General features: G+C 32.1%; 2 protein-coding genes and 1 long non-coding RNA gene across 14 annotated transcripts; 1 reads left to right on the forward strand and 2 right to left on the reverse strand.

Moving 5' to 3' along the window:
* Positions 1 to 235: 235 nt before the first annotated feature.
* On the reverse strand, positions 236 to 3,362 carry LOC145184241 (uncharacterized). The gene is made up of 2 exons (XM_080059862.2): positions 2,917 to 3,362; positions 236 to 2,284 (listed from the first exon to the last, which is right to left on the reverse strand). The coding sequence occupies exons 1-2, from the start codon at positions 3,248 to 3,250 to the stop codon at positions 1,686 to 1,688; spliced, it is 933 nt and encodes a 310-aa protein (XP_079915988.2). The 5' UTR covers positions 3,251 to 3,362; the 3' UTR covers positions 236 to 1,685.
* A 1,762-nt stretch (positions 3,363 to 5,124) lies between these two features.
* Positions 5,125 to 6,569, forward strand: LOC149885730 (uncharacterized). 2 transcript variants are annotated; one of them, XR_016454377.1, is made up of 3 exons: positions 5,125 to 5,262; positions 6,000 to 6,084; positions 6,432 to 6,569. It is a non-coding gene; the product is annotated as an uncharacterized LOC149885730 (long non-coding RNA). The 2 variants fall into 2 exon arrangements; XR_016454378.1 differs by having other exon boundaries at positions 6,451 to 6,569.
* Positions 6,570 to 16,120: 9,551 nt separating this feature from the next.
* On the reverse strand, positions 16,121 to 29,163 carry LOC145184721 (contactin-4-like). Of its 11 annotated transcripts, none has more exons than XR_016454256.1 (14): positions 28,834 to 29,163; positions 28,638 to 28,697; positions 28,316 to 28,564; positions 26,844 to 27,140; positions 25,722 to 25,845; positions 22,347 to 22,519; positions 19,014 to 19,301; positions 18,450 to 18,806; positions 18,172 to 18,244; positions 17,498 to 17,612; positions 17,217 to 17,306; positions 17,007 to 17,141; positions 16,844 to 16,921; positions 16,121 to 16,732 (listed from the first exon to the last, which is right to left on the reverse strand). XR_016454256.1 is itself a non-coding variant. In XM_090093403.1 (14 exons), exons 2-14 carry the CDS (start codon positions 28,693 to 28,695, stop codon positions 16,272 to 16,274), a joined length of 2,442 nt encoding a protein of 813 aa, XP_089949529.1. In that variant the 5' UTR covers positions 28,696 to 28,697; positions 28,834 to 29,163; the 3' UTR covers positions 16,121 to 16,271. The 11 variants fall into 11 exon arrangements, 7 of the variants coding, with proteins under 7 accessions (XP_089949529.1, XP_089949531.1, XP_089949528.1 ...); XR_016454257.1 differs by having other exon boundaries at positions 17,498 to 17,559; positions 19,075 to 19,301; positions 28,834 to 28,995; XR_016454255.1 differs by having other exon boundaries at positions 17,217 to 17,303; positions 28,851 to 28,975.
* Positions 29,164 to 53,645: the final 24,482 nt, after the last annotated feature.

Below are 53,645 nucleotides of genomic sequence, written 5' to 3' on the forward strand. Positions count from 1 at the left end.
AATAAAAATCTTATCCAACCCTATTTACAAACAAACTTTACGCAAGATCTTTTTGTAAAGAAAAACCAAGTTGAATTTCTTTTTTTAAACAAAAAATTCTTTATTTAGCTGCACGCGCACAGAGTAGGCGTAGATTTATTTATTGAAGCAAGAATTTCTAATGAGAAATTTAACTCTATATTGATTCACTTTGGCAATTATTTTTTACTTTGGAGAAGAGGGATAAGAGAATATGTTTTCGAACAGCAATTCATCAATTTATTTCAGGTATTCAGTCAAAATGAAATCAACGGAACTAACTCATTTACTGTTTTATATAAGCATATCTTTCACAGACATGAAATGCAAAAAATCAAAAAGTAATGATTAAAAAATAATTACATGTATTTGATAAAATAAATATTTTTTTTTGTTACTATTAAATACCTATTCCTTATAATAAAACGTTGTCAAAATAATTTACATTTACTGAAAGGAAAAAGAACAGCTCTAACAATTCGCTTCATTAAAAAACTGGCAAGAAGTAAAATTTTTAATTTAAAGATACTTTAAAGATAAGCACGAAATCTTTAATACAGATCATGAGTAAATAAAATTGCATTTAAAACCGCGAAAATGTTTTAAACTCCAAAACGCAAAAGAGTTTTTATTGCTACCTAATAAAACGATGTCTTGGAGGGAAAATAACTCTATGTCAATCAGTAAAAATACATAATAATACTTGTCGAACTATATACATACAAAAATTTGCTTCAAATATGTTTTTCATAATAAATATCTAGTCGTATGAGCAACTTTTAAAATAGTGGGGGAAAATCTTTAATATTAACGAAATAATAAATTGCTTTACAAAATATAAAATATCAGAGTAAATTCATTGGAAAAAAAAACCTTAAAATAACATTTGTGTTTCTTCTTTCCGTTTTCTATCAATACTTTTAAAAAAGGGTCACAAAAATAGTCCAAAGTTTCATTTTACATTGAAACTTTATATATGAGAATACTCAAACAGAAAACTAATATTGATTTGATTTTGAAAGGCAATTCATGGCAGCAAATACAGGTTTCACACCTGAATCCATTAAAATCCACATGAACAATTAAAAAAAAAGAAAGTAAATATTAGTCAAGGTGATTAAAATAATAAATTGAATGGCATTTAGACTGGTAAAGAAATGTATGAATGAGTGAATATAATGTATAAAATCATTATAACACTGATGTGAAATAAGCTCAAAAAGTGAATTGATTCATAATCATAAAATATAATTCAAAGTACTTAGAATAAACTTGTCTTTAACATACATACAATAATTCCTTTCACTGAGCACTTGCAACTTTTTAAAAGATGTTTTAAAAAACACAAGTAGTACATTTAATAAAATAGATCATATATGCATTTTAATATCAATTAAATTTAAAAAATCAGAGTCCAGAACTAAAAACAGTTCTTTGAAACACAATAAAATTCAAAAATGAGGGTGCATTACAACAAGAAGCATAAAAAAGCTTTTTTAAAGGATAAAACATTTGCTGAGAAAGCAAAGATAAATTTAAACTTTTAAAATCCACTCCAAGAATGGTTTCTTCAAAATGTGCAATTAAAAAACTCAATACTTAAAAAGAAAAACAATATTAAAAATCTTTAGTCAATCACCAAACAAATGACACCAGAAATTAAAAAACTATGCTGTAACCTGTAGTCGGTTGGTGCTGGCTGATGGAGTTACACTTTGCTGTCGATTATTGAAATGGTTTTGTTTCTTTGAAAACTGCATTGATTGAAGCTTTAAATAATGAGACTGCAAAGCCAATCTTCTGGTTTCAAATTTTTGCAACTCTTGCATAATTAAATAATTCTGAACAAGTTGAGCAGCTAATGGGTCATAACCACTCGCTAATAATAATGGCCATTGTAACTTTTGTAGATATTCCAGATTGAGGATTGGATTTACACCAGCAGGAGTAAATGCACGATTAGCCAGAAATGGTATTGTTGGCGAAGAGTTTTTCCGGGAAACAAATGTTTTTGCTGTTGGTGAAAGACACTTCTCAAGTTGACGATGTCCATTAGATAAATTAAATGGATTTACTAATGGTTGTGTATTAATCAAAGGGTTATTTCTCATAGGATAAACTTTATTCACAGCATGTTGGTTAGCAACAATTGGCTGTTTTTGAATGACTGTTGGAAGTTTGTCAAGCACCTTTGCAAGGTATTCTGAAGTAGAATTGACACAATCATCACCTTCTTTGTAAATAACTATAACAGCACCATGCTCACCTGGGTGAAAAAAATTAGATTTTTGTAAAAAAACAAAATTTTGTAAAAAACAGAACTTTTGTTAATCCTTAATAATAACAACAATAATAGAATAATAATAATAATAATAATAATAATAATAATAATAATAATAATAATAATAATAATAATAATAATAAAAATAATAATAATAATAATAACAACAACAACAACAACAACAACAACAACAATACTACTACTACTACTAATAATAATAATAGTAAACAAAAACAGCAAAAAGTTTTTATGCAATCAAAACCATTCAACTTTAGAACTATTTTTGAAATTTTCTGAATTATTTTAAATCATCTTGTTTGTCAACACACCCAATTGTATTTTAATGAATTAACTAACATCAACTTTATTTTAAATGTGTACTGAGAAAACAAACAGAATCAACAGTGTGAAAACAAAAATGATTCAGGAAGTCACGGTAGTTGCATCACAGGAAAAGCCAAATACTTCCTTACTAAGATTATTACTTCTTTTAACTAAGAAAACTAGAAATAGCCGTTTATTTTACTATTGAGAAAAAAAATTTTTTTTCATGATTTATTATGAATATAGATTTATATTAAGAACTCGAATATAAACAGTTGTTAGGTTTAAATTACCGATTCTGTAGGAGACTTCACTTGGATCTATCCACAAATCCAATTTCTTTGGAAGACTATCAGTTAAAACTGATGAATGGAAATTGGCTTCCATTGCTGCGTGGGTGAGGACAGCATCCATTTGGTTTTCAATTGATACACATCGATAGGCGCTTCCTTTTGAGGGCTTCTCTGGATACCAATGGCCCTCAAATTTTGTTGTTAAACCTTTAGTTAAATATTTTACAAATTGTTCTTGTTCAGATTTTGAACATTTATTAGTAAGAAAGGATACCACAAACTGTACTGCAACTTGCACTTCGATATCCATATTTAAGTTTTCCTTCAAACGCATGTGAACAAATCAGCGTTAGTTATTCTTCTGAAAATCAATCACAAGAACACGTTTTTAAAGTGCTTTAGTTTGTTGATGTGTTAAAACAAATATATTTTCGAAACTGAATAAAAGAAGTTAGTGCGCTTGTTTTAAACACCAATCAAATTACGCAATATCAAAAGTAAAACAAGGGAGCTCTTATTTGATTGGTTAATGCTTCGTTTTAATTGTTTTATTTTAAAATTCTTTGTTCGAAAAACATTCCGTCAGCAAGAGACATGTGTTTTTGTGTTCCGTTTCGATGAGCATCTAATTAGTTAGCTTATTAAACTGTTGATTAAAAGGTATTGAAAATTATTGAAAAGTGCAAACTAAATGTTCGGGGCCAGCGAACAAGGTTGTTTTCAGCGGGTCATTGGTAATACAGGGCAGAAACTTCATTTCATAGACAGTGATATCACATTCTTGCTTTAAAAGCAACGTTTGCGTTCATTTATGATGTTAGAGTTATGATTAATGCTGCTGCTACAAACAAATTAAATGTGAAGGAGAGGTTAATTAACAATTGGGCCGGTTTAATTAACATATTATAAACAAAGTGCAAGAATGCGCGTGGGTGGCTACGATTTGAAGCGTCCTTTATGATGTTGAGTTTCTTAATGTTTCGTGTTTATCCAATATATAAAAGGTTTTTTTCATTGCTGAGTTATGAGGACGGTTTTGTTATTTGTATTGAAAATTGTAAATACTTCATTACAACAAATCAGTTTTCTGAAGGGTGCATTTATCTATTAATCATTTTTCTTAGCTTTTCACTCTCCACTATAATTCTTCGTTCCTTATTCCAATAATATTTTTCTTAACTTTTTTTTTATTCTTGCAAGACTATTTTGTTTATCACTTTGAGGAGGAATATGTATTTTTAATATTGAAAATCAAAGCAATTAAAAAACCGGAAAAATTCATGTGAGCTGAGAACTTATAATTTGAAAGACTCTTCTCAACACCGTTATGCGCACACTTGCGTGTAATACTATCGTTCACTTGCGTGTAATACTATCATTCACTTGCGTAATACTATCATTCACAGCGTAAGTTTTTCAAAGAGTTGTATAATAAGCTTTCAACCAAATTATCGATTTAATTAGCGAGAGCACGCCCGATCAACCAAGCGTGGATTGTTAGCCGCATTGTGAGTGAAAGGTGGCAAGTGCAAAAAATCTTTTGATCAACACAAAATGTCATTTAACCTGCGGCGAATGAAGTGAAAGGAAAATTATTAATTACATTAGTTTTACTTTAAACTTAAATCTTTAAAAGATTTTAATTAGAGTTCCAAGTCTTTTTTTATTGCATATTCGAATTCTTTATCTCCATGAAAGTAATTTTAAAATTAGTCAACTGCTTGTTTACGTTTTCTTTCGCGAAACCCTTTGTTTATTAATTGTGATCTTACTGAAGAACTATCCGTAAAGTTACCCGTTTGGGGAAAACAGTTGTTAACGTTGAAGGTTTTTCATAATAGATAACTATTGAGCACGTTTCCTCGCAATTAAAACCAAGAGATACATGTAATCTGAAAAATATTTAACAACGGCTTAAAAACAAGATGGACTCACAAAAAAAAAAAATCAAATTGTTGGGTCTAGAAAAATTGTCTCTGACATTGTGTAGCAAACGTATCAGTAAATTGTGGTCGTGAAAAAAAGCAATCACAATTGACTCGATTTTTTAATACATTTTACTTATGCTAGACGCATAACTGAAAAAAAAAAAAAAAAAAAAAAAAGCAAGTTGAAGGTGCGGAAAAAGAAAGCAAAATTTATTAAAGCGACGATATTGTTTAATTACGTCATTCCGACCAAACTTTTAAAAAATAGGGTGGTAAAAGTTCCTCAGCTGTAGGTGTTGATTAAATTATAAGCGGCTTCAAATAAGTTTTTGGCGTCTCCGAAAAAAAAGAAAAAAGATGGAATCGAGGAATATAAAATCAATTCTGATATATAATGAGTATGAAAAGAATAAAAGCGGTAAATATTTATTTACAAAAAAAAAAACAACAAAAAAACAATTAAAAATGAAATATTTTTCGCATAGGCTGAAAATGCGCAAAACAAGTTAAATGTAGAATATCGGTAAACGCATGCCATCTGGAAAGACAAAAAAGGAGAAACAAGTCTAAAAATACATCAAAACTTACAATAATTTATTGTAAGTTTTGAGTTTCTATCTTTTAATTGTTAAGTTAATTTATTGAATAAATTAACTTAACAATTAAAAGATAGAAACTCAAAATATTGTAGTCAGATAAAAAGTCTTCAAAGTAAATGAGTTGGTTTTTAACCTGTGTATTTGAGCTTTCAGGTTGTTCACAACATGCAGTGTTCCGCCTGAAATTCTTTCAAAGTTTATAATTAAATACTACAAAATTGTTGAATATTTGTAACTTTTTTTTTTGTTGTTTTATTGCGGCTCCAGTTTGTTGATTCTTATGCTATATAATGTAAAAGATATTCGACTTTTAACAAGGAATCAATGTCTGTGTTTGTGTCTGTATTTGTTGAAAATTGGTATGCATGAAGAATGAACAAACAAATTGTACAATTGAAAAAAATGGCAGAAAATCATTCACGGAAAGTTTTTTCACAAAACAAAGAAAAATTCATTTAAAATCATTTTAAAAAATTCTTTTCTCTTGTTTCTTAAAGCTACAAAAGTTTTTTTCCCAATGTTTTTTTTTTACGAATATTTTTTAAATTACTTTTAGTCAGTGTACGAACTTTTTGCAGCAGTATGATTTACTGTGGCATTCAATTGGGCGTAAATACCTTAGTTTTGCATGTACAAAAAAGGTAATGTACGAAGAGTTTTACGTTTTTTGGTTATCAATTTAAAACACTGAAAGCCAAAGTTGCCTTACTCTCCCCAAATGGTTAGCCTCAGCCCCAAGATGGAACTTAAGCATACACAAGGATGGATGATTCAATTTACTTACTAGTGGGTATCTGGGGCAAGTCTATAAGATATTCAGAATAAAAAAAAAGCATCTCGAAAAGTGGTACAGGGTGACACAAAAAAACAGTCATCAACATTTGTATTCTAATTTTGTTTGATTTCTTTAATTTAAGCTTTTTATAGTATAATTGGTCATGTTTTAATCTATTTTTATTTATACTTGTAATGTCAAATCAACGTACAGAATATTTGGCTTTACACAGGCTCCAAATGCGTAACTGTGGGATTATGCAATCGCTAAGTATCGACCCGGCAACTGGCGCTCGGACCATCAAGTGCAGTAATAAGTTCGTTTTATGATATTAAATCAGTTTTGTTTTTACTTCGTGTTTGTTTATCTCATTTCAGTTTTAATTTCATTTTCATTTCCTTTCAGTTTCGAAAAACGATTTTGTTTTTATTTCGTTGCACATGTTGTAGCCTGATACACAGCCTAAAAGCAGTACAGTCACGTGACTAGTACACGTTAAAAAAACTAAGCAACTGAATGCAGTGTTACACTAAGTAGGGCAGAGGTAATAAGACATAACAAAAGTTTGTCTCAAAAAAAGTTTCAGCAAAGCAAAGATAAAATTCAATAAATCATAAATGACTAAACAAGTATTTCAAGTATAACTTTGTCACGTACTAGGATAAGACAGTGTTACGTAGTGATGCAGTTCATTATCATATTAGCAGCAACTTATTCAATTTTAAAAGTACTCTCATACACAAAGATTTAGACATGCGGTTGCGTCTAGATGATGTAAGGTAATCAATGAAAGAAAATTAAACTCTCTCAACTTATGCTTCGCTCGCTGTAGCAGCAAGCAGATCTTTAGCTGTAGGAAAAAACTCTGCATATGATGCCCTTCTATTCTTCCAGAAAGCAAATGAATCTTTGATATAAACGTATTTTATATATCGCTATCATATATGTTAATTTCTCCTTGCATATTAATGAGGGTTGTGCTAGAAGTAGTAGAGCTGCTTGCTGTCAGTGTCATATTAGAGCATCCCGCCATCGGAAATTGCGTAAATGCGTAAATTCCGATGTGAGAAATAGTTTACAAAGGTGACTCCAATGTGATTTAATCTTTTTATTTTCCGATATTTTCCGATGGTTTGTGGTGGCTTGCAAAATTTTGCTGTAATTTTGCGAAAACTTCGTAATTATAGATAAATACATCGGAAATACCACAATATTACGAGTTTACACTTTAAATACGATTTATTGTGAAATTACGCGAAAATATCGTACGATAATGTGTAAATCTCGAAATATATCGGAGAGTGCGTGAAATTCTCCCCATCGGCCTCGGACTACATTGCACCTCCGATGTGATACCATTCCTCACCATCGCATCACATCGGAGTCACCTTTATAAACTATTTCTCACATCGGAATTTACGCACTTACGCAATTTCCGATGGCGGGATGCTCTATGTCATATTCTGGAATTCTGTTACCTTAATTAAATAAATGTAGAAATATTTTCATCTGAGGTGAAACCATTTTCTTAGCAAGACCACCAACACTGCTGCTGCTGCTGCAAGTGCCAGCAATAGGACTGGTTGTAGAACAATTACTATCATCGGTTTCACCTGCTCACTGCTGTCATGATGATAATAAAACATATTGCTGCTTCTTTCAGAGCTGCTGGATCAGGTGTCAGGAAGATAGCTATAAAAACCAGAACTAATTTGTTATGTTTTACCAATAATAATATGTTAAATTGCACAATGCTTACAAATGTACATTCCTAATAATAGACAAACTACATAAATCGCGAGGTTAGAATTATTTTGTTCTATCTCCAAGTTTAAACGTTGGGAGAAAGTTTTTGATTTTTTTCTTAAAGTAAAAGTTATTTAAAATTTTAGCTTTAATTTTTTAAGAAATAAAAACTTATGTTTTAAATAATTTATGTTTAAACAAACTATTTGGAAAAAAAATTGTAAAATAGAGCGTATTTTAAAAGCGATCATTATTTAGTAAAATTAATAACTCAATTTCTCTCAACTTTTAAAATGGGAGATAGAACAAAATAATTCTAACCTCGCGAAATGATGAAAGTACTTTATACAAAGTATAAAAGTCATCAAGGTTTCCACTTTCAACCTTTCAATAAAAAAACTAATTAATTATTACCTGCCACTGATGGATCTAAAAACGATGCTGCTATGAGCTGTTAATGAATTAAACCCGGACATACCAGAACCTAAAATGTAATCAAAACGCTTTTTAAAATCTTCAAGAAGTAATTGTGAGACAGGCTTGGCTGAAAACTGTTGTATGTGAGTCCCCAAGTCCAAAAGAGCAGGCACAATAAAGGACAAAGACCTGCCATCGGTTTGCAAAATATCAATCTGCTGGGAAAATGGTTCTAGCAATAAATCTAATTCCAGAATTTGATCCCACTCAGAACTTCGAAGGATATCGTGCTTACAGAAAGCCAATATCTTTTCTTGCCGAATTTCCGGTAAGCGTTTTAGCATATAACATGTTCTGTTGCAACATGTTTGGCACTCGACTATCAAAGGTTTGCCTCACACTCGAATTAATTTTTGAGTAATCACTGAACTTTTCTTGACAATATTCACCAATTTTCTAACACTACTTAAAATAGTGGAATAATGGTTCTTGTACACTGGCTTAATTATTAATTAAATACTGTTTTCAAGACAAGGCCTATGTTTATAACGCATTTTAGCATGTGACAATCATTTTTACTAGAGTTATCTTCATTCTCTATTACACTGTCATCATTATATTCATCTGAGCTGTTTTGATTACAGATATCAGTGCTTGTTCTTACTGCAGGTTTTTGTGCAGCTTGTTCTTCAATTTTATTCTCTACCTTGTCCTTCTAACTCTTTACTCTGCAAAGCTTCATCTTAACTTATTGCTTCTTCTTGCATAATGCGCACAGTTTTGGTCATATTAGTCCATTATCTGTTAAAATTATCCAATAGATTCCAGTCATTAAAGATCTTTGTAATAAGTTGTAAAATGGTTTTTCCTGTATGGAGGCATTTCTATGAAGTCCAGAGTTGCATGTTATGTCTAGTCATTAGACGAGTCAAAAAAAGCTTGCCAAACTTTCAGCTTTTTTATCGCCCAAAATGCACATACTTTTACATTTCTATGACATATAAGTTTATAAATCATGAATGCCGCTTTCTCTTTTCCTTCCACTAAGAATGGGAGCAATTCTCATTTGTTATAAAAAAATAAATGTTAAAGATGATTAGCAAGTAAACAAAGCCCCGCTTGACAGTTAGCACTGTGCTTTTAGCTTCATATGTCATTGAAGTGTTTTGTTTGGGTTCAGCTAGAATTACCGCAAAGTAAGTTTGACAATAATACCTTGGATCTCTTGCTTATTTGTAAGTATTACATACGGTATAAAGACAATCTTTAACTCTCGTTCCTAATAAAAAAGAAACTATTTAGTTTTTGTTTTGTTTTTCTACATTAACTTTAAGTTCTTGTCTTTTATTTAACCACGCAATTCAGAACTGGCAGAGAACTCTTTTCACAGATGAAAAGGTCTTTACAGTGGAACAAGCGCTCAAGAATCAAAACGTCAGAATTTAGTCAAAAGAAACTACTGAAACGTCCGCAGTAGTTGAGCATTGATAAAATTGGCAGTCCATCATGGCTTGAGGTGAAATTTATGCAAGTGGTAAAACACCTCTTGTTTTTATCAATAAAGACATGATACTCAAACATGAATTCTATCGTCGTGACTTTTTCGAATCCGTATTACTTCCATGGTCGCAAGAGCATTTTGGCAATTCAATTTGGGCTTTTCAACAGGATTCCGCCCCAGCTCAAATGGCAAAAGTGACATAAAAATAGTGCAACGACTATTTTTCTGATTTTAGCTTCCTGAAGTTAGACAGAGTTAATGCGTTATTTGAAGCGAGAATGGGACAAAATTTCGACTATGGTGCTTCTTCGAATTTTTACCAATATTTCTTAACTGTTAGCTCTCTCCCACCCAACATAAAACGTCTTTAAGACAACTTTAAGACGTCTAGACAACTTAAAGATAACTTAAAGACATCTTAAAGACGTCTTATGCTGGATAGGCTGTGGCAAAGCTGTAGGGGGTCACTTTAAAACCAGCGGTACATAATATTGATAGTCCCATAACCAAATTCTTTAACAAAAACTATATTATCTAGATCATATTGTCATTTTTTAGTTGTTGATTTTCTGATTTTCAGTAAAATAAAGTTTATATTAAAAATCACGTGACTTTGATTAAATCTAAAAATACTTTAATTTATTATACCAATCCCTGAATTATAAATAAAACCCTGTTAGCATTTCAATTGTATGGCGATCCTCCGTTTTTCTAGTAAATTCTCCTATATTAAAGTTACAGATTATGGGGAAAATCTTTCCCTTAAAACCTCATCAAATGTAAATTATTACCGTCAACTGGGTATATTTGGGACAGCAGAGGTAACTTGGAATGAAAACGTTAACTTTGATTTTATAAGTTTGACAGCCTAGGCATTGAAGTTGGTTAATTGGTGTTATTTGATTTGATAAGTAAATTTAAGTAATTATTAAATGCCAGTGCTGTAAAGCTTACTAAAATGCATAAATAAATAACTGAACTTTATAACGAATTATTTACTTATGGGATGAAAGTTGTCCCGAAATAAGCGATTTCAACTGTCCCATATTCCACACTTCTACGCAGCGAAGGCGGATTGCGCCAAGAACACGATGTATTATAGCTCAAATGAATGCGACAATAAAGCCAAACAATTAATTATTATAGAATATAAATAGAATACATATAGCATGCATATAAAACACATACATACAGAATGCATATAGAATACACATAAAATTAACCTCGTTCCAAAGACTAATTGGTAGATAGATGCTTCTTTCGATCCAAGGAAACAGAGTTTTTGTTCAGAAATATACATTAACATTGGCTGACTTCCTTTATGGATGATTACCAGTAATTGACTAATCGTTTCCCCTTTTGTTCAAGATAATTATCAACAAACATCAGTTTATGAGTTTGTTAACTTTCAAAACTTTTTTAACAGGAATTGCATATGAAAAAATACTTAAAGAATTTAATCACAAAAAGTTTAGGAACATAAAATGAGGTCATTTTTAGTAAAACACAAAGTTGCCTTAATTAACGTCATGAAAATATACAAATTGTAACAAGCAAGCTGCTTCGTTTACTTCGTTTAGGTAACCATGGTTAGGTAACCAGGTTAACTTCGTTTAGGTAACCATGCCCTTACTACTCAGCTCACAACATGGAAAAAAAACTCAATAAATGCTCTTCATGATCTCTATGGTTCATTAAGTTTGGGGGCGAATAAAATCTTTGTTAAAGAGTTTTAGTTATAGGATTAAATTCCCTTTGATCATTTTAAACCCAAACATGAAATAATTTAAATCTCAAATTAAACTTATGAAATTTCATTCTTTCATTGCAGAACTTCATTTCCTTCTTGAAAAAGTACACAACTTCTTCCTAAAAAATGAAAAAAACTATTTTTCTTCTCAAAGTGAAAGTGAAATACGCTTCAAACTATTTATTTAGTATTGGATTGACCAAACAAAAAAGGTAAACGTAAAACGTAGGAAAACCAAAAATCAAATTTCTGTAAAAGATAAACCTGTTTAATGAAATCAAGTATGGACGAACAAGTTATGTTAAATTGATGAAAGGAATTGAATGCGACTTTTTTTGACTTGAAATTAAATCTTCTAGGTCTCTTTTACCAGAGTTCTTAAAATTGCAGGAGTCAACACCAGCAAAAAAGTATTTCAATATTCATGCAACTTCTCAGAAAAAGTATTAAATTTGTATCTAAAGCAAATATGTATCTGAATAATATAATACTAATATCCAAATAATATAATATCCTAATATCTTAATATCCTAAAATAAATTCACACATGCTAATATCATAAGCATGTGTGATTCCTTACTTTGATGATTTATTTCTCTGTTTTACTCTATCTTCTAACTCTAATGAAAGCATCAATATATAAAAATAAAACTTCACAAAAGCTATTGATGTGCGTTTGCAAGGTTACTTGATGATTAGACTAATGGAATCCGTTTATTATTGACAATTGGTATAAATAAACAAAACTTTTTACAAAAAATTCAAAAACATAAAATATCATCATCAATTTTCTTTATATTTTACCGCATATGGCACGCCAACCTACCTATTAAAATGCTAACAAAAATTAAATCAAATTAAAGAATGCTCATTGAGTATGGACAAAAATATTTTTAGTAACAATTGTAGTACCAGTCATAATGTTCAAAATTTAAAAATTGTTTCTGACTGAGTCTTAACCACAACCAAAATATTATCACACAACCGCTAAATATAGGGCAGGAGTTTATTCAATTTTTGATGTTACTTGATACAAGCCCCTGCTTGAACTTAAGAAGAAATCCTATTGGTTTAAGTCAGGACGGTGGCCGCATATTTTTTTGAGTGTGTTTTCTAAGCCAGTCTTGAACCAAATTTGCTGGTTGAGAAGATACCCTCTCTTTTATTAAGACAAAGTTTTCACCATTAGTTAAGCTGTGTTCAGGAAACAGACACGAAGTTGAAGGAATTTTTCTAGCTACTCTTTAGTACCCACCTCTGGATCATACGAAGCAACACAGGCAAAGGCCATAGCCTGATTAAGGTGTTTTGTCTAACTAATTGTTTTAGTTCTCAGAGTAGAGTTATACCTGTTTGTTCTGCCATCGTGTTGGTCAACGATTAAATACTTTTCATCTGAGAAGATGATTATAGTAGATGTATCCCTCAGTGTAGTAAAGTAAACTGATAGTTAAATTAGCGCGCATCATGCGGTACTTTCTGAGCGTAAAAACTTAAAAGACAAATTACCAAAATCAAGTTCGTTAGATCGATAAGCAATTTAAAGATACAGCAACAACCCAATTTGTTAACGATTGGGGCTACCATCAAGTAGTGCAAGAGATGAACGTGGTGTCAATTTTAGAAGAGTTGAAAAGAACCATCATCATCAAATCACCTTATTGCGACATTATCACTACTGGCCCGAAGTACCCAATATTAGTCCAAACTTATTTTTAAGTCCAAGATCAAATTTAACAGAATGATGTAATCATAAATATTGACTTAACTTTTTTTTGTTTTGGTTCAAGAAACGGATGCACTCAATTGAGTGGCCCCTTTTATAAAAGTTAAAAAAATTTTGCAAAAAATCCAAAAACTAGTGCTTTTTTCTGAACGCACTAATTTTTGTAGTTAGTAATTTTCTATCTTAAAGATGTTATTCCCTCGATTTAAAATATTACCTCAAATGTCTTTAAATAACATATATATATATATATATATATATATATATATATATATATATATATATATATATATATATATATATATATATATATATATATATATGTATATATATATATGATATTTTTAGTTTTTTATACATATATGATGAATATTATATACTTTGTTTTTTCAAATTTGTTGTACTTTTTCAAAATCAGGTCACATTTTGGTTCCTTTTAAGGTAAAATTTGCTAAGCTCACGAACCTTAGGGAGATAACGAAGTTTAAGTACTTTAACGAGGGAGTGCAAGACATTTTTTTGGGAAATGTAAATGAGTTTATATTTTGACTTTATATTAATCCTTTTAAAATCCTAAATGTCACTTGATGATTTTCGAAACAACTTTGGTAGTTTACAAAGACCTGAATGACGCTTAGATTTATACACAAACAGCTGTAAAGTTGAAGTAGTGTAGTTGATTTAATGGGAAGCTTTAACTTATTCTTCGTAAAAATCAAACATTTAATCTGAGCACACCATACAGAAGTTTCAAGAAAGAGCGCCTATCAAAGTTTCAAGAAAGAGCGCCTAAGCAAAGTTTAAACTTTGATTATTCTTCACCGGTTGTCTTTGTTCTAACTTTTTGCTACAAATCAATTAGGTAGGAAGGAATTTAGTAGCAAATTGCAATTTAGACAGAAAAATAAAAGGATAGATTGAAAGAAAGGTAAAAGGAAGTTAAATTTAGTCAAGAGTTCTTATAATAATCTTTTTAATGCATTTTTTTGAAACCATTAAGCGTGAAATATAAAAATTGGAATTCTATGATTAACTTAGCCTGGAGGCAGTAAGAGAATTTCAGTTTGCAATCATTTATGAACTCCATTCTTTCACTTTAGTAACTGGACAATTTTCTACATCGAATCAAAAAGGAGAAAATAAATACCGAATAGCCGTCACACAAAAACAGAGATATGAATTCGTTACAAGGGAGATCCAAGACCAGGCAACTTAAATATGAGATCACAAAATCTTCGTTCGAGATTGCCATTCAACTTGGTTCAAGCTTACCATTCAATTCGGTTGAGCATTCAGCTTTTTAAGATTGTATCACCCATGTTCAAGCCAAGTTAGTGTATAAGCTTGCCACATTGTCTTTAAATACTAGAAGCGGTTTGTGTACTAGAGTTTATTAAAAGCACAGAATGCTGAAAAACTTTCTTGTAGCAGAACTTCCGCACGTTTGTGTGGTTTTACCGCATAAACTTGGACATTTCAATATTACATTTCGTCAGTGTTCAAATATATTAATGACTTTTGAGAAAGCTTAGTTTTATATCAAAACGAAATGCCAATACGTTTTCTTAACTCTGCATTCCAAAAATGAAACTTTTGAAAAATGTGTTTCGAAACGTAAGAGAATTTAACAAGAATAAAAGGAAAGTAACAAAAAATGTTTTTAAAATTTTAATTTCGAAATTAATGGAACTAAATTGAGCACTTGATGATTTCAAACCTTTAAAACTAATGCAATAGGAAAATATTTTTATCAGAATTAAATTTCTGTAGTTCACTTCAAGTTGAAACTTATACTTTGCACATTTAACTTGTGAAATTCGGTGTTTTGTCACAATGACATTTAAATATCTAATCTTTTGTATTCTATAAATATTTATAATTTGATTGAGTTGCCACTGACCCGTATATCTACCCGAGTTTTGCCTCATTGGAATATATAAACAGTGATCACAGAGACATTTAAGTTAACCCTGCGGAATTCCGTAGGCTGCAGTGTACTGCAGTTATTTCTCCTAATGGAGAATAGTTTTTTCCATGCGCAATTTAAACAAAAGCAAACCTCGTATACAAATTGATCTAAACGAGTATATTATCATGTTCGATTTTTTAAAAAGGGATTATATTTTAATGACGAACCAGTATTCAAAAACTTGACAATATTTTATGCAAGATGTTAACTTTTTCCTTTTTTAAAAAAAAATAAAGTTTTTATAATTGTCATATCCATGTATTAATTCAAAAGAAATACTTTAATATCCGTTTTTTTTTTTTCTAAAAAAGGATGTAATCTCAATTAATTGCAGAGCATCCGATGCCCTAAAAATGATTTACAGTATGTTCCTATTTGATTCCTATCACACTGATCATTTTGCTTTTTGCTGTGATGTAGTTACAATAAATATTAAACAACCGAATTATTTTTTACAATCAAATTCAAGTTGTAAGGAGCAATTGCACTATTTTTAGAACAAAGGAGATTTTATTTATTGGTTCTGGATTGCCCGTTCTTAGCCAGGTTAATAAATGGATTTTTCTCGCCTGGGGTTTCACACTACGTTACTATGAATTAAAGAAATGAAAATTGTCATCCATTATCACGCATATTTATTATCTTCTGAATTCGGTGCCGAATTTTTGTCACTTCATAAAAAATCTTCCTAAATTATTTTCTAGACAAGGAGTTCCAGAAGCTTGATTTTCATTAGCTTCCCATTAAAAAAAAAACAAACAAATAAAAAGATGATAGGTAATAAACAGAGATGAAATTAAGATTTACATTTAATTTAAATCCAATCTTAAAAATACAAAAATTCTTAAAATCGAATTGAGATTTTATAAACATAATTAAATTTTCCGTAAACTTAGAAAAATACAAAACAAAAAACGTTTACAGTTCATGACGTTTAAGCAGCGTTATTTTTTTCTAACCACGTTTTTGCGTAGTTTGTTTGGGGCATTAGACGGTACGCTAAAATTCAAAGATGCATAAGGTTGAGAAAAAGCCTTAGAGTTATTTAAAGAAGGTTTCGGGCTGTTTAAGTCCGAATAATAGTTTTCCGTTTTATTGCTTTCTACAGACGTGCAACCTTGAAGTTGCTGTGTATTTAACGGTGTATATATATTTGAAAGTTTACTTGTCGAGGAATCTCTACTTAAAAACGCATAAGAATCTTTGATAAAAGGTCTCTTAGCTTCGTATTTCGGAGATTTTCTTGAGCCTCCTTCTACTAAAGGTTCATACAACTCATGCGTTAAGCCACCACAAATCGATGCATAATTGGAAGATAAGTTTGGTAGATTCAAAGCGCTGACTTCAAGTTCTTTGTAATCTGGTTCAATGTCCTCATTCTTTTTTGCTATGTTGCTATCGTGGTCTAAAAATGGTTAAAAAGTAAAAGACTTGAAAAATGCCATTTAAAATATATAATTGTCAGTGGATTTCTTTACAGAAAAAATACATAAAAGCTTATACTAAAAGTGTGTACCCGAAAATCCATTTTCAACTGTAAACAAGTTTGAAGGCTCTAAATGCATGTAAGAATCATTCGGTTCATTTGATTCAGCTATTAGAAAATTATGTAATAAAGAAAATAACATCCAGCAAACAACAGTTTAAGGTTTTTGAGAAACGGTGGGTTGATTGCTTACTTGAAGAGTTGAATGCATTTTCCATTTCAATTTCCTTATAGTCAGGCTCATCACTCCAATATGGATTTTCATGCGACTCGCACTTCAATTTCAAATTTGAAGTATTTGGCACCACATAACGTTGATTTGACGTACCTTAAATATTGACAGGAAAGTGTTTTTATGGATATACTGAAGACGATGAAGTTGGTAAAGAATAGGCATTCATACCTTGTTCTTTTAGTGTACCAGTCGGACGATATTCAGGAAGCGCGTAATTGTTTCCATCATCTTCAGAGGAACTATCAAGTTTCTTTTCTGCTAAATTTTGTTTAAAAAAAAATTGTTCTGCAAAAGAAATCAAAAGTGAACAAGAAATCAAATTGGAAATTTCTATTGTTTTTCATTTATCTCCAGAAGTTTAATGCTGAATTTTGAAGTTTGAAAGAGAAGCACAGTGATCTTAGAAATGCATTGGGACTGCTTAAATAACCAACAATAATAATTCATACCACGTGTTACTAATTCTTCAGATACTTGCACGCTAGTTGCTTTTTTTTGGGAGCAACGTTTTCTATGACATGCAATAAAACAACCATTTTACCATCATCGGAAGCTTTCAAAGAACTATACAGCAGCAAGTAAACAACAAAATTTACCCCAAACATTTTCCTTTGAAATTTTCATTAGACATAATTACAAAAGAAAACAATATAAAGAGTTACCGATGCATTTGTTTAAATCAATTTTTTTTTATCAAAATGTGTATATTCTTTGTTAAAAAATCTTAAATAGAGACCCTGTTATGTAAATTCTTGAATATTTAGTTTGCTCTGTTTTTGAAAGCAGCAGATAACTAAATTGAAGTGTTTAACTCCGTTTGCATTTCGAGGCAATTAATGATTTCTAATTTAATGAACAACAAAATTAAATGATTTAGTAATTAATAGTTTTATGACAACTAAGTTTCTAAAAATACTTTTGACAAAAAAAAAATAACTGTATTATTGAACAAGTACATTTAAAATCTTATTGATTTAAATTTTAGATGGAACAAACAAATATAAAATCTTACTAATGAAAAATTTAAATCGAATAAATAAAATAGAAAACAAGAAATAATAAAATCTTAATTGTAATTAAAAGAAGTTTAGTAAACAATAAAAAAATAAATTTTCATAACTACCTGATTAATAAGCCAATCAGCAAAAGAATAACTGAAACAACACTTACAGCAGACAGCGTAATTATCAATGTAACTACAAACAAAAATCAGCTATCAAAATGATATAAAAACACCAGTGAATTAACATCAGAGAAATAGGGGATGACATATTTATTATCTAAAAACAAGTGTTAAAATGATTCTGATATATTGAGTCAATTTATCAGTATACAACTGTCTTTACAGGATTATTTCTTTTAACTTCAAAAAAAATAGAGAAAGAGAAATAAAAAACATACCATTATTTATTTTGTCTTTTTTGACAATTACTGTTGACTGACTAGAAGCAGAAATAGATGAAAAAACAAAAGAAGGTATAAGAGATGGAGAAAAAGAGGAGGTCATTAAAAATGAAAAAGATGAGGTTGGATCAAAAGGTAAATACTTTGATGAAAAAGTCTCAGTTGAAAGTGTTCTATAAAAAAAAGAAGTTGCAGGTGATACAAAAGGGGAATGAGATATCGATGACTCTATATTTAATGGCGTAAGGCTTTTAACTATAGATACAGGTGACTTAAAATGTGAAGATATTGAAACTATGCTGTAGGAAGATATTGATGTAAAGACATCACTAACCACAGAAGAATTTTCTAATTCTAAAGTAAAAAAAATAATAAGTATGCAAAAAGATTAAAAAACAAAAAAAATTTATATATATAAAAATAAAAGATAAAGTTAATTATTAGTATATAATGAAGTTTCCTCAATTGCTTTTTAATTCTTCATGATTTCTCTGCAAAATAACTTTTTTTCTACACATAAATTTTGTTTTATTTTTAATTATCATAGATGACTAAAGTTACCATATAAAAAAACTGCATTGAAAGCATCTTTTAACTCAAATCCATCAAAGAAATAAAATACTTGATAAATCCCAGAGTCAGATAGATTTGGTTGATTGATGATGAGTTTATTATCAGTTGTAATACTGTACTTTAAATTTCTAGAAATTTGTTTTCCATTAGAATACCAGTCAACCTTTTTCAGACCATCAGTAGATGTTAATATGCTTCCATCTAATGTGATTGAACCGGCATCTTTAAAAGATACATTCACAAAATCGGGGGTGCTACTTTTAATTCTTGGTTTTTCTATATTAAAAAACATGTTAAACTAGATTAATTATCAAGCTATCAACTAATTGATCTTTATCATAAATATACAAATATATGTAGTTTATACATGGCATACTTTTGTTAAGTTTTAAAACTTCACCTAGAGGAGATATTGCTGCAATTTGAAATGAAAGAAAGCAATATTTTTGCATTTAGATTTTTAATGTATGGAAACTAATGTAAGCGAAAGTTTTTATAAAATATTTTTATAAAAATATTTTATAAAAATTTTTCATTAACATGCCTCACTTCCTTGGATATCTTTGTGTTATTTTTATAAAATAGCACAAAGATATCCAAGGAAGTGAGGCATGTTAAAGAAAAAAGCTAAAAACAAATAAATAGAGCATATCCAGGAAATGTGTAAGAAAGGATTTTTTAACTTTAGTACCACCAAAAGAATTTGATACAAATAGTTTGTAATCAACTTAGAGATTTTTTTACTGTTTATATACTCAAATATGTCTGCAATCACATTTTAAATGTGTCTTTTATCAGGTTAAAAAATAACTTACAGAAAGCAGAGATTCAGTTATCAGATGATCAAGATTGATTATCTGAAACTTTCTCTTAATTTTTAAATTTTATTAATTTTTCATAAAAAAAATTAAATAACAAAATTATATAAAGAATGATTTACATTTCATGAAGTTAATTAAATACATGTGTAATGAGTACATAAATTACCATGTTGTTAGACTGCAGAATGGAAAATGTGCTAACTTTTCAAATTTCAATTAGATATCTTATCTTACTTAATTTCATTTTATTTAAGAATATTCAGAATTGCTGTGCCTATTACCAAGATACAGCTACTGTAATTTGGCAAAACATGTTCATGGGATGTTTCTTAATCCTGCGACATAATGAAAGTGGATCTTTGCCACTTCTCTGGCTACTAGAGAGAGAGAAAAAAAAGGAATATACGGCAGTAGCAAACAATTTTTTTTACTGGTACAGTGATGATTAATAGATATTTTTAAAATTTGAAAATTTATAAAATTAGATAAAATATAATTTTAAAATGTTTAGCCTACTTAAATGCAAAAATTCAATGCACAATACTTTATGAACAAAAATTGTTTGTAATACAGTGAAACCTTAAAGTGACTCAGTTAAACCACACTTTTAAAGATGTTGCATTAGCTTCCCCAAATTAAGGTCCAGAATATGCCACTGAAGTTGATAATTTATCACTATAAATAATATTTAGGTCTCAAAAACCTCATAAAAAGACGCATCAATCAAATGGACTGAAGACTGAAGAAAAGTTAATCAAATCTGCTAATTAAATGGTAAGAGAAAACTATAAAATCCATGTAGTGAAATTACCTTACACTATGGCAAATAGTTGACTATTAGCAAAGTGTAATTACTTGGACCATCAAGTAGTGACAATGAGTGTACTTTGATGAAGCTCTCAGATAAATTTAGAACAAAAAGAAATAAGGTTAGGTAGATTCAAAGGAACTGCAATTCTACAAACATCCAGCCATTCATTCTAAAAACTGAAAACTTATTGTGTAGTAAGAAGTTGTGGACAATAGTTTTTGCTACTTGTTTCAAATTTATGATTTTTTTTTTTTAAAGATTATTTTATCATTATTCCATCTTGTTCCATCATGCTGACAGTGATTTTAAAGTTCCAGTTCTTTTAGTTCTTATTAGTGCTGAAGATATAGCAGAACCTGAAATTTTCTCCTTAGTGAAGAAGCTGAAATAGAATGATCCACAAAATGTACTTAAAATTTTCCCCAAGAAAGCTTTTTTATCATTTTATTTGAACACATTTAAAAGTATGCAACTAAAGTTTTATGCTCCTAAGAAAGATCTCTGAGGGGAATGTGAAGGATACAGCAAAGCAACAGAAGGAAAAAAAATTAAAACTGTAAATAACTTACATACAAAAGAAAGGAAACTATAATAGAAATTAAAAGAAAGTTAAAGGGATCTTGTAAAGATATGGATAAAATAGTCAAATCAAAAGATTATGCTTCATAAAAGATGGTTAGCTTGCTTCAATTTCACTAATAACAATGATAAATGATGCTGTGGTAAATGCTATTATTTGCCAAACAAGGAGCAAATGAAATTGATTCTTTTGTGTGTTGTATTGCAAGGACAGCACCATTTAGAGGACAAGTGTGTTTCCTTCTTCAAAATAAAAGTTAAATTTTGCCTGCTATGATCAAATACATTTTTAAGATATTAACATGATTTAAAGAAGTCAAAGTTCATTTACTTTAAATGCAAAATGAAGGTAATATGATACATAGTAAAATGGAAAGGGCAATTATGACATTCAAGTATATTTACTTTTCATTCCTAAATTCAATAATCCTTAATCTGACAAAAGTAGAAAAAAAAACAAAAAAAAAACAGTGTACAATACATTCAATCTACAAAAAATAAAAGCTTTCAGTAAAGGCCTTAAAATTCAACAGTCTTGAGAAATATTTTCACTGAAAGCATAAATTTATCAACAAACAGACATCCTAATAATACAAGATAAAGTATTTGTATTTTTGGTAAATTTGAAACTTCAAATTTAAAAAGTATCAGCTTTACCTTTCACTCTAACCTTCACTCAACTTAAAACTTTGCATAAATAACTTGTAAAGTAAATAAATGCATTTTTTTGCATAAATAACTTTGCATAAATAACTTGTAGAGTGAATAAGAATATATAAATATGAAACTATTACTTAATTTTATATGTAACTTATTGAGTTAAATGAGGATTTTTTCTTTACACTTTATTGTGCACCACCTTAATCTATAGCAAATGTTAAAGATTAAAAACCTTTAAAAGCTAAAAGCAATCATCAGTTTGAGATTTAGATTTAACACTTTTAAACATGATGCTGAATAGATTCTAAAATACATATTTGGCATGTATTTTATACTCTGTGTAAATGAAAGCAAACAAAAAATCTTTACATATGTAGAAAAAGAAAAAAAAAATACAAAAAAAAAACAGCATTAGCAAAACAAAACTATTGCCACAGAATAACAATTTACCAGTTACTAAAACAAGTGTTTTAGCTTCATATTTGTTTCCTTTAGTTAGTACTACACAGATGTAATTACCAGTGTCAGAAAGATTACTTTTAGCAATAATCAAAGTCTTCTTGCGACTTAAAACATTTGAACTGTTTGTGGAATTACAATACCACCTGAAGCCTGGGGGAAAACTAAATAGTATAAAAGTAACAAAATTTGATAAGAACCAGTCAGAACATTCATATTTCTGTTAAAATTTTGTAAATGTTAGCAATAGATAAGAATCAAACATTAAATTAAAATTAAAATCAAAATATTAATTTTAATTTTAACTTAATTTTCATTTCAGTTAATCAATAAATCAATACATATATATATATATATATATATATATATATATATATATATATATATATATATATATATATATATATATATATATATATATATATATATACAATACACTATCACAAAAGATATAAATCATAACGGTTAGTTAAAATTTCATTTTTAAAAGGCTTCTGTGCAAGAGTTTAGAAACAACTGAATTTTGAAAAAAATTTATTTCAAGAATCATTAAAATATCAATTTTTCAATAAGACAGTTAGTGTTAGGTGGCATATCCATTTACCTTCAAAACAGCATCACAGCAATGAGGTATTGAATCAACTGAACTAATGAGAACATCCTGAGGAATGCTATACCAATATTCTTTAATCAAAGCAAACAAATAGTCTTTGTTGGTTGGTTTTCTACCAACTAATTAGCGGTTGATGTACTCCTAAAGGTGTGCAATAGGATTGAGATCTAGACACTGTGTAGCCATTCAAGAACTTTAATTTTTTGTAATTTAAAATAATCCTTGTCATAACTAAAACATCCCTAAATCATAATATTTCCTCTGCTATGCTTAACAGTAAGTAATTGATATTTTGGATTGAGTCTGTCTCCTACTTGATGTCTGACATACCTAATTCTGTCACTACTAAATAGAATAAACTTTGATTTGTCAGAGATAAGGACTTTTACCAGTGATTAACAGTCCAACTAACATTTATATGCATTAACATTATTATTAATTATTCTTTATTATCATTAATATTATAACATTAATATGCAAATTTTACTCTGGATTTCAAATTTCTTGCAGATATCAGTGGTTTCTTAACTGAACGGTGACCTTACATTTTATTTTAACATAATCAACATTTAGTTGTATTGATACTATAGTTTGTGCCATGAAATTGATGGATAATTGTATTAAGTTCAACTGCAATCTTGCGAGTCTTGTCAATAAACTTTTTCAGTTGTAATTTTAGGTCTGTACTTCACTACTTTTAAAACATCTCAAACTAATTGAATTATAAAATTTAACAAATATTTTGGCCTTTAGGTATGTTTTTTTTTTTACAAAAACTTGATGTAACTTCAGAGTATGATACATTTTTAAACTTTTGCACAGATGTTTTTTCAAAAAAAAAAATTAAATTTTAATTAACCGTCATAACTTATAACTTTTGTGATTTGTATTATGAATTGAATTAAAATAAAGAAAATTTGGTAAAATTTCAGCTGATTTGAGAAAATTTATAAAATGTAATGCTTTTAAAACTAAAAAAAATCTGACGTGCTAATTTGGATAGTATATTCAAATATATGTACTATTTTAGACCAATATCAACATAAAATTTTATAATATATATACATATTAGGGTGCTCCTTATAAATCAAAGATTCAAATAATCATCTGGCACCAGTACAGCCTGTTCCTTTAATGGAAATAAAAATGTGTGTTGACCCAAAAATTTAAAGTTTGGAAAAAGTTGTTAAAATGTTAAAATTATATAACAAAATGTCAATTTAAAAATGCTATTATATTACTAATGAGTAATAGAGTGCATTATTTGCATAGTTAAATTGTACAAGCATTGAATAATATTAGAAAACAAATACTAAATATTCTTTTAAAAAATGCAAGTTGTAAAAAAGATGTGCTTTACATTTGTCACAAGTCAATGAAAATGAAGACCTGTTTTGCAAATTGTAGTTGCAAATTTATAATTTGCAACTACTATTTGCAAAACAGGTCTTCAAAGTTCTATTTATATTTACAACAAAGGCTAGCATATTTACTCAAGCAATCAAAAATGACATCAACATATTAGAACAATTATTTAAAGAAGAGTAAAGTTTGCAGAAGCAAAATAATCAGAAAACCTCCAGGCTTAGGTTCAAAGATGGATTCATAGAGAGACTAAATTTATTTGATATCAATCAGGTTTTATAAGCTCTCTTGAAAAATGTTAATCGATTTGAGTTAGTAAAGACCACCCTAATACATGAAACTTGTATTAGTAAGGCTTTTTATCATCTTAAATATTTCTCATATTAAAAGATAAATTATTTAGAAAGTAAATTTTGCTACAAGCAAACTTTTATAAATTTTTTAAGAAGATCTTTATTTGGCCATGAGGCTTAATATGATAATCAAACCTTCCTTAGTTTTCTTTAAAGCAAAATTATCTTGAATCCTTTAGATTAGAAAATTTAGAAATTAGAGTGAAGGAATTTAGGTTAGAAAAGGAAGAAAAAACTACTGAACAAAACTTAGTATTATCAGTAATCAGCTGGCACATCCACTATAATGGATTTTAATTTCAAGAGATTAAATGAATCATTTCCTGTAAGTTATTTAAACTTAATTCCAGAGAAGTATTTAGCAAAAAGATAGAATACTTTAACTGCTAAGATTTTAGACAAACAATTGAAAAAGAATTTGGCATTTTCAACTTTAGAACATAGAGATAAAAAGAGAAGTGCAACATTCTGCTTGTATTCTGTAGAATATTAATTGCAAAAAAATATAAATTTTTTGTACTAGAAGTGACTAAAATATTATAAAAAAAAGACTTTGTAATAACATTTTCTAAGCATGTTCATTATTATTAAATTAGCTCCTAGCCTACAAGTTACATAACTTATCACCTAAATAAGTACTCATTTATGGGTTTTGATTGCTTGTATGAAATGGCTGTCTAAAAAACAAAGACACTTATTCAAAATTTGAGTTTTAACATGGACACTAGTTTAAGAGAATATTCTGATTTTAATTCTTTAAGAGATGAATCTTTTAGATGAATCCTACAAGTTGATTAACACAAACATTTTTCTTTAATTTGTTACATCAACTATTGCTTACACCTAACTTTTTAAAAAATAAAATAAAATTCATAGTTAACTATTAATTTTTTAAGGCAAAATGTTTAAAACAAAGTAAAAAGGATTTTTGCCCAGCAACTCATTTAACAGTTATTATAATAATAAAAATCATTAATGACAATAATAACAGAAGCAACATTCTGAATAATGAAATACAATATAAAATCAACTCACTTGCACCTCCTTAGTACTGCTAAACATTCAATTGATATGGGTTCACCAGCATATACACTGATTCTCTTTGGAAATTCCATAAACACAACACTTGAATTTTCACAACTACTGTTAGATAATTCTCCTAAGACAGTTTGAAGTTTTTCAAGTCTTTGTTTTAGATTTTTAAATTTCATCTTATTTAAACCATTGTTAAAAGTCATAACATTTTTAAGACCCATTAAAGTTAAAGCTGAAAAGTTTCAAAAAGTTGATTGAACATACAACATGATTATCATAGAGAACATTTTTGGAAAGTAAGTGCCTAAAAACAAGGATCACTTTGTAAATCAGAAAGATAAACTTCATGAACTTTGATTGTAACGTTTGTAGAAATTTAGTGAATTACGGAGATTCAGTCATTTTTATAAAACTCAGTGCTAAATTTGTAAAGTAGGTATAATTATACAAGTTAGAAGGATAAGTCAAATTAGTTTAGAAATATTTAAGCTGTAATACTTGCCAAAAGTAAAAAACTTCAGAAGTAATCTTTGAACAGCATTATAAGTTTTTTTATTTTTGTATTTAAACTACTTAAGATATATAACTCAGCCCAATACAGTAGATTAGTGTAAACTTATACAAGTAATTAGAGAGTTTCATTTACACTGCAGCTAAATGAAAGTAAGGTTAAAAAAGTGTTTTTAGCAGCAATAAACAACTATCTTTGCATTCATTTCAAAGACATAATAGCATAATTTAAATATTGTCTGTTTTGATAAATACTGGACTATTCCATATTGAATAATTAAAGTTGGATTTTGGTGAATGCTGAAATTATTCTCAACTTAACTCAATAGCAAATCTACAACTGTGAAGCTTTTAAGTTTTAGGGGAAACATTTTACACTCAGTAAAATTGTTTGAATTCACTTTTAAAAAAATTACTTAAAGACATTTTTCAAATAAAAATACAAAGGAAACCCTGCAGTTCTGTAAACAGGAAGGTTCAAAGTAAAACTCAAAATCAAGCATTCTACAAATACATTTTTTACAAGAAATCATGCAAGTTCATTAGACCATCAAAAACATGAGTACTTAAGTGCCTTTTAAAAAGTTTATTTTTGACTATTATTTAAAGTACCTGCTATTTTAACTTGAATGTTACAGTCAATGACAGAGTCACCATTATTCTGTTGAATTGTGAATCTGTACTCTGTATCATCTTCTGCCTCTTTTGATGCACCTAATATTAGCAAGCTACCATTTTTTGTATGTTTATCTTTAACAACAACATCCCATTCATCAGTTCTAGTTTTCTTTTCCCAAAACACATTTGCAACAGGAGGAATGCTCTCAATAATTTTCGCTGATGGTAAAAACAAAGACTCTCCCTCTGAAATTATCTTCTGCACATCTTTCACACACAATAATCTAAGTACTGGTTTAAAAAAAAATAACTAAAAAGATTAGCTTTAATTTAAGGTACTAATTATAAAAATAACAAAACATATAAAATAATACTAAAGAGGAAACAATAACAGTTGAATAGAAAAACTTTTTCTTATGCAAATAACATAGCAACTAATCTTAACAATTAGTTGCTATGTTATTTTGTGTCAATTACAGTAAACATTGAAAGCCACTATGAGCAAAAAGCTAACATTTTAGTGAAACTTGTGCCAATCAATGTTTGATAAAAGTAACCAAAATTTGAACTTTTTTAATGAATCCTAATATATGATCTTTAAAAGGATAATAATATTTAACTCCAAACAGAAGACTTAGTTTTGGGCATATTATCTCATAGCATAAAAACTTACTTCAATAACTATGCAATCTGTAATGAGATTGTTATTAACCAGTTTTTGTTGCTATACATTAAGACTTCAAAAAGGAATTTGATTTCATTTGTTGTCATTATGCATAAATGTCATTAAAAAACAGCATAGCTAATAACAAAAAACTTGTAATCGAAAAAACAAGAAAAATAAAAGACTTTTTTTTAATTGTGCTTTTTAAAAGACATTATTTCTCTAATTAAACTCTACAGAAAACTTGAAAAAACAGGCATTGAGACCCCAAAAAAGTCTCACAATATTAATTTCTCTCCTACTTAAATTAAAAAAACTCCTTCAAAATAACTGAAAAAAACTGTTATTTAGATATTTGTAAAATTTTAAAGGACACTATGAACACTTAGGATTGGCTAGGAAATTTTTCAATATAAAAGAAGACAAAGTATTTTTTCAACTAAAAGGATCATTTAAGTGAAAATATTTATCTAAATCATAAATCAGTAATTAAAGATTCCATGCTTTTGTATTTGGGAGGTCATTTAATCAATTAGGGAGCATTTATATTTGCTATGAAAGTTGTTTATTGACTTTGATGCTGATTGTTTACTAATCTATTGATGACTTATAAGATTCAATTTTTAATAAAAGTAAAATACAAAATAACACCCTGTCAAAAAAAGGCTAATGAAAACAATGCCAGGTAATAAAGAGGAAAAAGAAGGTTACTTTTAACCTTATTTTTTCTTTTTACTATCATGGCACATCCAAAACGAGGCAACCAAAGATAATCTTTAAAAATCTAAAATAAACTATATACTTGGTTTCTTTACTTGAGCAGTACGACTTGTAATTGTTCCAAACCAGTTTGAGACAAGACACCTGTATGCTCCATATTTACTCACTTGAATCCTTGTCAAATTATTGTATTCTGATACAACATTCGATTCAAACATCCATTGATATGACACCATTTCTGAGTGTGAGTTCACAGAACAAGTTAGAAAAGCTGTCAAGTTTTCTTTAAACCATGTGTCTTGAGGCTCCTCAGAAAATGTTGGCAGATCGGCTTAAATAATACATCATTATTAGGTGAGTTAAATGTACAGTACTTTTAGTAGATAAGCAAGCAAGTAACTTACGAGGTTTGATGCTACCATCTGCATAGAAGAGAAGCAGAGAAAGAAGCAATATCTTCATTACTGAAAGGATTTATTTAAACTTAGATTTAAATGCTGAAAGAAACATTGATTTGTACTATTTAAGAAAATTTTATCAGAGAAGTTGAAGTTGTTACTTTGAATAAAATTGTATTTGCTACTTTTATTTTTGAATTACCTCAAGTAAAATTTTACCGGCCATGGGGAATTAATCGGATGCAGTTCTATGTTAGATTGAAGTCAAAAAACCAATCAAAGTGCCTACATCATTTTATAAAATAACTGAATATAACGACACATCTAAAAGAAATGAAATCAGCATCAGATCAAAGAAGTTATTATTTACTTAGGATATCATGTTTCAACAATATTGCATATTTGATTGCATTTTGATCATGATCTATAAATAGGTACGAATTAACGCAATAATTTTTAAACAAACATTTACATATTTACGCGATTTATGAAGCTCTAAGCAGTTATATCAGATACAAATGCATTTATTATATATATCATTTATTATATCATTTATTATAACGTGGCTATTGGCTTCACTTATTGCCAACTCTATTACGCTGATTTCCCACTTTTAACGCGAAATCAGGGTAGTGGAAAACAATTCGAAATATAGGCACCGTCGCACAGTGACTCAAAAAGATCAAAAAACGGTAAAAATTAAATAAAATTTGACATAAATCGTAAATCAATAATTTTATATATCAAAATAATAATTTTTGGGTCAAAGATTTCAAATTTGTTAATAAATTTTTTTTTTACACGTAGCTTCAACGCGTATAACGCGCGTACACGCGCATTTAAGGTGATTATACGCGTACAAAGAATTTTTTTTTTAAGTTTTAGAATCTTCAAGACAAACACATTATCTTGATATATTACTCTACTTGACATTTTTATAAAAATGGTCTTTAAAGGAGATTGATACATAGAGAAAAAAATTTTATTTTATTACATTTATTTTATTATTTACATTACAATTAATTTAATAACTTCATCTGGTAACGGTTTTCTAAATATTATCTAAAAGATACGTTTGATACTTTTGGATCTGATCTCACTGAAGGTAGTGCATCTGATTCATCATTGTGTTTAACCTTGATATTTTTGCTGTGTGCTTAAGTCTAGAACTTCTTATTTGTTTATTTTTAACTCTCCAGTGCATCTTTCGAATATACCCCGAATGTCAAAGGTAATTTATGTGATATAGAAGAACTATGCAGCAGCACTCACTATGCGTTTAGCTGTTTCAGTACAGTATAAATCTAATTCTTTGATATTAATAGGATATCCACAAGATATGGTTATGAGAATATAATGCAATCTTTCAATTATATCACAATCAACTTTAGTAATTTCAAAAAAAACTTTACTAGTTTTAAATGATCTTCTGGGAGTATTGCCGTCATTACTATTTCCCGAACCAGTTTTAGGCATGTCAACATAAAAGCTTATAACTGTTCTCTGAAGAGTACCTGAATCTCTTTTTTTTTAAGTCTACAGATAATTTTTCCTCAATTTTTTTTGGCTTATACTTTTTAATTTCAACTTTATAACTCAAATGAAGAATAAGTTGCAAGCATTTTATCCAGCAATGCAAAGCTGAAATTCCAAGCTCCAAGGCAGACTCATTCTCAGTTTTTGCTTTTAATAAATCAATATTGTTCATTTCGTTGGGTTTAGGATTGCAAACGTTGCAGGATTGAGTGGATTTTGTTTCTGTAAATGCGTTAACTACTTTATTATCAAACATTGTAAGATCAACTCTATAGCTGATATTAAAGGTCACCTTTCTTCCTGCAATATCAAAAACTTTGCAAAACGTCTTTAGGGTATTTATTTGATTTTTTAGATCTGATTCTTCTTCTCTGGATAAAATTGGAATCTCTTTTTTATATTGTAGATGAAGAGGTCTACAAAAGCGACAACTTGAAGGATTTGCATTTTTCCAAATTTTGCCATCTCCTACTTTGAACAATAATGGCACAAAAGCCTTACTGAAAAGATTTTCTTCACTCTTAAGTTCTATACTTGTGTTGCTTATCTCGTATTTCTGTTTATAAATACTTTGGCTTGATGCTCCGTCAAAACCAATCTTTCCATATAAAACTCCAAATATTTTGCTACCTTGACCACAAATAGGCATATCAATCATTTCAGTTATTCTACTTACAGTGTGATCTAACATGCTTTGAAGAGTACACTTTGCAGAAATTTTAGAAAAATGTATATTCTCAGGATAGCATTTCAATTTTTCCACGAAAATATTGTGCGAGGTAGGATAAATATAATGATCATAAACTGGCTTTAACAACTGTCACATTGTTGCATCCTGTTATAGCACTATATTACTAAGTTAACTTTATATTACAGGAAATACTAAAGTTGTTCAGTTAAGCTTTTTCAAACATGTTGTGTTTATCAAATAATAAATACTTTCAAAAATGGCGGAAAACAAGGTTTTTAAGTGTTTATCAACATTTTTATTTCTTTAATAACTTCCAATACCGCAGGAGACCGCAGTAATCCCTTTATAATTTAAAAGTAGAAATGTTAATTAACTAGAAAAAATGTATATATTTTTGGAACTCGGTGGAACTTTTTTTTAGCTGATATATAAACAAAAAAAATACAATTACTTGCTACCTTTTTTTTAGAAAAGTCTTTAAATTTAAACAAAAGAATCAGACTTTTTTTTTTCTTTTTAGTAAATTTAAAATATATAGAGCCAAAAGATTATCTTAAAATAAATATACACTTTTATTTAAATTAAAAATACTCTATTTTAGCTAAATAAAAATCTCACATTTTTCAGATTTCTTTGAAAATAATATCAAATTTTTTTACTTCTTTTAACTATAAAATACAAAATAAAAGTTTTATGAAACAATTATTTATACTTTTGAAATAAAAAATTATTGCAATTTAATATTATTTAAAAAAGGGCACTTAACTTATAGAAAAGTTGTGAGGGGTTTATTACCATTTTTTTGCTGTTTTGAGTCACTGTGCGTTGTTTTTGTTCGTAAAATCCGCTAAAAATTCTATCTGTCCTATTTTGCGGTCATAACACAAAGATCTTTAAATATTTTACAAATCAAAATTTTTCAAAACTGTTCTTCTTCTTCTTCTTCTTCTTCTTCTTCTTCTTCTTATTATTATTATTATTATTATTATAGTTGTTGTTATTATTATTATTATTATTATTACTATTATTATTATTATTATTATTATTATTATTATTATTATTATTATTATTATTATTATTATTATTATTATTATTATTATTATTATTATTATTATTATTATTATTATTATTATTATTATTATTATTATTATTATTATTATTATCATTATTATTATTATTGTTGTTGTTGTTGTTGTTATTGTTGTTGTTGTTGTTGTTGTTGTTGTTGTTGTTGTTGTTGTTGTTGTTGTTGTTGTTGTTGTTGTTGTTGTTGTTGTTGTTGTTGTTGTTGTTATTATCATTATTAATCAGTCCTATTTGAAAATCTTAACCTACAAATATTCGTTCAACAAACCAAGTCTGCTATTCTTCACTTATATCTATTATGGTAAGCCATTACTTTATTATTTTGATTTAAAAGTGAAGAATTTTTCAAACTAAATTTTTGCGGAACCTTTTTTTTTTTTTTGCGGATTGAATGCCTTTGCAAATAAATCCTCTATTTAAATATCAATAGAAACAAAAACTAGTTTGAAAAATTGTTTGCTTTCATTTCAACGTTTAAGACAAATAACCTTTAAATAACTAGTTCTTTTATTAAAAACTTTATACATACTTCAAAAGTATCATTTTTTATTAAGGCAAATGCTAAGGAAATATCGAGGCAAATGTTTCAAAAATAGTCCGTAAACCGAAAATGTAATTGAATCCGTGTTTTCGGATTTTTAATCCGAAAAATAATCTGTATTAATAATCCGATACGTTTTTGCGGATTTTAAATTCGATAAATAATCCGAAATATTAGTCCGATCCGATCTTCAAAGCTTAGTCCGAAAAACAATCCAATTCGTTTCATTTGTATATTATTTCATTTGTTTTCTCTTTTCAGATGCCTAACCTATCTAATATTTGGGAATTCTTCAACAAAGTGGAGGAAAACAAGGCAAAATGTAAGGCCAGTGGCAAAACATACCACTAAAACATACTCAAAAAACTATAACTTTAGTTGATACTGCCAAAGCCTTAAAACACTCCACAAAGAAGTTATACCAGAGATGCCCCACAAGATGGAATTCTGTCCTCCATCAAATGGAGTTCTTGATGGATCTTTTTCCGGCAGTACATTATTTAAAGAATCCGAACCCCACTGTTTCTGGAGGTGTTAAGTTGACAGATCTTTGATCAACAGAAGATGAAGTGGAATCTATTCAATCTGCCATCCGGATTCTGAACAGCTTCTCAAAACTCTCCGAGAAATGCTGAAACCAAAAGAATGTGCTGTTATTAATTGTCTATACAACATTAGAGGAAGACTAGCAAGGGAGATGATCAAGCCATCATAACTTACTCACTACTTCAATGAATATCTAGACAAAAGATTCGAAGGAGAACTAATGAATATTGAATTCTCCATTGCTCATTTTTCGGAACCTAGCTGCAGGGGTATGTGCCTGTTGATGAAGGGTCTGAAGAGTTTGAAGTAGTTAAAACTGCTGTAAAGAAAGCTATGGAAGAACTATCATCTAAAGAAAATTTAGATAGCCAAAGCACTCCTTCCTCTTCAATGTTGGATGATGAGGATGATGACAACTTTGATTTTATGAACAGCTGAAGACGAAAGTATTTAGCGCAGCTTGCATTAATTTTGGAGGTGAAACAAGCACCAAGAAAACCACTTCAGCTGAAATTGAGGGGTATTTGAATGCGAAACCAGTTCCAGCAAATACAAATAAACTGGAATTCTGGAAACAAAACCAATATATTTACCTAATAATATAAAAGCTCGCCAGAAATACCCTCGGTATACCTGCAGCATCACCAACATCTAAAAGAGTTGTCTCAACAGCAGGAAACATATACAACTCTAGAAGAAACTATCTTTTAATTACAAAGGTTGAAATGCTAGTATATATAAAAGAAAACACTAAACTCCTTAGTAAAATTCAAGGCATTGTGTGGTCAGGAAATGAATTTGGAAAATAATAAACTTTAAGTGTGATTTTGACATCTTTTTTTATTTCTTAACATGCAAATTATTTCATATTATTGTATATTTGAATATTACAAATAAAGAAAAATGAATCTTATTTCAAAATCATTCGGGAAAAATAATATCAGTTCGGATTCCAATTCTAAAAAAAATTTTCGAGCTGCAATCCGAACGGAAAGTTACGGACCAAAATTAAAATCGGAAAAAATTTTAACGAATTATTTTCCGAAAAATATTTCCGGATTAAATCAATCAATTATTTGCAAAGATAATTCGGAACACAATCCGAAAATCCGATATATAGTAACGGATCGGCGGCCTCTTGTAATTAGCACAAAAAATCCATTTGTTAAGGAGATCTCAAAGTGATTGCTTCGAATTTCAATTAACTGGAGAAGGATAAGTTTTTATATGAAAAAGTGTTTTAAAATAAAAAAGTTTATTATACATAATAGCATAAAATATAATATTAATATTAACAATAAATAATAACATTTATGCAAGTCTTAAGTAAAAAAAAGTTATCTAAACAACGTATTACAAATAACAAACAGTTTTTATTTGGTTTTTTTAGTTTTTATTTAGCTTATGCTAAATCAGTGATATTTTCATTAACGTGAAGTAAAATTAGAAGTAAAAATAATTGATTTCGTTAATGTGAATAAAAACTAAAATTAAGAATTATCTGAAGAACAAAAACTGAAATAGAATTGAATATCAGCATCAAAAAACGAAAAAAGGAATAGAATTAGGAATTATTACAGAATGAAAATTATTGAATATTAATAATAATAATTTAAAACAATATACATATATTTTTTATGACAATTTATTTACAAATTTTACATACCTGCTTTAAAATTGGCGCAAATGTTTGACGATAACGATGATTTAGGAATGATTACAGAATGTCATTACTACTATAAAAGGAGAGTTCTGGGACAAAACCACTTTCATCTCCATATTGTATTTTTTGTATAATCGCGGGGTTGAAAATTTTCTGAGCCAAAAATGATTTTTTGTATAATCGCGGGTTGAAAAATTTTTTTCTGTGATGAAAATTTCTGACGAGGGTGAGGGGTGGCGATGACGATGACGATGACGGGAAAACGTTTTTTCATGACGTGATAAAACACGCGTAATGAAAAAAAACTTTAATTTTTGTAAAGGTGTTTAAATCTTGCGCGAAAAATTTCTTTTTTTCTTTGTTCTTGTTTTTATTCTTGTTCTTGTTCGAGAATTGATTTGTACCTTTCAATTTCGCGCCATCCTACTCCTTTGCTCCTTATATATTCAATGGGGTCAAGTGTTTTTATGCTTCTAATTTTTCCGTCCTCATTTCGCAAGATTCTAGTTTTTTTGTTCATTTTATTATGCCAAGAAAATTATTTAACTCAAAAAAAATTTTTTTTACAAAGGATTCTTGAGAATGGGGAGTTTTGTCCGAGAAGCAATTAAGATAGGATGGGTACATATTTTCCGTCTCTTTTGAAGTATAATCCATCTTTGAGTGAGCTTCCTGTGACCCAAGGTGTTAAAAACAGTCCGTCTCCTTTGTATGTGGCAATTTTCATCCCTTTTCCATTGCTTTTGAGGTAAGCAATACCATTTCCAACAATTTTTTCGATCAAAGTGGGTGCAAGAGCTCCCAATAAAGGTAAAAGAAAAGGAAGAAACCCTCCTTCTGATTTTATTCCATTTCCTAAAATTTTGTTGATCATATTGGATCCAAGAGAAGAGGCAACCCCGCCCAAAGCGGCCTTACCAAAAACTGGGACGGCTTTAGCTGCAACCCTTCCCAATAAAGGTAAAAGAGCACCAAGAAATCCTCCTTCTACTTTTGCGTTGTGTTCCAATTGAGTTTTGCTCATTTTTATGGTGACTCCAACTCCTCGATTGAGAGCGTCCACAATTTTTCGATGTTGGCTTTCTGTTAAAAGTAAAACGTCGTGTCCGTGTAGATTATCTTTTGAAATACGGATGCTCGCGGGTTTTCCTTCAATGATTGATTTTTTTATTTTATCGATCTGTCCCTGAGACACATTTAATTTGACATGAATGTAATTGCTCATTTTTAAAATGCCGGAAAAAATATTTATTTCACTTCTCGAATGTGATAACGGATCGTGATTTCCTCGCCGCGAAAGTCGATTAGATTACCGTTTTGATCGACAACGCGTGTGACCATTGTGGAAATTTCTGGTACTTTGACAGGGAGGTAAACCAAAAGGGTGGGTCTTTCGATGATTTTAAAGCCAGGACCAACAGAGGGGTAAAAGGAGTAGATGCAATTTAATTGCAAGCCGTTGATGTATGCCGACCCGATAACGTTGTTGACGATTCTGATCGTGTTGACGTTGGTAATTCTGACAATGTCGTCGGACTCGTATTCGGAATTGGAGTCTAATTGTCTTTTTGTGAAGCCCAAAAGGGAGGCGATGCTGTTTTCCACGTTCAGGTCCATCATATAGTTCAATCCAAGTTTGATGGTTGATTTTAAAGTGTTTGAATTGGATCCAATCTTGATGTTTTCTGGTGAGTAGCTGATTTTATTTGCGGTAACGTAGCTTGCGCTTTGAGACGCATAATTTTTGATTGTGTTTGAGACGGTTCTTTGCAAATAATTGTTGATGTCGATAATGTCGTAGCTTCCTTCTGGAATGACGACGTTTTCCCAATTGGCACCGTTGGTCATGCTGTACCGGAAAGAATTGTTTTTGCTGGTGATGTTTGGAAAGCTATTGTACGTCTCAAGACCGAGAAAAGCCATCTCATATTTTTTTCCTTTTTCAAAAACGATTTTGTCTAAAAATTCTGTTATTATTATGTTTGATGTTCCATCCATATCGATGATTATGCCTGACATTTTTTTAATGGGTGAAAAAATTTTTTAAATGGCTTCTTTTGGAAAATAAAAATTGTTAAATCCGCTTCGATATTTTCCATCGTATTTTTTTGACGACAAATCGATAACGGCAAATCCGTGAGGTTCAGACCAGCAATGTCTGCAAAATTTTTTGAACTCTTCTTTTTTCATGTCGCTCGAAACGTGGTCTCGATAGATGTGGTCAATATTTTTTGAGTCTTGAGGAAACAGGCAAATAAAATTGGTATTTTCTCGGATGGTTTGACGGGGTAGCATAAAATAATTTTGAGCGAGGTAAAAGCAGTCGACGTTGGAGTGTCTTCCTCGGATGTAATATTTTTCGCACTTGTTTTGTTTGGTCAATTGCAAATCGTCAAAGATCATTAAATTGTTTTTTGTTGAATCGAGATCTTCGGGTTCAGGCACATCGTCAGCCGTTTCAAAAAATTGACACTCTATGTCCTCGGTTTCGGAATAATTTTTTGAAAGGTCGTTGAAGACGCATTCAGGGTTTAGGTTTAATTTTTCCATTTCGTTTTGTACCTTGAACAAGTTGAGGATAATCTTTTTTGGCAAATTTTTCTCGAACGAGCTTTTCAGTATTTTGTACTCGGGTTGGAAAAGAGATTTGCCAACAACCTGTAAGTGGTTATAATCCAACCATCCAGGTTTGAGCAGTAAATTGAGAAGCAAGGTTGTTTTTCCGCAACCGGACTTTCCAACAATGATTCCTCGAATGCTTCTTGGTAAAAGCTCGTAGTTGTTCCTTTTGTTTTTTCCAATATTCGGTTACGCCCATTTTTTTTTAATATAAAAATAGTTATTTAAAATAAAAAAAATGTACTGCGTCAAATGTAAAAGGAAAACAGAAACGATCCATTTGAGAAACGAAATCTCAAAAAACAACAGAAACATGATCAAAGGGACTTGCGACTCTTGCGGAACGACAAAATGCACGTTTGCTTCTTCGACGGCAAAAGGGGGAGACTTGGTTGAAACGATCAACAATTTTTCAAAAAAAATAAAGCTTCCGTGGGCAAAATTTTCAGGAGAAATGCATATTCCAGGAATGAATTTTGCAGGGCCTGGCACAAACCTGGACAAAAGGCTCACATCCACCGACATGTACCAAGAGTGGAGCAAACCGGTGGACCGAGTGGACAATGCAGCGTACCACCACAATTTGGCCTATAAATATTTAAACGATGTTCAAAGCAGAAATTTGGCAGATCAAATGATGCTTGAAGAAATGAATTCCATTCCAAACCCCACTCAAAAAGAAATAAACGAAAGAAAGCTTATCGCACCCATCATCAAAGCCAAAGCCAAATTCGGATTGGGTGTCTCTGCAAAAAAAAAAAAATTTTTTTTCAAGTTTAAAATGGACGGATCAGCTTGCAGAGGAGCTTCACAAACCGGTCATTCGCCATTTTAAAAAAAGAAAAGTGTTCGTGAACGGCATTGATGAAATATGGGCTGTCGATTTGGTTGACATGCAATCGTTTTCAAAGTTCAACAAGGGCATAAAATATTTGCTCATGGTGATCGACGTGTTTTCAAAGTATGGGTGGATTGTTCCGTTGAAAAGCAAAACGGGTCTTGAAGTGGCTGAAGCGTTGAAAAAGATTTTTGGTGAAAGAAAATGTGTAAAAATGTGGGTGGACAAAGGAAAAGAGTTTTACAACAAGCACGTGAAAGCGCTGGGTGTCCAATTATATTCCACTGAAAACGAGGAGAAAAGCTGTGTCGTCGAGCGATGGAACAGAACGATGAAAGAAAAAATGTTTAAATATTTTTCAGCCAACAGCACCAATAAATACATTGACGTTTTGGACGAAATGGTAAAAAATTACAACAGCACAAAGCACTCGTCCATAAAAATGACTCCAATTGAAGCCAGCGAGGAAAAAAATAAAAATATGGTCTGGATGAACCTGAATGGAAAGATGCAAAAAGAAAGACCAGAGCCAAAATTTTTAATGGGTGACAAAGTGAGGATCACAAAAAAGAAGACCAATTTTGAAAAAGGGTACACGCCGAGATGGACCGAGGAGGTTTTTACCGTATCAAAAGTTCAGCGAACGGATCCACCCACGTACAAGGTTACCGACGTCAACGGTGAAGACATTCAAGGCACTTTTTACGAGCAGGAGATGCAAAAGACGGATCAGAGCATATTCAGAATTGAAAAAATAATTCGCAGAACAAAAAGCAAATCATTGGTCAAATGGAAAGGATATCCAGACTCGTTCAACTCATTAGTGGACAATATAGAATTGATCCGTTTGAAAAAATGATATAAAAAAATTTTCTTTTCTTTTTAAAAAGATGAATTTTGTTACGATTGAAAACTTTGACGACTGCAAGCTATCGGTTGGAGAGATTTATTCCGCAACCAAACCAATTCAGTACCAAAAGATTCCGCTTTTTTATGATTACCCCTCTGGAAAAGGTCCTTTTATTCTAAGAACCCCTGTTTTGTTTTCTCTGGGTGTGTTTGAGAACTGCAGTTTTGGAACAAACGAGCTGGAGGGATACTCCATTCCTTTCTCGGTTTTAACGAAAAAAACGGAATGAGCGAAAAAGAAAAGTTTATCGAGGTGACTGAAAAAATATTAAAATTTCTTCGCGAAAAAGTCAAGGAAATGATTCCCACTTTGAAAAAAGGAGGATGAACGAAAAAAATAACGACAGAGGATCTGTCCATTTTTAAAAACAAATCCGATAATCCACATGCAGCGCCCATTTTTTTCGGAAAATTGTTTACAAAGAAAAGCGAAAAAAACATTGAGGTTTCTTCTTTGTTTTTCAAAAAGGAGAACAAAAAGCTGGTAAAAACAGATGCATTGACATATGTTCGTCAAAGGTGTTTTGCCGTTGCGTCTTTGAAAATTGAAGGTGTTTTTGTCGGAGCGCAGATCGAGTCCCTTCAGGTTAGGATTCCCGAAGTGGTCATTGCAAAAAATGCACCTTCAGTTCAAAGCATCATGGGTGACGATTTGGATTTGGGGGAAATGGAATCTGACGAAGAAATGTGAAAAACATGAAGAAAAAAAAAAGAAAATAAAATGAGTTAAAAAAATTTTCTTTTCATATAAAAAAGATGACGATTGAAAACGAATGTACGTTATTGCGCGAGGCATCGGAAATTGCTAGACTTGACGCTGCCAAATTTTTGTTGCAAAACGGAGTTGATGTAAATGCGCCAAACGATGAACAATGGACGATGTTGCACACAGCCTCTTATCACGGTGATGTAAAAGTAGTTGAATTTTTGTTGCAAAACGGAGCTGACGTTAACGCGAAAGATTAAGAAAAATGGACGCCGTTGCTATTGGCATCTCAAAACGGTCGTTTTAAACTTGTTCAATTGCTCTTGCAAAACGGAGCTGACATTAACACGAAAGATGAAGAAAAATGGACGCCGTTGCATTTGGCATCTTATTTTGATCATGACAAAGTGGTTCAATTGTTGTTGCAAAATGGAGCCGACGCCAACGCTTAAGATGACGAAGAAATGTGAAAAACACGAAAAAAAAAAAAGAAAATAAAATGAGTTAAAACATTTTCTTTTCATATAAAAAATGCATGCCCCTCACAAGTTTTTTAAAAACGTTTCCTCGGCAGAAAAACACGTCGATTCGAGTTTGGAGATCTCGAAAATGTATTTGGGACACATGGATGAGAGGATAATAGAGTTGGAGCGATTCAAAGAGTCGGATCAAACCAAAAATTTAGAAAATTTGGTAGAAAGAATCAAAGAGCTCGAAAATTTGGTGGAGACAATCAAAAACCTGCAAAAAAAGACATTGCAAAATATTATTGTGAGAAAAAAAAAAATTGGATCACCCAAACTGTTTTAACATAAATGCGCAACACGAGATTTTTTGCCCAAAAAGACAATTTTAAAATTTGTTGCTCTTTCTCAAACGGCAATATCGTTGTCTGTTGGATTGAGTTTTGACAAAGGAATTGCAGTCGTCACTTTGTTGCATTCGATAAGCGAAAAACTAAACTTTTACAAAAACGATGCCATTTTTTCTGAGCCTGTGGAAGACATCGTTTTGGATATAACCAGCAACAGTGTTAATGACGTCATAGTCAAAAAAGGCGAAATGCTTTGCAAAATAAATCACATCAATTCGAATTAAAAAAATCTGTCTTTGTTAAAAAGATGGAGATAATAAAAAAAACCTGAAAAAATTTATCCAGTTCTTCCAACAGCACCACCCGATGGAGACACCGTTTTCCGGCTTCAAAAAATAAGCGAGATCCAAAAAGAAATGGAGGATGAAAAAGTGAAAAGAATGGCTTTGAGCAAAAAGTACCATCGAGTGGCAAAAATTATTCGTTTTGCAGACGATGGGTTGCAAACGGTGTGCATTGGTTTGGGGATTACAGGTATTGCACTTTTGTCTACCGTCGTTGCCACCCCAGTTTCTATTGCGTGCGAGGGGATTGCGGTTGGAATGGGTGCTTTGTCCATTTTTGGAAACCATCAAAACAAAAAAATGATGATAAAGGCTGAAAAGCACGAAAAAATAAAGGTTCTTTCCGAGTCAAAATTGAACACGATTAGCGATCACATTTCAAAATCACTCAAGGACGGGTTTGTGAGCAATTCCGAATACGAACTAATCCTCAGCGAGCTTGAAAAATTTAAAACCATGACAGAAGAAATACGAACAAAAGCAAAAAGCAGCATTGACAAATTGACCAAAGAGTCACTGAGGCAAAAAGGAAGAGAAGAAGCCATTCAAGCATTTAACAACTTTTTTAAAAAAGGTCAATAAACAAAAAAACACAAACGAGTTTTCGTTTTTGTTTAAGTTTTTTTTCTACGTATTTTAAAAAATGGAGTTCCTTAAAATACATGACCCAAAAAAGAGGGATGAGATCGTAAAAAATTATATGGCCAACAGGGAGAAGCTTTACAATGAGAGCCTCAACGCGAACTTTTCAGATGCAAATTATCAGACTGATTTGAACAAGTTTTTTAAGCCGCTGATCGAGAGCAACGAAAAAGTAAAAAACGAGATAAAGAGCATCGCATACAAAGAGGTTGGAAACAATCAACTGGCTTTGACATACCCAGAAAGCGAGACGTCTTTTGAAAGTTTAAAAAGTGCCGAAAGTTCAAAGCCTTACAAAAAAATTTATGCTGGAGAAATCGCATCTTATTATTTGTCGCAATATGCGATGGAAAGAAAAATGTGTGACAGAGTGTTTGGAATCCCGGAAAAAAAGATTTTAAAATGTTCATTGGAAACAAAGAAATTAGCATCGATGAAAACGACATCATTATTGATGGAGAAAAGTACAATGGGACAATAGGTCTTTGGGAGCTGATTTCAAGATCCATGCCTGATATGGCAAAGGTAACAGATGAGGACATGAAAAATTATGAAAAAATAATGGTCGAAACGCATGCAATGGAGAGAGAAGGGAGACCAACCGTACCAAAAGCTTCGAGAAGCGAAAAGTGGATGAATATTGTTTCAAAAATTTGGGAAAGAAATTACACAAAAACGAGGGGAACAAAAGGTCGCGGAGTGATCATTCTTCCGAGCGATCCGAATGCGCTTGTGCAAAGACTTAGTTTGAGCGTCGCCGCTGGTCATGCTGGAAATATTGCATCGAGAAACGAAGCTGTGGCCATTTGTGACGAGCTTTTGAGGCAGGAGGAAATCAACAAAGAGGAATACCGATCGATTCAAAAATACATCGAGTCGTGAAACACGATGGCGAATTAAAAAAAATATTTTCTCATTTTTAAAATGCTCATTGTGAACAACAGAATATATATAAAAAAGAACGTTGTAGGAGGAGGAGGGATCGTGGACACGTTTAAAAATTTTTTGAGGAGAATGATAGCTTCAAACGCATCAAAGTCATCTCTTCATTTATTGAGGAAAGCAGCAGCAAGCGAAATTGGAAGAAAAGCGATCACCGCCGCCAGATCTGCCGGTAAAGAATTGGCCTCTTCAGCCATATCAACCGCCAGAGACGTTGCCATCGATAAAGGAAAAAAAGCGATTGAAAAAGTTTACGCCAAGACGGGAACGGTCAATCCAAACCAATTGACCAGCACGATTTTGAACGAAGCGGCAAAGCAATATGAATCTATTAATCCGATGGAAGAGCTGCATAAAAAAATGTTTGGTTCGTCCAATCAAGCAAAAAAGAAAATGACAAAAAAGAACGCTTCCAGAATCCAAGATCTGGTCAAAATGGGGAGCGGGCTTTTGATTGCGTGATTTTTTTTTGACGAATCAAAAATGACATAAAAATTTTTTTTCTCATTTTAAAAAATGATAAACAGCGACAGATTAATAATTGACGAAATGCCTGTCTACGACAAAGGCATTGAAAAAGTTGATTTTTTCGAGTACCTTCCAACAAATCTCGATTTAAATTCTTCAGGATCAATCGTTTTTGAGATTGATTGCCAGTCTGTGCAGACAGTTCCGTCTGATGCTTACATCCTCGTCGAAGGAGTTCTGAAAAAAGCGGACGGAACCCTTTACGCGGCAGCAGACAACATTGCTCTGGTGAACAACGCCATGATGTATTTGTTCAGTGACGCCACTTACGAATTATCAGGACAGCAAGTGGAAAGAATCATGTAACCAGGTCAGGGAACAACCATGCTTGGATTGGTGAAATATCCTTTCGGTTTTCAGATTACCGATGGTTTGAAGCAAATGTGGTACAAAGACACTACAGCAGCAACTGGAAACGCAGGGTTCAATGTCAGACGAGACCACTTGTTTGCAGACACCACATCCATTGGAGCATTTTCTTTTAGGGTACCTTTAAGGCACATTTTCGCTTTTTGCGAAACTTACGAAAAAGCCGTTTACGGATTTAGACACACGATCACCTTTACAAAAAAGAGTATGATGACGCCATTTACAGAGCGGGGACTGTTGGTACAGGAATGATCGACCTTAAAAAATTCCGACTTTTCATGCCTAGAATTGAAACGAATATTTTGAAAAAAACGAGTTATTGAATTTTATGGCGGCGAAAAGTATCGTTAAAGTACCTTACAAAGCAAACAAAGTCGAAAGGCAAGCCATTCCAGCTGGTTTCACAGAATTCACCTGGACCCTTGGAAGGATCACGGACAAAAGCGTTCCGCAATTTATTTTGTTCGGTCTTCAGACAAACAAAGGTTCCAGTCAAACAGCAAATCCAGCCGTATTTGATCATTGTGATATCAGCAATTTTTTCGCTACAGTCAATGGGATTAAATATCCAAACTACAATTATGACTTGAATTTTGGAGAAAAGAAAGTGGTTATGGCTTATGCAGATGCGTTCTCTTTTGACGAAAAATATTACGGCACAAACGAGCTTGTTTGCCAATCCGGTTTGTCTCTGCTTGAATATATAAAATTGTATCCGTTGTTCGTGATCGACATCACAAAGCAAAAGGAAAGAGTTGTTTCCAAAACGGCTGAATTGGTTTTGAACCTAAAATTCTGAACAGCAGTGCCAGACAGCACCGTTATTTTCGCAGTGATCATTTCCGACAGAGCTTAATTTTGTTTCAGACGGAACAAACATGAACGTTGTAATTAGGCGTCGTGAGATTCTTGACAAAAAACTGATTTAAAAAATTTTTTTCTTTTTAAAAACAAAACATGAGACTAACAAAAAATTATCTGAAAAATTTGCTGAGAGAAAATGGTGTCACAAAAACCTCAAACAATTTGTTGACCTTGATGATGATTGCGGTTGAGAACAATCTCGTAAGCAAAGATTCGCTTTTGGAAGGTGCAAAAGAATGCAAGTTGGTGGGTCGACCGAAAAAAGAGATAAAAACGCAAACGGAAAAGATGAAAAAACCGATTGACCCAAAATACGAGAGGCTTGGTTCAATTCGAAAAAAACCTGTCTGTGAAAACGACCAACATCGAAACCGGGGAGGTTGTTGAATACGGATCCCTTTACAAAGCGATGAAAAAGACGGGGCATGGCTGGAGATATTTGGAGCGTCGAGATGGAAAAGTGGAAAATGGAATAAGGATTGACATTTTAGGTTCAGAAAAACTCGAAAACAGAAAAAAAACTCCAAGCCCGAAAAAATCAAAAAAAATCCAAGCCCGAAAAAAAATTTTTCAATTCTCGGAAAAAAAGAAAAAAAAAATTTTTTCTTGGCATAATAAAAATGGAAAACAAAATGCGAAAAATCAGTAAGCCCGAAAAAATCGGAAAAACCAAAAAAAATGATTTCGAGTTAAATAATTTTCTTGGCAATAAAAAAATGGAAAGCAAAACTGTCAAAGAATTGAGAGAGATCGCCAAAGCCCAAAAATTGAAAAATTATTCAAAGATGCGAAAGGCTGATCTCGTTGAAGCAATAAAAAACGCGAGACCGGTTCCTGCTCCGCGTCCTGATCCTCGTTCGATCGCCCCTAGTCAAACTGCTCAAAAGCCTGTCATCGCTCAAAAGCCTGTCATCGCTCCGAAACCATCAACAATTCCACCAAGACCTATCACGTGGAAACCAGCTCTTCGTCAAAAACCAACCCATTTGCAAAATCCTACCGTTGCGACTGTTCCAGAGCCGTCGCGTTATATCGTTGACGCTCCTGTTCCAGATTCTACTCCTGTGATGACTCCTGTAATGACTCCTGGAATTTTTTCAAGGTTTACGACGGCTTTGAAAAATGCGGTTGTCAACAGTTTCAACAGCTTGCTTGAGTTCGTTGATCCGTACGTTCCAGAGCCGGTAAAAAAAAGATTGAAAAATAATAAAAGAGAGCTAAAAAAAAGAATCGTGTCGCTTCGATCGCTCGTGTTCGGAAAACCTCAAATTGATTTTCATTTGACCGATCACGCGCTGAGGCATGTTGCGAAACAATTTTCGCATCAAGTCGAAGGAAACCAAAAGGATGCTTCTGCCTTTTTAGATTTGGCGAAAGACGGTGCGATAAAAATTCTTCAAGAGAATAAAAACAAAAAAGCGAGCCTTGTTTTGACTATCGTTATGGAGAGCGTTAGCCTTACTACAGGAGAGGAGGTGCATCGAACCGTACCTTTTATGTCAAAGGCTGGGATTATTTTTGAGTCGACGGACTTGGTAGATTTTTAAGAAAAAGCAAAAGATGAGATCCTGGAAAACATGGAAAAATACAACAAAATGGGCTCGAATTGCACATCTTGAAAATGGACATCAATTTAATTGACTACAGACCCATCGGTGTCCGCCATCTTGAAAATGGACATCAATTTAATTGACTACAGACCCATCGGTGGCCGGTCGTATATCCCTCTCGACGACTTTTTGGCAAGCAAAAAAGCAATCATCAACATGGAGAACGAAGACAATGAATGCTTCAAGTGGTGCGTCACCAGGGCGTTGAACATGAAAGAAAAACACGGAGAAAGGATTAACAAAGACTTGATTGAAAAATCAAAAAAAATAGATTGGGAGGGGATTGATTTTCTGACCAAACTCGATCAAATCAAAAAATTTGAAAAAAATAATCCAGAAATAAGCGTCAACGTTTTCGGGTACGAAAAAAAATCCATACACCCTTTACAAATATCGAAATGCTTGAACAGAAAGCATGAAATAGATTTGCTGCTTGTTTCAGACGGAAAAACAAACCATTATTGTCTGATCAAAAATCTGAGTCGATTCATTTCATCCCAAGCATCCAACAGAAACGGAAAAAAATATTTTTGCAGAAATTGCTTGCAGGGGATGAAAAGCGAGGAGGATCTTTCAAAACATTCGACCTATTGCAGAGAGTACAGCGCAGCACGAATGGATCTTCCTCCAAAAAATTCGTTCATGAAATTTGAGCACATAGAAAGGTCGATGAGGGTTCCATTCATTGTTTACGCGGATTTTGAAAGTTTTATCAAACCGATGGACTCGTGCGAACAAAACCCAGACCAGTCGTACACCAAAAAGTTTCAAAGGCACGTTCCGAGCTCCTTTGCCTTTCACATAAAATGTTTTGACGAAATTATTTATAACAGTGGACCCACAATATCCGTGTCGGAAAACGAGGATGACGACATTGGCGAATTTTTTGTCTGCGAGTTGGAAAAAGAAATAAAAAAAGTATATGGAAGGATCGAAAGAAAAAATATGGTTCTTACAAAGGAGGATGAAAATAGTTTCAAATCCGCGACGGTTTGTCACATTTGCGAAAAAAAAATTCTCGATACAGAAAAGGTTCGTGATCACTGTCATTTTACTGGAAAATATCGAGGAGCGGCTCACAACGAATGCAACCTAAAATAAAAAACGCCAAAATTCATTCCTGTCGTTTTTCAAAATCTGTAAGGATACGACTGTCATTTGTTTATCAAAAAATTAGGTGGAGAAATAACCTGCATCCCATGCAACGAGGAAAAATACATCAGCTTCTCGAAAAAAATCACGGTAGGAGAGTACATTGGGAAGGACGGAAAATCCAAAGAAAAAAAAATTGAATTGAGGTTCATCGACAGCTTTAAATTCCTTTCCTTCGGTTTGGATGCTTTGTCAAAAAATCTACAGCCAGAAGAGTTCAAAAACCTCGCAAAATATTTTAAAGGAGAAAAATTCGATTTGCTTCGAAAAAAAGGCGTGTACCCTTACGATTGGGTGGATGGATTCGATAAGTTTCATGAAACGCAATTACCCCCAAAAGAAGCGTTTTTCTCAAAACTCAGACACGAGGAAATAAGCGATGAAAATTAAGCGCATGCGCAAACGGTTTGGAACGTGTTTCAATGCAAAACGTTCAGAGATTATCACGATTTGTAGAACGTGTCAGACGTTTTGATTCTGGCAGACGTCTTTGAAAATTTCAGGGACGTTTGCATTAAAAATTACAAGCTCGACCCAGCCTGGTATTACACGTCTCCCAGGTTGGCTTGGGACGCTTGTTTGAAACTGACAAAAATAAAATTGGAATTGTTGAGCGACCCCGACATGCTTCGAATGATCCAAAAAGGAGCCCGTGGAGGTATAAGCATGATCTCCAACCGGCATGGAAAATCAAACAACAAATACATGGGCGACTCGTACGATCCAAGCCAACCATCAAAATTCATTCAATACTTGGACGCCAACAATTTGTACGGATGGGCTATGTGCAAACCTCTTCCCACTCACGGTTTCGAATGGATGTTAGAAGACGAACTGTCTGATTGGAGATCGGTTCCTTGCATTTTGGAGGTTGATTTGGATTATCCTGAAAGCCTTCACGATGAACACAACGATTATCCGTTGGCCCCCGAGAGAATGAAAATCGGAAAAGTGGATAAGCTCGTTCCAAATTTAAACGACAAAACCAATTATGTCCTTCACTGCGAAAACCTGAAATTGTACGAACGGGAATGAAAATTTCAAAGGTACACAGAGGTATAAAATTTGAGCAACGTGATTGGATGAAACCGTACATTGACCTCAACACCGAATTGAGAACAAAAGCCACAAGCGAATTTGAGAAGGAATTTTTCAAGCTGATGAACAGTTCGGTGTTTGGAAAAACAATGGAGAACATTGAAAAAAGAGTTGACGTGAGACTGGTAACAGAAAAGAAAAAGGCAATAAAATTATCGGCAAAACCAAACTACGACCGGCACACGATTTTCGACGAAAACTTGATTGCCGTTCACATGAAAAGGACAAAAATTTTTACAACAAACCAATTTATTTGGGTATGTCCATTTTGGATTTGAGCAAAACCTTAATGTTTGAATTCCGCTACGATTACATTAGAAAAATATATCCTGGTGACGCAAAGCTTCTAATGACAGACACGGACTCGCTGGTTTATGAAATAAAAACGGACGATTTTTACAAAAACATCTCCGACGATGTGGAAAAAAAATTCGACACAAGCGATTTTAGCAAAAGCCATCCAGCCATTCAAAGCGCCGGGTTCAAAGTTGGTTTAAACAAAAAGGTCATTGGGATATTCAAAGACGAAACCGGAGGAAAACAGATTGAAGAGTTTGTCGGTCTCCGGTCAAAATTGTACTCTTACAAAATACATCAAGAAAAACAAGAAAAAAAATGCAAAAAATGCAAAGGTGTGGCAACAAAGGTCGTCGAAAAATACATTACCCACGACGATTACAAAGAATGCCTCGAAACCAAAAAAGAAAAAGTAAACAAAATGAACGTCATCCGATCCCATTTGCACGACGTTTACACGGAAGAAATCAACAAAATCTCTCTCAGCTCCGACGACGACAAAAGAATCATTTTGGAAGATGGAATACACACGTTGGCTTATGGTCACTACAAACTAAAAGAAAAGGAACAAAAGGTAAGTGCCATAAATGAGGAGGCAAAACAAAAAAGGAAAAAAATGAACAAAATAAAAAAATGAACAAAATAAAAAAATAAACAAAATAAAAAAATGAACAAAATGATCAATGTGGAAGGAGTTATTTTACCGAACAAGGCCTTAACCAATCTTCAACTGATGGAAGCAGCAAAAAAACTTAAAATAAAAAATTTTCGTGGGGTTTTTGTCAGAGACATATTGCCAAAAAAACCAAGAAAAAAAGAATGCGGGATTATCAACACGGGGGATTCGAGCACTGGAGGGTTTCATTGGGTGTGCTGGTACAAAGACGGAGACGCAAAGTTCAGCTTTGTCTCTTACGCTCAACCCCCTCTCGTCGAGCTCGTCGATTATTTAAAAAGTCCTGTCTTTTACAACAGCGAAAGGGTTCAATTTGGAAACACGTCTTATTGCGGTCACTTGTGTCTTTACGTCTTGAAAAAATGTGAAGATTGAAACAGCTTTCAAGACGTTGTCAACACCCTTTGGTGATTGCAGATTCGCTCTCGAATTAAAAAAATTTTTTACCCTTTTAAAAAATGATTGACAAATTCAACAGAAACGAATTCAGCGTTTATTTAGACAATCTTACATCAGACTCAGCAAGCAACGTTTATATCAAAACGGATGGATCCAGCACCATCACTTAGACATTGATTTTAACTCTCAAAAAATCATCAACCTGGCAGAACCAACCAACTCGCACGACGCCGCCACAAAAAATTACGTTGACACGCATTCGACAGGAGGAGGAACTGGAACGGTGATTGGAGCTGCGGACTTGGATTTGAATTTTCACAAAGCGATCAATTTGAACGAACCGACAAATCTTCACGACGCCGCCACAAAAAATTACGTCGATGTCAGTTCGAGCATGCTCATCAAAACGGATGGATCCAGCACGATCACAGGAAGCTTAGATTTAAATTCCCACAAATTGATCAACGTCTCTGATCCAACCACTTTAAAAGACGCAGCGACAAAAAGCTACGTCGACACTCAAGTGGCATACAACAATATCAGTTACACAGACATCAATATGACGTCACACAAATTGACCAATTTGGCCGAGCCCACTTCATCCTCAGATTCAGCCACAAAAAATTACGTGGACACGCACGCTTCAGGCGGTGGAACTACTGTGGGAACCGCTGACTTGGATTTAAATTCGCATAAATTGATCAACATGCTCAACCCTTCAAACGCGCAAGACGCTGCGACGGCTTGTTTTAGGGCTTGTTCCCAATTCAGGATTTTCGTCCTTGGGATTAAAATCGCAAACGGTGGCAGGATCGACCACCGCACCCGTCTTCAGCTACACAGACGGTCCTGGAATTCTGAGAAGGTTATGGCTGGCTTTTTATGGCACAGTCGGAGGAGGATTAGCCGTTCCTGGACAAGTCTTTTTTCGTATATTGGCCGACGGAGAAATTAGAGTGGGTAATTATTCAATGGTCACCGACGTTGTTGGTGTGGACAACACTGCCCTTGCTTGCGACTTGCTCTTTTCACCTCTCGGAGGACCTTTTTACGCCAACTCTTTGCAAGGATGCAACGTTTACAGCTCCACTTCGTTGGAAGGATATTTCACCGTCGACTTGCCGTTTACATCAAGCTTGACCATCCAATTGGTCAATAATAATGCTTCAGCCATCACTTACTGAATTCAACCTTTCATTTCCACATTCACCTCCATCCCTCCTCTCCTTTCCTCCGTTAAATTGTCCTGCAGGACGTTCAGATATTTAAACACCACATATGGAAATGAATATGTTTTGTTGAACACCAATGGAAATGGAAATGGCGTTTTTCTGAAATACATCAGGATGCACATCATCGGAGCATCTGGAAACTGGTGGGAGTCTCGAGTCAGAATGTACGACGGAAATTTACCTCCAGGCAACGGCACTGTCCTCAGCCCATGGACGCCTTACAATGCAAACAATTACAACACTTTTCCTGGTTACGACGCCGACAGCAAATGCTTCTTTTCCTCATCTGGACTTGAAGATTTTTACTTGTCCTCGTGGAACGGATCAAACATATCCTCTTTAAACAACAAATCGACCGGATTGCTGTATCAATCCAATGCTTCCATCGGTTCCACCACCACTATTTCCTTTTACAGAAATTTTGCAGAAGCAGACTCTATGCCCAGCGTCGCAATCGGCAGAAGGCTCGTCGTCACGCTCAACTCCGGCGACGCACAAGTCGGTCAATCCGGAAGCTTTTACCTTCTTCTCGGACAAGCATATTATTACGCCTAATTATCAAGATTTAAACACCTTTACAAAAATTAAAGTATTTTTTCATTACGCGTGTTTTATCGCGTCATGAAAAAAAGTTTTCCCGTCATCGTCATCGTCATCGTCATCGCCACCCCTCACCCTCGTCAGAAATTTTCATCACAGAAAAAAATTTTTCAACCCGCGATTATACAAAAAATCATTTTTGGCTCAGAAAATTTTCAACCCCGCGATTATACAAAAAATTCAAAACGGAGATGAAAAATCGTTTTGTCCCAGAACTCTCCTTTTATAGTAGTGTCATTGGACCAAAAAACTAGTCACGTGCTTATCATCACATGTATGTATGAAAATTCTTCATTTACAATGAAAAAACTGACAAATCCACATGTTTAGTACAGGGCAAGAATAATGAGGCTGCATGTGGCGCAACTCATCCCTTAAAAAATTCTAGTAACTTAGTAGCGCATATTTAGAGAATACATTGAATACCGAATCACCGCGTGGCCAACGGAATCAATTGAGTATCATGTTCATTAGGATAGTGTGATTGAAATGGTTGTTAATACTAGCTACCCAATTGAATTGCTTGATCAGCCGACTTTTCGAAAGATGGTAAAAACGTTTGACCCCAAACTTAAGTTGCCAAGTAATAATTAACACAACTAAATTTTTAAATTTATTCATTGCTAAAAAGTTTTTAAATGTTTACCTTAAATATAGTATCATTAATGTAATACTGTAGTAACTAACAACATGAATTGATGTGCATTAAATTTTAACTGATTTAAATCTTATATTGCAGGGTCTGCAACACTGAATAAGCGGATAAACGAACGTTTTTTTCACAGCTGAAAGACTTGATAAATCGTACACGCAAAGTAACAATTTTTCTTGATGGTCGGACGAAGAAGGGTCTTCAAAATATTTCTTCACTTATGGAACCCCTCGCAGTACAAACAGATATACTTCAGACCAACGCCTAATCTCTTTCACAGGTTCTACCATCTATACTCAACTTGGAATGCCATCTAAAAGAGTATCCTACTAACAAGCCTTTGACAGCGAATCTTCTTGGAGATTTTCGTCAACGGTTTCAATCGATTCTGCAGCACGACTCAGGTTCGTTGAATCCTCTTCTGTCTGCTGCATGTTTGTTAGATCCAACCGTTGCTGTCTTTATTTCAAACCGGAAATGAGTAATTTGCTGCATTCAGCAAAGGTGAATATAACAAGTGTTTGTGGAATAGACCAGAATTACAAGCTGCTACAGAGTCAAATGGATCTGAATGTGAATCTGCTGCCATAAAGCGCGTTAAGTTCTTGTCAAAATCCTTTCAAAATTATAACCAAGGCAATATTGCTGTTGCAAGTCAGCTGTTAAGGTATTTGGCAGACATAAGCGGTGAATGAAGCGCTGCCTAGTAACAACTTGCTTTTTTGGAAACAAAATAAAAGCAAGTGTAGCAAGAATGCAATTTTGGCTGAAGATTTATTGTCCGCCCCTGCATCACAGGCGTTTTTAGAAAGCATTTTTTCATTTTGGAATTTTAACTGTAGGTCGGCGCAATGGAATGAAAAAAACATTAGAGAAGAGAATTTTTATGAAACTGAACAAAAACTTGTAGTCATAATTAAACTAGATATTTTCTTTCAATTAAAAAAAAAAATCTTATAATAACTCAATTGAATTATTGAATGACTATTTTATGACTATTTGTATGCTTATTTTGATTGGTTAACCTTAAGTTTGGAAATGGTTGAAATATTTTTCTTGAAACTTATTTATTACATTATTCGTGAAATTGAAATAATGATAAGGGAGACCGGGGCTAGTTAGCAGCAGGGGTAAGTTGACAAATTGCGTTTATCTGCAGAGTCTTTTATCAAAAAGTCTTAGAAATCTCAGGGAACCGTCCTAATTGACCATTTGTTTTTCACTGTAGTTTTGCGGGGACTCGCGCTTAACCCTAAAAGGACGGGAAAAAAAAGTTACGTTAAGGACGGCTGGGGTATTAAACTACCCCAACTGAAAATATAGGTTTTTATACAAAATATATTGAACTTTTTAAATTAAAATACGTGCTTTTAACAGAAATATCAAATTTCTCAATTTTTTTTTAAATAAAAGTGATACTTAATACAATTTATTTAAACAAAAACAAAATATATCTTCTAAATAAGGCAACTATTGCAAACAATTTTGCTATGAGCCTTGCAAACAGAATGACTACATGATGCAAATTGCAGACGGGTTTTTCTGTCATGAACACGAGGACACGTATAGCATCTTTTTATGTGCTGCTCTTGAATTGGTTGACCTTAATTTAGTAGTTTATTTTGTGCAATTACTTGGCGAAGATTATTATTTGCAACTA

The sequence above is a fragment of the Hydra viridissima genome, unplaced genomic scaffold (genome assembly GCF_058129835.1).
Source record: "Hydra viridissima isolate aposymbiotic clone 2 unplaced genomic scaffold, HvirCarnegie_v1 scaffold_7, whole genome shotgun sequence".
NCBI lineage: Eukaryota > Metazoa > Cnidaria > Hydrozoa > Anthoathecata > Hydridae > Hydra > Hydra viridissima.

Coding starts and splice junctions, on each gene's coding strand:
- LOC145184241 (XM_080059862.2), bottom strand. CDS start 3,250: ATGCGTTTGAAGGAAAACTTAAATATGGATATCGAAGTGCAAGTTGCA. Junction 2,285..2,916: donor TGAAGTCTCCTACAGAATCG/GTAATTTAAACC, acceptor TTTTTCACCCAG/GTGAGCATGGTGCTGTTATA.
- LOC145184721 (XM_090093400.1), bottom strand. Junction 28,565..28,637: donor AGATGGTAGCATCAAACCTC/GTAAGTTACTTG, acceptor GTATTATTTAAG/CCGATCTGCCAACATTTTCT. Junction 27,141..28,315: donor TGCTCAAGTAAAGAAACCAA/GTATATAGTTTA, acceptor TTTTTAAACCAG/TACTTAGATTATTGTGTGTG.